We start from the raw sequence: 55,776 nt of genomic DNA, 5'->3' as shown, positions 1-55,776 counted from the left end.
GAAAAAATTTCCAACACACAAATCTAACCGGCAAGTGTACCGGTCGCATCAAGTAGTGATAACTCACAAGAGTGAGGTCGATCCCACAGGGATTGATGGATCAAGTAACTTTAGTGGGTGATTAGTTTAGTCAAGCTAACATTGAAGTGAATTTGGATGAAGTGTAGCCAACAGAAAGTAAATGGCAGGGAATTAAAAGTGCAGAATAATTAAATTTCTGAAACTTAAAGAACAAGAAAGTAAAATAGCTAAAACTTAAATTGCAAGAAATATAAATTGCATCAAAAGTAAGGGGTGTTGGGTGCTGGAAATTAAAGAGAGCAATAGATCAAAACTCAGAACTCTTGCAGAAAGCTTAACTTGCAGGAAAGTAAATTGGGATCATGAACAGAAATGTAAATGAACAAGTGCAGAAGAATTAAATTTCTTGAAAGTAAATTGAAAGCCAATGGAACAGTAAAAACAGATGAATAAAAGCAGCAGATGTAAACAGCAAGGCAAAATTTCTTGAAGCAGCAACACAGAATGTAACTCATCGATTTTGAAATTTAAAGAGACAATATCTCAGGGAATCAATGAGACTAGAAAACAAGTCTAGATCTCAATTCCTTCCTTGATCAAAGTAGAAAGCAATTGAAGAAGAAGAAAGATGAAAGCCGTAGAGAAAACTTGGATCCAAAACTCAATTCACTGAATTATGCAAAAAATCAACAAAGAGCAATCTTAGATCAAGAATGAAACAGAATTCCTTCAAATCTCAATCCAAGATTCAAAACAGAAATGAAAATTAAAGGAGAGAGAGCTCTCTATTATACTCCTAATGCTCCCTAGTGGAGCTAGCCTCTCTAATGGAGCCTCCCCTCTCTCTGAAATGAGAGTGATGCCTTTATAGGCTTTACAAAGTGAAAATGAAAATGAAATTAAAATAAATTACAATAAAAATTCTAATCTAATTGATCCTTGTGCCTTTGAGAGATGATAATGGGCTTAGCTTGCTTTGGATTTGAGGGAGAATGGGTCTTGGATGGCCTTGGTTCAATTGGTGAAGATTTGATTCAAAGGGAATTTTAATTGAATTTTGGCCCATGGGTGTTCCCAGGAGGCTGCTCTGCTCTTGTGGAGGGCAGAGCAGTGAAGCTTTGTGTGGGGATGCATGTTGCGTGCCAAGTGTGAGGGCACCAGGGGATTGCCCTGCCCTTGTGGAGAGCGGGGCAGTGGTGTCTTGTGCGTGCCTTGCTTCCCTGCCCGTGTCAAAATGCTGCGCGCCTAAGCTCCTTTGTGTGCGTCCAAGCATGCGTGTGATGAGCGGATACTTTATACGCTTTTTGGGGGTAATTTCTTGTAGATTTTAGTATGTTTTTAATTAGTTTTTAGTAGATATTATTAGTTTTTAGGCAAAATTCACATTTTGGACTTTACTATGAGTTTGTGTGTTTTTCTGTGATTTCAGGTAATTTCGGCTGAAATTGAGGGAGCTGAGCAAAAATCTGAGTTAGGCTGAAAAGGACTGCTGATGTTGTTGGATCCTGACCTCCCTGCACTCGGAATGAATTGTTTGGAGCTACAGGAGTCTAATTGGCGCGCTCTTAACGGCGTTGGAAAGTAGACATCCAGGGCTTTCCAGCAATATAATAGTCCATACTTTGCACGAAGATAGACGACGTAACTTGGCGTTGAACGCCAAGTACATGCTGCTGTCTGGAGTTAAACGCCAGAAACATGTCATGATCCGGAGTTGAACGCCCAAAACACGTTATAACTTGGAGTTCAACTCCAAAAAAAGCCTCAGCTCGTGGATAGCTTTAGTCTCAGCCCCAGCACACACCAAGTGGGCCCCAGAAGTGGATTTCTGCACCAATTACCTTAGTTTATTCATATTCTGTAAACCTAGGTTACTAGTTTACCATTTAAACAACTTTTAGAGACTTATCTTGTACCTGATGACAATTTTAGATCTGAACTTTATACACTTTGATGGCATGAGTCTCTAAACTCCATTGTTGGGGTGAGGAGCTCTGCAGCGTCTCGATGAATTAATGCAATTGTTTCTATTTCTCCACTCAAACGTTTGTATGCTCCTATCTAAGATGTTCATTCGCGCTTAATTATAGAAGGTGATGATCCGTGACACTCATCACCTTCCTCAACTCATGAACGCATACCTGACAAACACCTCCGTTCTACATCAGATTGAATGAGCTTCTCTTAGATTCTTTAATCAGAATCTTTGCGGTATAAGCTAGAATTGATGGCGGCCATTCTGAGGATCCGGAAAGTCTAAACCTTGTCTGTGGTATTCCGAGTAGGATTCCGGGATTGAATGGCTGTGACGACTTCAAACTCGTGATTGCTGGGCGTGATGACAAACGCAAAGGATCAATAGATCCTATTCCAACATGATCGAAACCAACAGCTGATTAGCCGTGCTGTGACAGAGCATCTGGACCGTTTTCACTGAGAGGATGGGAGGTAGCCATTGACAATGGTGACACCCTGTACAACTTGCCGTAGACGTGTTTTACAACAATTGAATTGAATATTACATTGCAGAAATTCAGAGGACAAAGCATATCCAAAAGTCCAACATATTCCTATTACTGTACAACAAGTAACGATTTTATTCTCTTTTATTTTTCCAATCTAATAATTCCAACTGATAATTTTAATTAATACCTGACTAAGAATAATAAAATAAACATAGCTTGCTTCAAACCAATAATCTCCGTGGATCAACCCTTACTCACGTAAGGTATTACTTGGACGACCCAGTGCACTTGCTGGTTAGTTTACGGATTGCAAATTCGTGCACCAAGTTTTTGCCGCCGTTGCCGGGATTGTTCGAGTTTGAACAACTAAAGTTTATTTTGTGCTTAGATTAGGAAGAATTTATTCTTTTTTTTTACTAGAATTGCATCTTTTATTATCCCTTTTTTTAAAAAAAAATTTTTCAAAAATATTATTTTTCTTTATCAATTTTTAAGTTTTTCGTGATTTAGTGTCTTGTTCTAAGTTTGGTGTCAATTTCATATTTGATATTTTTCATTAAAATTTTCGAACTTGTGTTCTTTGTTCTTCATTGATCTTCAAGTTGTTCTTGCTTATTTTCTTGTTTGATCTTGAGTTTTTCTTGTTCTGTGTCTTTTCTTGTTTTTCTTGTACTAATCCAAAGCATTAGTCTTCCAAAAAGAAATATTCCTGCTCAGAACAATTGTTACCTTTTCTGCCCAATTAGCTAGAGCGTTGGTCTATGTTCTTGGTAATTGGGTATCTTTATTTCAAAACTTCTTTTAAAAAAAATTATTTTTCTTGATTTAATCTTGTGCCAAACTTTAAGTTTGGTGTTTTATTGTTAATTTTTCTTCATTTTCGAAAATTTAGTGAAGTTTTCTAAAATTTAAGTTTGGTGTTCTTTCTTTTGTTCTTGTGTTCTTGTGAATCTTCAGGCGTTCTTGAGTTTTTCTTGTGTTTTGATCTTAAAATTTTTAAGTTTGGTGTTCCTTGGTGTTTTCCCTCCAAATTTTCGAAAATAATGAGCATTAGATCTAAAAATTTTAAATCTTGGGTCTTTTAGTGTTTTTCTCTTTCATCATAAATTCAAAATTCAAAAAAAAATATCTTTTCTAACTAATTTTAAACAATAATTTCGAAATTTTTATATAAAAAATTTCAAATTTCAATTTCAAAATTTTTTCGAAAATCTTCACAAAATATTTTCAAATTTTTTTATTCCGTTTTTATTTATTCCATTGCTATAAAATAAATAATATCAACATACATATCATCTCCCTTGTTCCATCATGGAATTAAGTGGAAATGAACAGTCCAGGAGGACTCTGGGGTCGTATACTAACCCCACTACTGCTTCATATGGGAGTAGTATCTGTATACCCTCCATTGGAGTTAGTAGCTTTGAGTTGAATCCTCAGCTCATTATCATGGTGCAGCAAAGCTGCCAGTATTCTGGTCTTCCACACGAAGAACCTACAGAGTTTCTGGCACAATTTTTACAAATTGCTGACACAGTACATGATAAGGAAGTAGATCAGGATGTCTACAGATTATTACTATTTCCATTTGCTGTAAAAGATCAAGCTAAGAGGTGGTTAATAACCAACCTAAGAACAACATAAAGACATGGAAACAGCTGTCAGAAAAATTCCTGAATCACTATTTCCTTCCAAAACGGATGACACAGCTAAGGCTAAGTATCCAAGGCTTCAAACAAGGAGATAATGAATCCCTTTATGATGCCTGGGAGAGATACAGAGAGATGCTAAGAAAATGCCCCTCTGAAATGTTTTCAGAATGGGTGCAATTAGACATCTTCTACTATGGCTTACAGAAAAAGCTCAGATTTCTCTAGACCACTCAGCTGGTGGATCTATACATATGAGAAAACAATTGAAGAAGCTCAAGAGCTTATTGATACAGTTGCCAGAAATCAGCATATGTACCTAAACAGTGAATCCTCCATGAAAGAAGAAGCTAAAACAGTAACTGCTGAACTCAATCCGGTAGATCAAGCTAATGAATTTAATCAGCAGCTAGACTTTCTAACTCAGCAGCTAGCCGAATTCAAGGAAAACTACAGGAAACAAGAATGGCTAACAGGAATATGGAAGTACAGTTAAAGCAAACAGAAAAGCAACTGTCAAAAAAATAGCAGAAGAATGCCAAGCAGTTCAATTAAGAAGTGGAAAAACATTAAACACTTCACTTCAAAACAGCAGGAAGCCAAGAAATGAACAAATGGCTACTCAAAATCCCTCTGAGGACAATCAGAGCCCAGAAAGGAAATGCTGGCGCTAAACGCCCAGCCCATGCTCATTCCTGGCGTTCAACGCCAGAAACAAGCATGAATCCGGTGTTGAACGCCCAAAGGGAGCATAGTTCTGGCGTTCAGATGCCAGTAAAAAATAAGGAGTGGCGTCTAACGCCACTCCTGCTTCCACTCCTGGCATTCAAATGCCAGTGGGGGATCAGTCACATACAAGTGCTGATAACAACCCATCTAAAAAGGCTTCCCAACCCACTTCTGTAAGTAATAAACCTGCAGCAACTAAGGTTGAGGAATACAAAGCCAAAATGCCTTATCCTTAAATCTCCGCCAAGCGGAACAGGATAAGCAATTTGCTCACTTTGCAGACTATCTCAGGACTCTTGAAATAAAGATTCTGTTTGCAGAAGCACTTGAGCAAATACCCTCTTATGCTAAGTTTCATGAAAGAGATCTTAAGTCATAAGAAGGATTGGAGGGAAACTGAAAAAGTTTACCTCACTGAAGAATGCAGTGCAGTCATTCTGAAAAGCTTACCTGAGAAGCTTAAAGATCCCGGGAGCTTTATGATACCATACACATTAGAGGGTATTTGTACCAAGCAAGCTCTATGTGACCTTGGGGCAAGTATCAACCTAATACCTGCATCTATTATCACAAAACTCGGTTTGAATGAAGAAGTCAAACCAACCCGGATATGTCTTCAACTTGCTGATGGCTCCATTAAATACCCATCAGGCGTGATTGAAGATGATTGTCAGGTTGGGCCATTTGCCTTTCCTACTGACTTTGTGGTGCTGGAAATGGAGGAGCACAAGAGTGCAACTCTCATTCTAGGAAGACCTTTCCTAGCAACTGGCCGAACCCTCATTGACCTCCAAATAGGGGAAGTAACCCTGAGAGTCATAAGGAGGAGTTCAAGTTGAATGTTGTCAAAGTTATGCAACATCCAGACACCCCAAATGACTGCATGAGTTGATATCATTGACTCTCTGGTAAGAGAGGTCAATATGGCTGAGAGTCTTGAATCAGAGCTAGAGGACATCTTTAATGATGTTCAGCCTGATCTGGAGGAATCAGAGAGAATAATAGAACCTCTGAAAATCCCTCAGAAGAGGAGAAACCTCCTAAACCCGAGCTCAAACCATTACCACCATCCCTGAAATATGCATTTCTGGGAGAAGGTGATACCTTTCCTGTAATCATAAGCTCTACCTTAGAGCCACAGGAAGAGGAAGCACTAATTCAAGTGTTAAGGACACACAAGACAGCTCTTGGGTGGTCCATCAGTGATCTCAAGGGCATTAGCCCAGCCAGATGCATGCACAAGATCTTACTGGAGGGTGACGCCAAGCCAGTGGTTCAACCACAAAGGCGGCTGAATCCAGCCATGAAGGAAGTGGTGCAGAAAGAGGTCACTAAGTTACTAGAGGCTGGGATTATTTATCCTATTTTTGATAGCCCCTGGGTAAGCCCTGTTGGTGCGCGAAATTGTGAACAATACTTTTCACAACTCTTATAATCCCCGGTCATGAACTCCAAAAACTTGGTAGCTCAATTCCATGGCATTACACAACTTCGCACAACTAACCAGCAAGTGCACTGGGTCGTCCAAGTAATACCTTACGTGAGTAAGGGTCGATCCCACGGAGATTGTTAGTATGAAGCAAGCTATGGTCATCTTGCAAATCTTAGTCAGGCAGACTCAAATGGATATGGTGATGACGAAAATAACATAAAAGATAAAGATAGAGATACTTATGTAATTCATTGGTAGGAACTTCAGATAAGCGCATGAAGATGCCTTCCCTTCCGTCTCTCTGCTTTCCTACTGTCTTCATCCAATCCTTCTTATTCCTTTCCATGGCAAGCTTGTGTAGGGTTTCACCGTTGTCAATGGCTACCTCCCATCCTCTCAGTGAAAATGATTGCATATGCTCTGTCACAGCACGCGGAATTCAGCTGTCGGTTCTCGGTCAGGCCGGAATAGAATCCATTGATTCTTTTGCGTCTGTCACTAACGCCCTGCCTGCTAGGAGTTTGAAGCACGTCACAGTCATTCAATCATTGAATCCTACTCAGAATACCACAGACAAGGTTTAGACCTTCCGGATTCTCTTGAATGCTGCAATCAGTTCTCGCCTATACCACGAAGACTCTGATCTCACGGAATGGTTGGCTCGTTTGTCAGGCGAGCACTCGTTGTCAGGCGATCAACCATGCAACGTGCAATCAGGAATCCAAGAGATATTCACTAGAGCCTTGGTTGCTTGTAGAACAAAAGTGGTTGTCAGTCACCTTGTTCATAAGTGAGAATGATGATGAGTGTCACGGATCATCACATTCATCAAGTTGAAGAACAAGTGATATCTTAGAACAAGAACAAGCGGAATTGAATAGAAGAACAATAGTAATTGCATTAATACTCGAGGTACAGCAGAGCTCCACACCTTAATCTATGGTGTGTAGAAACTCCACCGTTGAAAATACATAAGAACAAGAGTGATCATTGGTTTCGGCCCCAGAGAGGGAACCAGAAGAACCAAGATGAAAATACAATAGTAAAAGGTCCTATATATAGAGAACTAGTAGCCTAGGGTGTACAGAGATGAGTAAATGACATAAAAATCCACTTCCGGGCCCACTTGGTGTGTGCTTGGGCTGAGCAATGAAGCATTTTCGTGTAGAGACTCTTCTTGGAGTTAAACGCCAGCTTTTATGCCAGTTTGGGCGTTTAACTCCCATTTAGGTGCCAGTTCCGGCGTTTAACGCTGGAATTCCTGAGGGTGACTTTGAACGCAGGTTTGGGCCATCAAATCTTAGGCAAAGTATGGATTATCATATATTGCTGGAAAGCCCAGGATGTCTACTTTCCAACGCCGTTGAGAGCTTGCCAATTGGGCTTCTGTAGCTCCAGAAAATCCACTTTGAGTGCAGGGAGGTCAGAATCCAACAGCATCTGCAGTCCTTTTCAGTCTCTGAATCAGATTTTTGCTCAGGACCCTCAATTTCAGCCAGAAAATACCTGAAATCACAGAAAAACACACAAACTCATAGTAAAGTCCAGAAAAGTGAATTTAACTAAAAACTAATAAAATATACTAAAAACTAACTAAATCATACTAAAAACATACTAAAACAATGCCAAAAAGTATACAAATTATCCGCTCATCACCTGTCCAAGTCGTCCCTAAGGAGGGAGGCATGACAGTGGTTCATAATGAAAAAAATGAACTGGTTCCTACAAGAACAGTTACAGGGTGGCGTATGTGTATTGATTATAGAAGGCTCAATACAGTCACCAGAAAGGATCATTTTCCTTTACCATTCATAGACCAGATGCTAGAAAGACTAGCAGGTCATGAATACTACTGCTTCCTGGATGGATATTCAGGTTATAATCAAATTGCAGTAGATCCCCAGGATCAAGAGAAAACGGCATTCACATGCCCATCTTGAGTATTTGCATACAGAAGGATGCCATTTGGCTTGTGCAATGCACCTGCAACCTTTCAAAGGTGCATGCTCTCTATCTTCTCTGATATGGTAGAGAAGTTTCTAGAAGTCTTCATGGATGATTTTTCAGTATTTGGAGACTCATTCAGCTCCTGCCTTAACCATTTAGCACTTATTCTGAAAAGATGCCAAGAGACCAACCTAGTTTTAAACTGGGAAAAATGTCACTTTATGGTGACTGAAGGGATTGTCCTTGGGCATAAAATTTCAAACAAAGGAATAGAGGTGGATCAAGCTAAAGTTGAAGTAATTGAAAAATTACCACCACCTGCCAATGTTAAGGCAATCAGAAGCTTTCTGGGGCATGCAGGATTCTATAGGAGGTTTATAAAGGATTTTTCAAAAATCGCCAAACCTCTGAGCAACCTGCTAGCTGCTGACACGCCATTTGTCTTTGATAAGGAGTGTCTGCAGGCATTTGAGACTCTGAAAGCTAAATTGGTCACAGCACCAATCATCTCTGCACCAAACTGGACACTGCCATTTGAACTAATGTGTGATGCCAGTGACCATGCCATTGGCGCAGTGTTGGGACAAAGGCATGACAAGCTTCTGCACGTCATTTACTATGCCAGCCGTGTTCTAAATGACGCACAGAAGAATTACACAACCACAGAAAAAGAGCTACTTGCAGTGGTTTACGCCATTGACAAATTCAAATCTTATTTAGTAGGATCAAAAGTGATTGTGTACACTGATCATGCTGCTCTTAAATATCTACTCACAAAGCAGGATTCAAAACCCAGACTTATAAGATGGGTGTTGCTTCTGCAAGAGTTTGATATAGAAATAAGAGACAGAAAAGGGACAGAGAATCAGGTAGCAGATCACCTGTCCCGAATAGAACCAGTAGAAGGGGCGTCCCTCCCTCTTACTGAGATTTCTGAAACCTTTCCGAATGAGCAACTCTTTGCCATCCAGAAAGTGCCATGGTTCGCAGATATTGCAAACTACAAGGCAGTAAGGTTCATACCCAAAGAGTACAGTAGGCAGCAATCAAAGAAATTGATCACAGATGCAAAGTACTATCTTTGGGATGAACCATATCTCTTCAAGAGATGTGCAGACGAGTAATCCGTAGATGTGTGCCTAAGGAAGAAGCGCAGAAGATCCTATGGCACTGCCATGGATCACAGTATGGAGGACATTTTGGAAGTGAGCGAACAGCCACAAGAGTCCTCCAATGTGGCTTCTACTGGCCTACTCTCTATAAAGATTCCCGAGTGTTTGTACTTAATTGTGACAGTTGCCAAAGATCTGGCAATCTGCCTCACAGTTATGCCATGCCTCAACAAGGGATCTTGGAGATTGAGTTGTTTGATGTATGGGGTATTGACTTCATGGGACCTTTCCCACCATCATACTCAAACACTTATATTCTGGTGGCAGTGGATTATGTATCCAAATGGGTGGAGGCTATTGCAACACCCACTAATGACACTAAAACAGTGTTAAAATTCCTCCAGAAACACATCTTCAGCAGATTTGGTACCCCTAGAGTATTAATCAGTGATGGGGGCACTCATTTTTGCAATAAACAGCTTTACTCTGCTTTGGTTTGTTATGGAGTTAGCCACAGGGTGGCCACTCCATATCACCCACAGACTAATGGGCAAGCTGAAGTCTCAAATAGAGAACTCAAAAGAATCCTGGAACGGACTGTAATTAACCGTAGAAGGGATTGGGCAAGAAGCTTGGATGATGCTCTGTGGGCATATAGAACAGCATTCAAGACCCCTATAGGGACCTCTCCATACCAGCTTGTGTATGGAAAGGCATGTCACTTGCCAGTGGAACTGGAACATAAGGCCTATTGGGCAACCAGATTCCTGAACCTTGATGCCAAGTTAGCTGGAGAAAAACGATTGCTTCAGTTAAATGAGCTAGAGGAATTTAGACTCAATGCTTTCGAGAATGCAAAAATTTACAAAGAGAAAGCAAAAAGATGGCATGATAAGAAATTGTCATCCAGAGTCTTTGAGCCGGGGCAGAAAGTTCTGCTATTTAATTCTAGGCTCAAATTATTCCCCGGGAAATTAAAATCCCGGTGGAGAGTCCATATGTGATTACAAGTGTATCACCATATGGATACGTAGAGCTTTAGGATAATGACTCTAACAAAAAGTTCATTGTTAATGGACAGAGAGTTAAACATTATCTTGAAAGCAATTTTGAGCAAGAATGCTCAAAACTGAGACTTGATTAAAGCTCAGTGATAGTCCAGCTAACGACATTAAAGAAGCGCTTGCTGGGAGGCAACCCAGCCATTCACAAAATTTAATTTTATTCGTTTTGGTTAATTAATTGATTTTACAGGTTTATGTCAAAGTATCTTCAAAAGGTAAAATAGCAATTGATTGAATTCACAGAGTTACAGGGGAATTTGGAAGTTCACTGGCGTGAAAAAGCCAGTAAGAAATGTTTTGGGCGTTGAACGCCCAAAAGAAGCATCCACTGGGCGTTCAACGCCAGTAAGGATAGCCATCTGGGCGTTGAACGCCAGAAAGGAGCATCTTCTGGGTGTTGAACGCCAGAAAGAAGCTCCTTCTGGGCGTTTAACGCCAGTATTACAGCATCCTGGGCGTTTAGAAAAATGCCCAGTGATAAAGGACTTCCTGGCGTTGAACGCCAGAAAGAAGCAACAACTGGGCGTTGAACGCCCAGGAGAAGCAGCAATTGGGCGTTAAACGCCCAAAACATGCAGCATTTGGGCGTTTAACGCCAGGATGGTGGGGAGGAGGTAAAATTCGTTTGTCTTTACAATTTTTCTAAATTTTTATGTTTCAATTCATGATTTCTTGCATAAACATGTTTCAAAATGTCATCCTTCAAACCAAATTAGTTTTCTAAGAACCCTAATTTCTAAAATCCCTTTTTCAGAAATATCAAATATATCTTAATCCATAAAGACAAATTGTTTTCCAATCCAATCCAACTCTTCTAAGTTTTTCAAAACTCAATTATCTTTTAAAATCTTTTTCAAAATTAAAAATTCAGATTTATCTTTTTAAATATCATTCATATCTTTCTCTTTTTAAACTATATCTTTTTCTTATCATATTTATCTTTTATAAATCATATCTTCTATCTTATCTTTTTCTTATTTCGAAATTTCCCACCCCCTCCCTATATATTGAATTCGGCGCCCCTCTCATCATCACCATTCCACACTTGCTCTCCTCCTATCCCTCTCCTTTCTTTTCTTTTGCTTGAGGACAAGCAAAGCTCTAAGTTTGGTGTGTTTATCCGTGATCACAAAAACATACTCATTAAGATCCTGGCTCTTAAAGGAAAACAACCCACTCCAAGAGGCAAGAAAGAGAATACTCCAAAGCCATTTTGGAATCAAGGGAAGTTCTTAACTAAAGAACATTCAGACCATCACTACAATATAATGAGTCTAAGATCAGTAATCCCGGAAGTCAAGTTCGATCTGAAAGAAGATGAATATCCGGAGATCCAAGAACAAATTCGAAACAGGAACTGGGAAATCCTAGCTAATCCTGAAACGAAAGTGGGAAGGAACATGGTTCAGGAGTTCTATGCTAATCTATGGCAGACAGACAGGAAAAGAATAATTGGAGCTGCCCTCTATGACCATCGGACCTTAGTCAGAGGAAAGATTATTCATACCCATCCTGACAAGATCAGGGAGATATTTAAGCTTCCTCAACTGAAAGATGACCCAGACTCCTTTAATAGGAGAATGATAAGGGTAAATAAAGGTCTAGACAAGATTCTAGAGGATATATGCATCCCTGAAGCCAGGTGGACCACCAGCACGACTGGCATCCCAAATTAACTCAAAAGAGAAGATCTAAAACCAGTAGCCAGAGGCTGGCTGGATTTCATTGGGCGTTCTATATTGCCCACCAGCAACCGTTCTGAAGTTACTATTAAAAGAGCAGTGATGATTCACTGCATCATGTTGGGAAAAGAAGTAGAAGTCCATCAACTGATCTCGTGTGAATTATACAAAATAGCAAACAGGAATTCCAAGGACGCCAGATTGGCCTATCCAAGCTTAATTTCTATGCTCTGCAAAGATGCCGGAGTGAAGATGGGAATAACAGAGTATATATCAGTTGAGAGGCCAATCACTAGAATATCAATGGACAGACAACAGCTGCAGGATGATCCAATCAAGAGGAGAGCACAGGAAGTCCTCCCAGAACTCCCTCAATTCGAATATTGGGAACATCTTGAGGCTTCTATTTCCAAATTGCAAGAAGCTATGGACAAAATAAAGGAAGAACAGAACAATAAAAGTAGCATGCTTTGCAAACTGCTCAAGGAACAAGAAGAGCAAGGGCGTGATTTAAGGGAGCTGAAGCGCCAGAAATTAATCCTTGAAGGACCAAGCACCCCACAAATCAGAGGAACATCTACTTCTCAAAACACAGGTTGTTGAGTTCTAATTTTTAGCTTTAACTCTGTGATAGTGTTTTTATAGAAATTTACCTTAGGAGATATAGTAGTAGTAGTAGTAATTAGTATATCTATTCTGGTTTTTATTTCCAATTAAGTTGTAATTTATTTTTCTCATCATCATCAGACATGAATAAAATAGTAGATAATTAGAATAAAGAAGTAATTTATTTTCGAGTTCTTAATAATAAAAAGTATAATTAACTATATGTGGTGGCAATACTTTTTGTTCTCTGAATGAATGCTTGAACAGTGCATAATTTTTACCTTGAATTTTATGAATATTGGATCCTGAAGGAATGAGGAACACGAAAAATATTATTGATGATCTGAAAAATCATGAATTTGATTCTTGAAGCAAAAAAAAATTTTATTTCATTGGATCAAGAAAAGGAATAAAAGCCAACAGCCCTTAAAACCAAAAGGCAAGGGTGAAAAGGATCCAAGGCTTTGAGCATCAGTGGATAGGAGGGCCCAAGGAAATAGTTCCAGGCCTAAGCGGCTAAATCAAGTTGTCCCTAACCATATGCTTGTGGCATGCAGGTCCAAGTGAAAAACTTGAGACTGAGTGGTTAAAGTCGTGATCCAAAACAAAAAGAGTGTGCTTAAGAGCTCTGGACACCTCTAACTGGGGACTTTAGCAAAGCTGAGTCACAATCTGAAAAAGGTTCGCCCAGTCATGTGTCTGTGGCATTTATGTATCTGGTGGTAATACTGGAAAAGAAAGTGCTTAGGGCCACGGCCAAGACTCATGAAGTAACTGTGTTCAAGAATCAACATACTACACTAGGAGATCAATAATACTATCTGAATTCTGAGTTCCTATGGATGCCAATCATTCTAAATTTCAAAGGATAAAGGGAGATGCCAAAACTGTTCAGAAACAACAAGCTACTAGCCCCGCTCATCTAAATTATAATCTGAGCTTTACTTAAAACTCGGAGATTTATTACTCCTTAATTTCTTTTTATCCTACTTTGTTCATCTAGTTGCTTGAGGACAAGCAACAGTTTAAGTTTGGTGTTGTGATGAGCGGATACTTTATACGCTTTTTGGGGGTAATTTCATGTAGATTTAGTATGTTTTTAATTAGTTTTTAGTAGAATATTATTAGTCTTTAGGCAAAATTCACATTTCTGGACTTTACTATGAGTTTGTGTGTTTTTCTGTGATTTCAGGTAATTTCTGGCTGAAATTGAGGGAGCTGAGCAAAAATCTGAGTTAGGCTGAAAAAGGACTGCTGATGTTGTTGGATCCTGACCTCCCTGTACTCGGAATGAATTTTTTGGAGCTACAAGAGTCCAATTGGCGCGCTCTCAACGGCGTTGGAAAGTAGACATCCAGGGCTTTCCAGAAATATATAATAGTTCATACTTTGCGCTAAGATAGATGACGTAACTTGGCGTTGAATGCCAAGTACATGCTGCTGTCTGGAGTTAAACGCCAGAAAAACGTCATGATCCGGAGTTGAACGCCCAAAACACGTTATAACTTGGAGTTCAACTCCAAGAAAAGCCTCAGCTCGTGGATAGCTTTAGTCTCAGCCCCTGCACACACCAAGTGGGCCCCAGAAGTGGATTTCTTCACCAATTACCTTAGTTTATTCATATTCTGTAAACCTAGGTTACTAGTTTACTATTTAAACAACTTTTAGAGACTTATCTTGTACCTGATGACAATTTTAGATCTGAACTTTATACACTTTGACGGAATGAGTCTCTAAACTCCATTGTTGGGGGTGAGGAGCTCTGCAGCGTCTCGATGAATTAATGCAATTGTTTCTATTTCTCCACTCAAACGTTTGTATGCTCCTATCTAAGATGTTCATTCGCGCTTAATTATAGAGAAGGTGATGATCCGTGACACTCATCACCTTCCTCAACTCATGAACGCGTGCCTGACAAACACCTCCGTTCTACATCAGATTGAATGAGCTTCTCTTAGATTCTTTAATCAGAATCTTCGCGGTATAAGCTAGAATTGATGGCGGCCATTCTTGAGGATCCGGAAAGTCTAAACCTTGTCTGTGGTATTCCGAGTAGGATTCCGGGATTGAATGGCTGTGACGAGCTTCAAACTCGCGATTGCTGGGCGTGATGACAAACGCAAAAGGATCAATGGATCCTATTCCAACATGATCGAGAACCAACAGCTGATTAGCCGTGCTGTGACAGAGCATCTGGACCGTTTTCACTGAGAGGATGGGAGGTAGCCATTGACAATGGTGACACCCTATATACGGCTTGCCGTAGACGTGTTTTACAAACAATTGAGTTGAATATTACATTGCAGAAATTCAGAGGACAAAGCATCTCCAAAACTCTAACATATTTCCCATTACTGCACAACAAGTAACGATTTTATTCTCTTTTATTTTTCCAATCTAATAATTCCAACTGATAATTTTAATTAATATCCTGACTAAGAATAATAAAATAAATATAGCTTGCTTCAAACCAATAATCTCCGTGGGATCGACCCTTACTCACGTAAGGTATTACTTGGACGACCCAGTGCACTTGCTGGTTAGTTGTACGGATTGCAAATTCGTGCACCAGCGTGCCATGCACCAAGGAATGTTGCTCTGCTCTCCTTATGGGCAGCGCAAAGCTTTCCAAGGGGAGTGCCAAGTTCGAATCCCATGGAGTGCATTGCTTGGCTTTTTCTTCTTGGCACCTAATTCACGCATAAAGCTTGGCTTCCTAGAGATCCTTGGTTCGAAACTTGGTGGAGGAAGTTGCTGCAATTTTTTCTTGAATTTTCATGAAGAGAAGCACGATAATACCCTGCTCTCCAAAAGGGTAGAGCAGAATAATGAGCGCTACTTTGCTTTGGAGTGAGGCTCCAGCTTCGAACCTTGGTGGAAGCACTTTGGTTTATTTTCGCTTATTTTTTGTCCTTAAAGATGTCTTTCACTTATTCCTCAATTGTACGCCAAATATAGATTGCTATATATCGTTGGAAAGTTCTGAATGTCAACTTTCCAACGCAACTGAAAGCACATCAATTGGACGTCTGTAGCTCAAGTTATAGCCCTTTGAAGTAGGCATGGTCATGCTGTGAGCGCCCAGATTTTAACTTAGCGAAAATTTGCTTCCAACCTCACTTTGTTTCATCATGATATTGCCCTGCCCTTGGCAAGAGCAGGGCAATGTGCGTGCTGGTTGTTTCCTCCTTTAATTTGGTCATGGGCCACGCTTTTAAAAGCGTGGCCTAAGGCTCCAAAGTGTGCCCCAACTTCAAAGTGTGCCCCAAAGCTCTTCTTTTCTCCTTTTTAGCTTATTTTGTGCTTCTTTGCTTCTTTTTCTTCTTATTTCCTACAAGATTTATAAAATTAAAAGATCAAGAAATATATCATTTAAGCACAAAAGCATTCAATATTTAAGCACAAATCATCAATTTCTTGTATGAAAAAGCATAGAAAAATAGGTATATGATGACTTGTCATCAAGTTCACAGCCCCAAGCAAAAAAGGGGGGATGTAAATAATCCAATATAAAACAAGTCATCTGAGTGGTTGATACATAATTAGGGAAATATCTTGTGTTGTTAGCATTTACCGTTTCCAAATCGTGATCCGGTGCCTTTCGCCAACTATTTACATGTGATTTTTTCCTTTCAGAATTATTTTCATGTGGCGTATCGTAATATTATGCTAAATTCGGTTATAATGGATAAACATATTATCCAATTAAAATGCTTGGATGAACAAAGAATACGAAAGGACTGATATAAACAAGTTTCATAGTACTTCTTTCTCGGTTTATAATAAGCCAATTAGTGCAATTAAACACTAAAATATCCTTAAAAAGCCTCATCAAATTCTGCTTGTTAAAAGGAGAGGTATTCAACCTCAACCAATCATATTGCTCGAATGTAATCCTATGTTCAATTGGAAAACATGTGGATGTTCCTTATTCAACGTTTCTGTTAATATTATGCACCAGCAGATGGCAAAACCTTACATTAATCAGATAAGTTGGTTTTACAAAGCATTTTAATTATTATATTCTATAGAAAATTAGATTGTTCAGCAACTAATTATACATGCAATAACTGTTTCTATGTTACCTTTTTTTCTGGTACTGGGTGTTCCTCTACTTTCGTCAGCCATGTAAGTTTTTTCTTTTTTTTGGACCATACCAAACCAGTGATCCATTTTTAACAAAATTATTAATAACCCAGCACTTGAGCCCATCATTGGTTTCAGAAAAAATTATAACGTAGAGGCCCATCTGGATTGAGCCAAGTCCAACCAACTGTGTTCCAACCTGACCCGCCCGACCCAAAAAACCATATTCCTCTCCTTTGTCATCCTCTCGCCCACCATCTCCACGCTGCTTCGATCCTTCCTTGTTGATCGTCTCCGGCAAAGCCATACATCTAGTCGAAACATCACTCAATGTGATCCGATCGTGATCGAATCCAGCTCCGGCAAGGTCACTATGCAGATCATCATCCTTCGAACCAACGAGTCACGACAGATGCGTCATTCTGAGTATGACTTGGCCACGAGGGAAAGAAGGCGCCCAAGAGGTATAGCTTCTTGGAAGACCGGTTGCTAGCCTCATCATCATCCCGAGCTTTCACTAAGGTGGGATTGGTGGTCCCTTGCCCATATTGAGAAACGACGAGCCCTATGAGCTACCTCTTCCATCTCCGCCAAATGGTGGGCAACTTTGCAGTGTGATTTTGTGGGAGAAAACGTTAACTTCAAGTGAGCATTATGTTTAATCTCTTGTGGCGTCAAGGAGGAGCACCCGCGTCGAATCGCCTTCACCGGAGGCTGGCGGGACTTAATGTAGAATCATTAACTTAATGTAGAATCATTAATAGCCATAAATTTCAGTCTTAAAACATTGTGAACTAATTCTACTTAACCCAAATAATTTTTGAATCTAACACAATTAACCACCTACAAAGTAAATTTTGCAAAATGACCCCTCTGACACAAGATATCCACTAGCCAATCAAAGGAGGGAAGAGATAGGATGATCTCTACCGTTGGATTACAAAAACAAGAGAGATCCAACAGCCATCATCAATTGGTGCACCGGTCAGCCAAACGTAAACTCTATGTCCACTGGTGTGCCAGAGAGCGTCGGCACATGGAATCCGTGCCCTTCTTTTTAAAATAGAGCCACTTTTCGAAACATCTTTCCAAAACTTCCAAACAACTTCAAAATCATACCAAATTCAAAATCTCTTCTGAAAGACTCAAAATCATTCACTCTAAATCAGGATTGGGTCATAAAATTCCTCAGCAGAGCCTCAAGACTTTAGGGGAGAATAACCTAACTCGTTTCCTTAATTTCATTAAAAATCTATCTCTAAAACCTTAGCTTCTTGATTTGAATAAATAAAATCATATTTAAACCAAAACCAAGTCATATATCCAAATATTTCGAACCAATTTCAAAACTAACTTACTTAAACCAAAACCAAATCAGTTAAACCAAAAACCAAATTTCAATTTCATTCTAAAATCTGAAGCATTTCAAAAGGGCTTGAAAATTGTTTTAGTTTTATTAAATCAAAATTTCAAATAACACTTCAAACTTTTTCTAAAACTTCGTAAAGTGAAATTAGTCAATCGAAATTCAAGTTCTTTTAAATCCACTAAAACTCCTCCAAATCTGCTTATTTGATCAAATTCCAAAACACAAGTATTTTCATTTATAAATAGGTTCTAAAACATAATTCTTTTCTTAAATAAATTACTTTCAAAAACATAATAATTTTCCTAATAATAAGTTCAAACATGATACATTTATCAATAGTTCGATTCAAAGCATAATTCATTATTTTCAAAATAACGTTTCAAACAAAGTCTTAAATTTTATAGAAATTTCGGCAGCATCTCCCCTAAAACTTGGACTTTGCCACCCTTTTCGGGTCCCAACCAAACCAATCCTCATCCTTTTTTAATGGGTTCAAAACCAAATCAGTTTCCAATAAAACAAAATTTAGACTTTTAGACTGTCAAAATCATTTCAAATCAACCAATCTAGAAATTTCTAATTTAACAAAATCAGTCAATAGTAAAATCAAACAGACAACCATATTCATCCAACATAAACTAGACAATTCATAAGACTTACATAAACCCCAGAAATGCATTTCGCACATCATATCAATTTACAATAATTCCAATTTAAATAAATTAGTTTTTGTAAAAAGTCCCAACCTCAACAAGCTGAAAACATAAACCAAACGCGTAAATGGAACTCTTTTCTCTCAGCCAACAACAAGTGAAACCTTAGCCCCTGATACTTTTGCAGTAATCACATGATGCGTGAGCATCTTCTCTATCTTTTCCTAGTGAATTTGCACTTGAATTGCTAAGTTTATTCAAGATTTAATATATTTTAGCCACTATGAATGCTACTTTGAATTGTGTGCAATTCTGTTTATTTCAGGTAGCATTTTAGACGAATTTCACGGAGTTGAAGTTAAGGATAGAGAATAGAGAGAGTGAAGAATCAAGGCTGCTTCATCCACGCCAAACTTGGATTCCCTAAGTTTGGCGCCGCAACAAGAAAGCCAAAGGAATGCATGCTTCCTCCTTCACGCCGAACTTGAAGTTCTTCAAGTTCGGCGCCAGCATCAACTCCTCTCAAGGACGTGTGCAAGCACCCCACGCCAAACTTGGATCCTACCAAGTTGGCACCACACTCAATAATTCCAAGGGAAGCATTTGGCCATCCTCATGCCGAACTTGAAGTTATTCAAGTTCGGCGCCAGCATCAACACCTCTAAGGGAATACACGCATAACCTCCACACCGAACTTGAAGCACCTCAAGTTCGGCGCCAATATGACAATTTCAAGGAGAAATCGTACTGCCTCCTCCCCACCGAACTTGAAGTTTTTCAAGTTCGGCGCCAACCTTAAGTGCAAGAGTGGTCCCCATGTACGTCCAAAGGCTGTACAAATCAACTAATTAAGTTTTGATTTAAACTTTTTTTAGTTTTAGAATTAGGAAAAGATATTATTTTAGTTTTAAGAAATATATTTTACATTAATTAGGATTATATATAAAAGGAAAAAGAATCAGCCCTTCGGGCTCTTCTCTTCTCTTCTACCTCATTCCGCAATTTACAGTTTTTACCTAAATCCTAGCTTTTCTCTCTGAACTATGAGCAACTAAACCTCCACTATTAAGGTTAAGAGCTCTGACTATTATATGGATTGATATTATTATTTTTCTATTTTAATTCATGTACTGATTTATAATTCAAGAATTATTTTCGTTCTTTATCTTATGAATCTGGGTGGAACGGAAGTATGACCTTGGTTCTAATTGAGTTCTTGTATAACAACAGCTTGAAAACAATTTCTCCTAATTTTTTAATTATCTTACTTAATGGATACGTGACATATAATCCTCTTCTATTTGGATAATTAGGGTTTTTGTGGCATATAAACTAGAATTAAACTTCACCCTCTAATTGGAATTAAGTGACCATGGAATTGGCAGTTGATGAAGGTTAGAGGAGTGAAGAACTGGAGATTGACGGTTTAGAAGTTATAGTAAACTCTCGTTGTAAGTATAGTTACTAAACCAAGCAATCAACCTTTCTTACAAACGTTTTGGTTGTCACAAGTAACAAACCCCTTTTGAAATTGATAACCGAGTATTCAAACCTCGGGTCGTCTTCTCAAGGAATTGTAGGGAGGTATGTTCTTATTATTGGCTATAAAAAAGGTAAAATTGGGGGTTTTGGAAGTAAGAAAGAAGTATGACAAGTAATACTATAAAATAAACTCTTGGCAAGATATGAAGTTTCGGAAGTCCTATCATAGTTACTCCTATAAGAATGGAAGTTAATCCCACTTAGTTAACCTTTGCGTAAGCAAGGAAAAGTCAAGTGAACCAATTGGTTAGAATTTCCAAGTCCTTGCCAAATTCTAAGAAAAGACTAAAGTTAGTGAAATTCCAGTTAATTAGCAGACATAACAATCAATCATGAATAGTTGAGAACTCAAGAGCTTCCAGTTAATCAATTAAAGCCAATAATATAAAAAGCTAAATAAGAATCCTAGATTTGAAATACCTCAAATAACATACATTCAAAGCAATAAAATCTAACATGGACAATATTCATAAGCCAATTGGGCAACATAAATCAAACATAAATAAAAGTATTAAAGTATCTCAAAGTAGAAGAGAAGTCAAAATAAAGGAATATTGAACCTGATATGAAGATGAGATAAATCCTAATTTCTAAAAATCCTAATCCTAAATTAAATTCTAATCCTAATCCTAAGAGAGAGGAGAGAGCCTCTCACTAAAAACTACATCTAAAACTATGAAAAGTGAATTATGAATAGCCTCCTCATGAATGGATGCATTCCCCCACTTTATAGCCTCTAATCTGTATTCTCCGGGCCGAAAACTGGGTCAGAAACAGCCCAGAAATCGCTGATTGTGAAATCTGGTCCGTACAGGTTGCGGCAAAGTGATGCGGAGGCGTCATCCACGCGTCCGCGCGGATTGAAGTTCGCAGATGTGATGCGTCTGCGTGAAGCGCGCGTTCGCGTCGCCCATCTGTACGTCCACTATGGTGAATTATATATCAAATTGAAGCCCCAGACGTCAGCTTTCCAACTCAAGTAGAACCGCATCAATTGGACCTCTGTAGCTCAAGTTATGATCGTTTTAGTGCAAGAGGGTCACGTTGACAACTTTGCAGTTCCTTCAATTTCTTGTATTCCTTCCACTTTTGCATACTTCATTTTCATCCTCTAAGTCATTCCTGCCCTGTAATTCCTGAAATCACTTAACACACATATCAAGGCATCTAATGGTAATAAGAGAGGATCAAATAAAAGGAAATAAAAGCCAAAGAAGCATATTTTCAATCATAGCACAAATCAGGAAGGAGAATGTAAACTCATGCAATTAGTATGAATAAGTGTACGAAAGATTAATAAAATCCACTCAATTTAGCACAATATAAACCATAAATAGTGGTTTATCAAGGAGACTAAAAGGGTCTAAGGAATTAGGGTTTAGTCACTTATAGTTTGCCATGAATTAAACTTATATGATTAAAATAGTTAGTAAGAAAAGTCAATCCGGAAAATAGACAACTCTGAAGCTAGCCTTAAATGTTTCTCCATATATTATTCAAAACTCATTTATTGCTGCTTTCTGATATTTTGAATTTACTGTTAATATTTTTGAACCTTCAAATACCATTTTCTATTTGTCTGACTAAGCCAATCACTCAATCATTGTTGCTTGATCCATCAATCCTCGTGGAATCGACCCTCATTCACCTGAGGTATTACTTGGTACGACTCGGTACACTTGCCGGTTAGTTTGTAGACTTTAAATTCCGCACCAAGTTTTTGGCGCCGTTGTCGGGAATTGATTGTGATTAACAACTATTAGTTGTTTAATTGCTTAGATTAGGCATTTTAGCTTTCAATTTATTTAAGATTGCACTTTAATTTTCGAATTTTTCTAGCTTATTATTCCTTAATTTCAGAAATTAAGTTTGCTGTTCCCTAATTATTTTTATTTTAATTTTTCTTATTTATTAGGCTTAATAATTTCAAAATTTTTGTCTTAATTTTTATTGCAATTTTTGAATTTTTATTGTTTTTTATTTAGTATTTTTATTTTATTCTTTTACACAGGTTACCTCACTAGAAACTCTCTACACTCTGACGTAGAGAATCCCATTTTCCCTTGTCTTCTGTCTGTTTATGAGCAGGAATAGGGACAAAGAACCTCTTTTAGACTTTGATCTTGAACCTGAAAGGACTTTTAGGCGGCGTTTACAACAAGCAAAACTTTACAAGGCTGTAGATTCCAATATGGATCATAATAATGCTGCTAATGCCAATATGGAAAATCCAATTGGGAATGAAAACCCAGAATAGTGCTTGGCTCTTACACTGCTTCCAATGCAGATCTTTACAGAAAAAGCACTGTGGTGCCTCCTATAGCTGCGAATAATTTTGAACTGAAGCCTCAGCTTGTCACTCTTGTGCAACAAAATTGCCAGTATCATGGACTTACTCATGAAGACCCAAATCAACTTATCTCTAACTTCCTACGGATTTGTGATACTGTGAAGACCAATGGAGTGAATCCTGAGGTGTACAAACTCATGCTCTTCCCATTTGCTGTGAGGGATAGAGCGAAGCTGTGGTTAGATTCTCAACCCAAGGAGAGTTTAGATAATTGAGACAAGGTGATCACTGGATTTCTGACTAGATTTTTCCCACCACAAAAGCTGACTAAGCTGAGGGTGGAAGTTCAGACTTTCAGACAGAAAGAGGGTGAAAACCTTTATGAAGCTTGGGAGAGATTCAAGCTACTGACTAGACAATGCCCTCCGGACATGTTCTCTAAGTGGACTCAGCTGGATATTTTTTATGAGGGCTTAGGTAAAATGTCTAAGATGAGTTTAGATCATTCTGCAGGTGGTTCATTGCATATGAAGAAGACACCAAAGGAGACTACTGAGCTCATTGAGTTGGTTTCTAATAACTAATTTTTATACGCATCTAACAAGAATCCTGTGAACTCTGAGACCCCTCAGAAGAGAGGCATTTTGGAAGTGGAAGCTGTTGATGCTCTTCTTACCCAGAACAAGCTTTTGTCTCAGCAAATAAGCTAATCACTCAATCATTGTTACTTAATCCATCAATCCTCGTGGGATCGACCCTTATTCACCTGAGGTATTACTTAGTACGACCTGGTGCACTTGCCGGTTAGTTTGTGGATTGTAAATTCCGCACCATCACAGCAACTTAAAAGTGAGACACAACCCTCAAAACACGATCCTACGTTACCAGAAGTTCAGAGTTTACAACCAAACATAACAGAATACTAACACAGGGCCTTTCAAAACATAAACACTTAATGTAATAGGAAAACGAAATAGCGACTCTCGCTGAACCAGTTTGACAGCAGCCTCATGAGCCACCTCAAGCGGCAGCATCGACCAGAACTCCGGCAACGGTGACTATAACAAACATGCAGCAATGATAAAGCTCCCGAAAACTTAAAGGAAATGAAAACCAACTTAAAACCCTTACCGGCAGTTGATCTCAGCAGCGATAGTGGCGTTTCTTGGCGGCAGAATGGCAGCAGCGGCAGCGGAACCTCCCTGTGACCCCTTCTCTCTCCACGCGTGTTCTATTTCTCCCTTGGCGATGGCAATAGATCTGGCGGCGCAAAACGGAGGAATGAACCGCGACGATGGTGGCTAGGCTTGACGGCGACGACCCTACCCACAATAACTCTTGGCAGAACAGCGCGTCTTTGATGGAGTGCAGAAGCTGGTGAATTAAAAATTTATTTAAATGGTTATGTTGCAAGTATAGTTCTTAACTCACCGAAAATCTGCCTATCAATTTAGAAATATGTCACAGAAAGTTTAAATTAAAATTACTGGGAGTTTAAGTCCCAGGTCGTCTCCCAACGAGTTGCAGAAAAGTGTGCTGTTTTATTAATCAGATATTCCAAGAAGTTGAGCTAAGTAAATTGGAATTTAAATTGAGGAATTTTAAATAATATAAATAAAAGCCTTGAGTGGGAATTGATTGGTTAGAATCTCTATCATTGATGGTGTGATTGTAAGATTAATTTATAATTAATAGTTGTTCTGTTTGGTTATCCCTTACTAGGTAAGGGAAAGTCAAATAAGTGGGAATGACAGATCTGTTCACAAGTTGCAACCCACTTAATTCAAAGGGATTGGCGTCGGTGACAGGATAGCAATCCAACATTTAACCCAATTACAAATTTTTCCTTCAATCCTTCCAACTCAAGAGTTTCTTTTAATCAACTCCCCATCAAGTAATGAAACTACTCACGCATTGTAAATAAAGAATCCATGGCACATGAAAGGGATTTAAAAGAAGACATGATTATTGGAATTGAAATTAAATTAAAAAGAAATAATCCTTGCATTAATTAATTATAAAAGTATCTGAATGACAAAATTGAACATAATAAAGAACATGGAAGAATAAAACCAAGTTAAGAGAACAAACTAGAATGATGAAGTCTTGATGAGGAAATAACTCTTCTCAATTTTCCAATGCTAAGACCAATTGAAAATTAAAATTCTAAAAACTAGAGAGAAAAACCTAAGAGAGTGAAAAACTAGATCTAAAATTACTCAATGAATGCGTCTCTATTGTTTCTGCATATTCTGACTCTAGTCTGCTGTTCCGGGCCAAAAACTGGGCCGAAATAGGGTCCAAAATCGCTGGTTTCGAATTCTGCAGGTTATGCAGATCGCGCATGTCACGCGATTGTGTCGTCCATGCGGACGCGGCGCTTGCACTTTTCCTCTTCATGCGTTCGCGTCGTCCACGCTACCGTGTTGCTTGTGCTTTCCAATCCACGCGGCCGCGTCACTGCGATTTGCGCTCCTTCGCGCGGTCGCGTAATCCATGCGACCGCGTCACTTTTCGCTGGTTATCTCCTCAAATTCTTGTGTTCCTTCCATTTTTGCTGGCTTCCTCTCCAATCTCCGTCTTATTCATGCCCTATAAAGCCTGAAACACTTGACACACAGATTACGGCATCGAATGGAATAAAGGAGAATTAAAATTAAATAATTAAAGTCTCTAGGAAGCAATTTTCAAACATGTAATAAATTCAGGAAGGAAATCTAAATGCATGCTAAATTGATGAATAAGTGGGTAAGGATCACGACAAAACCACACAATTAAACACAATATAAACTATAAAATAGTGGTTTATCAACCTCCCCACACTTAAACATTAGCATGTCCTCATGCTAAATTGAAGGAGACAAGGAAATAAGTATGAACATGCAGAAACTCATAAAATGCAATGCAATCCTACATATATAAATAAATGCAACTATATGATTATTATCCACTTGATCAAAAGTAAATAAGCCCTTCAAAATAATTACAAATCAAATTCCACTAATTCTATCATCATATAATAAAACCGATAAAAGTGCAAGAAGATAGCTTATGAAGGCCGGAAACATGAAAATTCAAGCATTGAACCCTCACTGATAATGTATGTACGCTCTAATCTCTAGTGTATAGGGTAATCACTCTATTCTTCTCTAGTCATGCTTTCTAACTTTTGTTTTTCTCCTAACCAATCAACAACAGTTAATATACCAATGCAAACATCATGAGGTCTTTTCAGGGTTGTCTTGGGGCCAAGGTGTAGGTAAGGATATACATATGGCTAAGTGAGCTTTATAAATTGAATCTTTAATTAACCTAAGCTCTCACCTAATATACATATATTCTATATACTTTTAAATTCATGCCTAGCTACCCATAATTCCCTTTTTCAACCCATACTCATGTTTCAACCTTGTATTTTAATTCTATCATATGTGCATTGATCTTTGAATTCTGAATTTAACATTGAGGTAATTTTGTCCCCTTATTTATTGATTTTTTTTGAATAAATAAAGCTTATCAATGCACATAGATTTTTCATTCTTATATTTTCACATGAGTGGGTATCCAAATTTCCTTTAAATTTTCATGATGACACATTCCCTTAACAACTTTTATTCCCACAATTTCCCATACTTAATTAGCACACACAATTCTATCTTAAGCTAACCAAAGATTCAATTTGGGATATGCAATTGTTTTTCAGCTTAAGGTTAGTAATGTGGTAAAATATAGAACAAATGGGGTTTTAAAGGCTCAAGTGGTTAACAAGGGTAATTGAAAAGGGTAGGCTTGATTTGGATAAGTGAGTTTAAACAAATAATGGCCTCAATCATGTGCAAGCATGTAAATATAATAAATATTGGACATATAAGATAAAACAAATATAGATTATAATCATAGAGAAGTAAACACACAAGAATAAAATAATTATGGTTAAATAATGTAACCATACATAAAGGCTCAAATCTTTCACAGGTTGTGTGTTCTTTAGCTCAAACATCATGTTTCAAATATAACTCAAGCAGATTTATCATAAAAATTTTGAAAAATTAGTGAAATTTTGTTCCAAAGATAGATTTTTAAAAGAAACTTATTGTCTTTTCAATCAAGTAGAACATGCATGCAACTATCCTAACCTATGCAATTTATTCTATTCTATAAAAGAAAGAAAAATCTAACTAAAATATCCTAATTATTGATGTCAGAGAAGAGAATTTACCTCCGGAAGTCAGGTACTGACCGACCTCCCCACACTTAAGGCTTTGCACCGTCCTCGGTGCCATCTGTCAGGAACAGGGTGGGCTGGTGGCAGTATCTCCACAGTCGGGATCAACATGGCTCCCGGTGCTGGTAAAAGAAGTGGAGTCCGGGGTGTCTGAGTCTCTGAAGCATCCCTTGAGTAGTTCCTTGAGGTGTTTGAATCGGCGCTCGTTACGGCGCTCTCTCATCTTTGCTCTCTGTTCATGCCGATCCAACTTTTCAAGTATCTGTGGGAGCAATTTCTCAGTGGACTCCGGCTGCTAAGACAAGATTTGAGACCAAGGCGGAGAAAGGTAAGTTGTCCGCGATTTGTACATGCTCCATAGCATGCGGATGTGTCTTGAGAGATCCAGAGGTTGGTCTGTAAGGATGCACCATAGTAGAACAGCCATGTCCGCAGTGAAGGAGGACTCATGAGTGCTTGGAAAGACGTAATGGAACATGATCTGTGCCCATACGCGAGCCTCCAAGGTAAGTGTGGAAACCAAGATTCCCTTAGGGCGGGTGCGGTGGTATCTGTAGATCCAACGGCTGCCAGGTAAAGCGATGACTCCGAGAACGGAGTCCCAGTCAAATTGGTATCTTTGGCGCTGAAGGGTGGCTTCTTGAAAAGCGTCCATTCCTGCTGGAATAGGGGGAAGACTCAGAACTTGCTGAATGGCCTCTTCTGTGATGGGGACTTGCTTCTGCCGGACATAAACAGACTGCAGGGTTGGTATGTAAAAGTTGGAGTAGAACTCAACTACCCAAGAAAGATTGACCTGCCTTGGCTGTCTCCGTAGGAAACCCCATTGTCTTCGCTCAATTTGCGGCTCAACAAAGGTGGCAATATTGGACGGGAGGATAAGAAGGTATTCATTGTTATAGTTCCTTTCTGCTAGGATAGGGAACATCTGCTCACAGTAGCGATTGGGAAATCGCGCAGTGTCCTTTGCTGGAAAGGCTTTCTCCTTGTCGTCAACCTTTATTATCCTCTTAACTCTTTTTGTTGAGGGCTTGACTGCGGTTGAAGAAGGCTCTGCCACCAATGCTCTTTTAGTTCCTCTTCTTGCTGGTGGTTTGGAAGTAGCTTTCTCTTTTCCATCTTGGTGGCCATCCTGAAAGAAGGGAAAAGAAAGGAAATTAAATTCAAAGAGATAGAGCAAGGAAGAGGGTATTGTAAGTGATAGTCAATGCACAATAAAGATAAATGGCATTAACACATGGTCCGGATTACATGTGAAAAGCTCATCAGTGGAAATATAGCAAGTGCATGTAGGACAATGGAATGCAAGAGGTTTATTGGCATGCAGACAAAGGCATGAGTAGCATATATCAAACATTCAATGTCCAAGTTAGGTTACCATTTGTAACAAACTAACTATCACGTTTGTATTGACAATTAAATTTAATTAATAAAATATGAAAGGGAATTTGTGAAAAGCAAGCATTGCAGAATAGAGTAAAGTAATGTAGAAAAGTGCATAGTGCTATATAGGCTTTTTCACAAACACATGGCATGCATGTTAAACAAGATATAAAAAGTATGAAATTGAACATGCAAGCAATCTCTTAAATAGGAGAAAAATAATTGTCAAACAATTTGCAATAATCCACAAGCATATAATGAGGAATGATGACTCAAAAGGTTTCTAACACCATGTAAAAGGAAAAGAAGAAGAAGGAAAAATAAAGATTTGAAAAGAAAAAGAAAAGAAAAAGAAAATAATAATATATACATAATATAATAAGAATGATAGAAAAGAGAAGAAGGAAGAAGAAGGTAAAACCTTGTTAATGGTGGTAAGAGAGATAGAGAGTGAAAGGTGAGGTAGAAGGGGAAGGGGAAAGAAGAAGGAAGGAGGGAAAAGAAAAATTAGGATTTGGAGGAAAGAAAGATAAGATAATTTGGCAATTGAAGTTGAGCTGTGCGGCGCATGCGACGCGGCCGCGGAAGGCACGCGTTCGCGTGAGTGCGCATCAGGAAAGGGGACGCGATCGCGTCTGTCACGCGGTCGCGTCACCTACGTTGTGCTGCTGGCGCGAGTGCAGCCTCGCTCCAGCACAACTCTCTGTTCAATATAATTCAATTGCCAAATTAAGGTGACGCGATCGCGTGGGTCATGCGATCGTGAGTGTGCATCAGAAATTAATTGACGCGGCCGCGTCGGCGACGCGGTCACATGACAAGGATTGTTCTTCCAGCACCAATCCAGCACCACTCTCGCACAATATAGCATTGTGCACCCTTTAACGTCGAAAATGCAGGGCACGCGGCCGCGTGGAGCACCCGGTCGCGTGGGAGGCCATGATTTCCATGCGATGCAGTTGCGTCAGCGACGCGGTCATGTGGAATAATGTGTGCCTTTGGCACGACTCCAGCGCTGCTCCTGCGTAACTTTCTGTTCATTTTTATTTTTCTTTACTCCCCCTGCCACGCGGACGCGTCGCTGGTGCGATCGCGTCGCGCGGCGAAATTTTTTTTTTTTAAGGAAAGATAAAGACATGTAATTGAAAGAGCACGAAAGCACTAATAAAGAGAAGAGTTATTTAAAGAAGAAAAACTAAAAGTGAAGAAAAGAACGATCATACCGCGGTGGGTTGTCTCCCACCAAGCACTTTGCTTTAACATCCGTAAGTTGGACGCTCCACTAGCTCAATCTGTTGCTATGTGGGGATCTTCCAGGCGGAAGATCTCAAGCTCCTTGCTTTTATGCACCTTCTCACCATGGTATAGCTTCAGGCGGTGTCCATTAACCTTAATAAGTTCAGAACTTGAAGGATGGCTTAGGTGATAAACTCCGTACGGTTTAGCTTTCTCTATTCTGTATGGACCTTCCCATTTTGATCTCAACTTACCGGGCATGAGCCTCAGTCGAGATTTGTAAAGGAGAACAAAATCTTCAGGTTGGAACTCTCTCTTCTTGATGTTTTGATCATGCACAGCTTTCATCTTTTCCTTGTATATTCTGGAGTTCTCATAAGCTTCTAGGCGAAGGTTCTCAAGTTCCTGCAGTTGCAACTTTCTTTCAGCTCCAGCATTCTCAATCCCCATGTTGCACTCTTTAACTGCCCAGAAGGCTCTGTGTTCGATTTCAACTGGGAGATGACAAGCTTTTCCATAGACTAAGCGGTAGGGACTCATCCCAATGGGTGTCTTGTATGCTGTTCTATATGCCCACAGTGCATCTTGTAGTCTGGTGCTCCAGTCTTTTCTGTGAGGCTTTACTATCTTTTGCAAGATACGTTTAATTTCTCTGTTTGACACCTCGGCTTGCCCATTAGTTTGGGGATGGTAAGCTGTTGCAACTTTATGGATTATCCCATGCTTCTTCATCAATTCTGTTAGTCTCCTGTTACAAAAATGGGTGCCTTGATCGCTCACGATCGCTCGTGGTGATCCAAAGCGGCATATAATATGGTTTCTCACAAAGGAAACAACAGTGTTAGCATCATCAGTGCGGGTAGGAATTGCTTCCACCCATTTGGAAACATAATCTACAGCTAACAATATATAAAAATATCCACTAGAATTTGGAAATGGACCCATGAAGTCAATGCCCCAAACATCAAAAATTTCACAGAAAAGCATATATTGTTGAGGCATCTCATCCCTCTTGAATATGTTACCAAATTTCTGGCATGGGTGACAAGATTTACAAAACTCAGCAGCATCTCTAAAAAGAGTAGGCCATCAGAATCCACAGTCTAAGATCTTTCTAGCTGTTCGTTGGGGGCCAAAATGTCCTCCACTTTCAGATGAGTGACAGGCCTCTAAAATGGACTGGAATTCTGATTGAGGTACACAACGTCTAATTATCTGGTCAGCGCCACATCTCCATAAATATGGGTCATCCCATGTATAATATTTAGACTCGCTTTTCAGCTTGTCTCTTTGATGTTTAGAAAAATGTGGAGGAAATGTGCGGCTAACTAAATAATTAGCAACAGGTGCATACCAAGGGACTACCTCAGATACTGCTTGCAGGTTGTCAAAAGGAAAATTATCATCTATAGGAGTAGAATCATCCTTAATATGTTCAAGGCGACTCAAGTGGTCTGCTACTAAATTTTGATTACCACTCCTATCATTGATTTCTAAATCAAATTCTTGTAATAGCAGTATCCAACGTATAAGTCTTGGTTTGGATTCCTTTTTAGCCAATAGATACTTTAGAGCTACATGGTCCGAATACACTACTACTCTAGTACCAAGTAAATAAGCCCGGAATTTATCCAGAGCAAAAACAATAGCAAGTAGCTCTTTCTCAGTAGTAGTATAATTGGACTGGGCAGTGTCTAAAGTCTTTAGACGCATAGGCAATAACAAAAGGATTCTTACCTTCACGCTGAGCCAGCGCTGCTCCTACTGCATGGTTGGAAGCATCGCACATGATTTCAAATGGCTGGCTCCAGTCGGGTCCTCTCACAATTGGAGCTTGAGTTAGAACAGTCTTTAGCTTATCAAATGCTTGTTTGCAATCCTCACTGAACTCGAACTCAATATCCTTTTGTAGCAATCTGGATAAGGGAAGTTCCACCTTACTAAAGTCCTTAATAAATCTCCTGTAGAAACCTGCATGGCCAAGGAACGAACGGACTTCCCTCATAGAAGAGGGGTAAGGTAAACTAGAAATAACATTCACCTTTGCTGGGTCTACAGAAATGCCATTATTAGATACCACATGTCCCATGCAATCCCTTGCTTTACCATAAAGTGGCATTTTTCGAAATTCAATACAAGGTTTGTATTAATACATCTATCTAATACTCTAGATAATCCATCTAAGCAAAGGTTAAAAGAATCACCATAAACGCTAAAATCGTCCATAAAAACTTCCATACAGTCCTCAATAAGATCAGAGAAAAGACTCATCATGCACCTTTGGAAAGTAGCTGGTGCATTGCACAAGCCAAAGGGCATTCTCTTATAAGCGTAGGTCCCAAAAGGACATGTAAAAGTAGTCTTTTCCTGATCCTCAGGAGCTATATGAATCTGGAAATAACCTGTGTAACCATCTAAAAAGCAATAATGTGATTTACCTGACAGGCGATCCAGCATTTGATCAATGAATGGAAGTGGGTAGTGATCCTTACGAGTAGCTTGGTTGAGACGCCTGTAATCAATGCAGACTCTCCAAGCATTCTGAACTCTAGTTGCTATGAGCTCTCCATGCTCATTCTTCACGGTAGTGACTCCGGACTTCTTGGGCACCATTTGTACTGGGCTTACCCATTCACTGTCTGAAATGGGATATATGATACCGGCCTCCAATAGTCTGGTCACTTCCTTTTTGACAACTTCTAAGATGGTAGGATTCAATCTTCTTTGTGGTTGACGGATAGGTCTTGCTCCCTCTTCTAAAAATATTCTGTGCTCGCATATTTGAGGGTTGATTCCCACTATGTCTGCCAAACTCCACCCAATTGCCTTCTTATACTTCCTCAGCACATCAAGTAGCTATTCTTCTTGTTGAGAAGTCAGTTCTCTTGCAATAATAACCGGAAGCTTCTGCTCATCCTCAAGGTAAGCATATTTGAGATGTGGAGGGAGAGGTTTCAATTCTAACTTTGATTATGGGCAGGCTCTGGGTTATCTGGGGCTTGTGAAAATGGCGAAGTGTCCTCATTGTCAGTTAAGAGGGTCCCCACACTTGGACCTTGTCCAGTGTGCCTCTCTTCAAACTCTTCCTTTTGAATTTCAGCCACACTTTCGTCTATGACATCACACTGGAAGATAGAACGATCTTCTGGGGGGTTGTCAATGACTCCATTCAGATTGAAGATTACTATGCGGCCATCTATTTCAAAGGAGTATGTCCCTGAAAAAGCATCCAATTTGAATTTTGATGTCTTCAGGAATGGTCTTCCAAGTAGGATTGATGATGGCTTATCTGAATCATTATGGGGCATCTTCAAGATATAAAAATCAGTGGGAAATGTGAGCCCTTTAATGTTCACCAAAACATCTTCAGCAACTCCAACCACTGTAATAATGCTTTTATCTGCTAACACAAAACGAGCTGCCGACCTTTTTAAGGGAAGGAGCCTTAAAACATCATATATAGACAAAGGCATTATACTGACACATGCTCCTAAATCACACATGCAATCATAAATTACTACACCACCAATAGTACAACTAACTATGCAAGGACCTGGATCACTACATTTTTCAGGTAATCCTCCCATTAAAGCAGATATAGAACTACCTAAAGGAATAGTTTCTAATTCATTAATTTTGTCTTTATGGATACATAAGTCTTTTAGAAACTTTGCATATTTAGGTACCTGCTGAATAACATCAAAATGGGAACAGTTACCTCAACCTTTTTGAATATTTCTACCATTTTAGGATCAGGTTCCAGCTGCTTCCTAGGCTTCCTTGCAAGTTGTGGAAATGGAATGGGAGTAGTATTTTCTGTGGTGCCTGCACCTTTTGTGCTTCTTCCTGTGGTTGAGCTATCTCTTCTTCAGCTATGTCCTGTATATCCTCTTCCTCTTCAACATCTTCGATTTCTACCACCTCTTCAGCTGAGGCGTATTCTGGTGAGCTTGGTTCCTTCTGATTCCTCTTCTGCAGTGTGGTTCCGGACTTCAGGGTGATGGCATTAATGCCTCCCTTTGGATTGGGTAATGGTTGAGAGGGGATTCCAGTGGTGCTTGAAGGTTGGTTACTGGAATTTTGTGCTGAACCAAGTTGTGTCATAAAAGCTTGCAGCGTAGAGGTGAAACCATTCAGACTGGCGTTAATACTGTTCATGATGGTATTTTCCATGGCCATTTGTCTTTTCTCAAAAGCTTGTAATAAATCTTCATTAGAAGATACAGAAGAATGAGTAAATTGAGAGGTTTGCTGCTGATTGTTCGGTGGTCCTTGGTTTTGCCTCCGGTAAGGTGCTCGGTAAGGTTGATTTTGCTGCCTGTTGTTGTAATTATTCCACCTCTGATTTCCCTGATTATCTCTGCCTCCCCTATTATTGTTGTCCCTCCAATTCTGGTTTGAACTATCCTGCCATCCATGGTTATTATTTCCACTTTGATTGTACCCTTGGTTGGGGCGGTCATAGAAGTTGTGAGTGGATGCCACCATATTGTCTTCTTGTTGGAGCTGCGGGCATTCATCAGTGTAATGGCTATAATCAGCACAAATTCTGCAAATTCTTTGTGGAACTAGTTGTTGGTTTTGCTGCGGTTGAGTTTGCTGAGCTTGTTGATTTAATTGCATTTGCTTCAGCAGGTTGGTCATTTCACAGATGCTTCGATTTAGAGCAGCAGTCTCTATGCCAGAAGATACTTCTGCAACGGCCCTTGAACGGCCTTGCTTCTGTCTATGGTTCCGAGTAGATTCAGCTAAATCACTGATCAATTGCCAAGCTTCATCAGTAGTCTTGTACTTCTTCATAGACCCATTGCTGGCACTTTCCAATGTGGTCTTATCTTGGGGCCTCATACCTTGTGTGACATAGCTGAGTAGCACGATCTTGTCAATCATGTGGTGAGGGCATGCTTCCAGAAGATTATTGAAGCGCTCCCAGTATTCAAAGAGAGTCTCATTGTCATCCTGAACAATTGTAGAGATATCCTTCCTCAGTTTATCAGTAACTTCAGATGGAAAGAATTTCTCCAGAAACTCCTTTCTGAGTGTATCCCAGTTGGACACATTTGCTAGAGGTTTAGTGTAGTACCACTCTCTTGCTTTTCCCTCAAGAGAGAACGGAAAAGCTTTCAGCAGAATTGAAGTTTCATCAGTGCCATCATGCCTGACAGTAGAACAGGCTGCCTGAAAATCTCTCAAGTGCTTGATAGGCTCTTGAGCAGGTAGGCCATGAAACTTGGGCATCAAATTTAGCAGTGCGGTCTTTATTTCAAAATCCGTAGCTACCGCTGGATGATGCGCTTGAAACGGTTGCATTGTAAAATCGGGAGCTCCTTCCTCCTGAATGGTAACTCTTCTAGCTGCCATGTTTTCTGCACATAAAACAACCGAATCAGTAGAACGGGGGCTGGTTTCTTCCTTAGATTCACTTTCAGATCCGCCCTCAGAGCGGACTAACCTACGCTGTTCTCGCCTTATTCGTGAAATTGTTCTTTCAATTTCAGGATCGAATATTAGCAAGCGTGGATCAGGAAGTGAACGTGTCACTTGACGGAAGAAACATGCAGCTCATAGTAGCAAAATTAAATAAAATGCAAGTAAATAAATTCTAATTAATAAAATTAGCACTCTATTGCAACTCCAAGGCAACGGCGCCAAAAATTGATGGAGTACAGAAGCTGGTGAATTAAAAATTTATTTAAATGGTTACGTTGCAAGTATAGTTCTTAACTCACCGAAAATCTGCCTATCAATTTAGAAATATGTCACAGAAAGTTTAAATTAAAATTACTAGGAGTTTTAAGTCCCAGGTCGTCTCCCAACGAGTTGCAGAAAAGTGTGATGTTTTATTAATCAGATATTCCAAGAAGTTGAGCTAAGTAAATTGGAATTTAAATTGAGGAATTTTAAATAATATAAATAAAAGCCTTGAGTGGGAATTGATTGGTTAGAATCTCTATCATTGATGGTGTGATTGTAAGATTAATTTATAATTAATAGTTGTTCTGTTTGGTTATCCCTTACTAGGTAAGGGAAAGTCAAACAAGTGGGAATGCCAGATCTGTTCACAAGTTGCAACCCACTTAGTTCAAAGGGATTGGCATCGGTGACAGGATAGCAATCCAACATTTAACCCAATTACAAATTTTTCCTTCAATCCTTCCAACTCAAGAGTTCCTTTTAATCAACTCCCCATCAAGTAATGAAACTACTCACGCATTGTAAATAAAGAATCCATGGCACATGAAAGGGAATTAAAAGAAGACATGATTATTGGAATTGAAATTAAATTAAAAGAAATAATCCTTGCATTAATTAATCATAAAAGTATCTGAATGACAAAATTGAACATAACAAAGAACATGGAAGAATAAAACCAAGTTAAGAGAACAAACTAGAATGATGAAGTCTTGATGAGGAAATAACTCTTCTCAATGTTCCAATGCTAAGACCAATTGAAAATTAAAATTCTAAAAACTAGAGAGAAAAACCTAAGAGAGTGAAAAACTAGATCTAAAATTACTAAATGAATGTGTCTCTATTGTTTCTGCATATTCTCTGACTCTAGTCTGCTGTTCCGGGCCGAAAACTGGGCCGAAATAGGGTCCACTGGTTTCGGATTCTGCAGGTTATGCAGATCGCGCATGTCACGCGATCGCGTCGTCCATGCGGACGCGTCGCTTGCACTTTTCCTCTTCACGCGTTCGCGTCGTCCACGCTACCGCGTTGCTTGTGCTTTCCAATCCGCGCGGCCGCGCAAGCCATGCGGTCGCGTCACTGCAATTTGCGCTCCTTCGCACGGTCGCGTGAGCCATGCGACCGCGTCACTTTTCGCTGGTTATCTCCTCAAATTCTTGTGTTCCTTCTATTTTTGCTGGCTTCCTCTCCAATCTCCGTCTCATTCATGCCCTATAAATCCTGAAACACTTGACACACAGATTACGGCATCGGGTGGAATAAAGGAGAATTAAAATTAAATAATTAAAGTCTCTAGGAAATAATTTTCAAACATGTAATAAATTCAGGAAGGAAATCTAAATGCATGCTAAATTGATGAATAAGTGGGTAAGGATCACGACAAAACCACACAATTAAACACAATATAAACTATAAAATAGTGGTTTATCAGTCTTTCTTCTGTTCACGAACCTCTATGGACTGCGATAATGAAGACCTCGATGGTTACAACGGCGACGTGAGCTCCTCCACGGGACGACGACGCCTCCTGCTCCTCGCGTGGCTCTCTCCCTTGGTTCTGGCCTTCTACGTGACGGCGACGCGGGCTAGACGGTGGCAGCGACCGCTCCCTCTCAGTGCTACTCTATCTCTCTCCTTGCAAACTTCCTCTCTCTCTCTCCTCAGTTCTGACTTCCTAGCGATGACATGACGGCAGCAACGGTGGCAATGACGCCCACAAGTATCACCTCTTTTCCTCTTTTCTTCCCTCTCCAGTTCTCCCCTCTTCTCTTTTCCCTTTCTTCTTTCTTTCTTTCCTGCTTTTTTTCCTTCTGCCGTTGGGTAAGGGGTAAAGGTGGCAGGGATTTGATTAGTGTGTGTGAGTGTGTTGTTTGGGTGAGGGGGTTGGGTAGCTAGGGTTAGGGTTAGGTCAAAAATTAGGGTTTTGATTTGGGGATTTTAGGTTTAATTAGAGTAAGATAATTTTAATAAAATTGGGGCATAGAGTATTAATTTGAAATCTAAATTAAATTTCTAAAACTTACTTTAAAATATTATTTGTTGTATTAAAATACTAATTGATTCTCAATCAATTACTCTAATTGAAAATACATGGTAATAAAATTAATTTTCTTTATTCTTAAAACTTAAAGTATTAAATTATATAATATAAATTATCTAAAATTAAATCATATAAAATTCTTATTAATTCATAACTACCAACTTTATATTTTAAATATAGAAAATAACTCAATAATTGTAAAATTGGATAAAATTCTAATTTAAATAGCCAAACCTCATTATTTTAGAATTTTTAAAACTTTAAATCATAAATAGAAAAATAATCCATAATTATAGAGTTTGGATAAAAATCTTAATTTACTTCAAATCCAATTAATCAAAACTGCCTTTAATTATTTTTAATAAAATAATTTCTGAAATTAAAATTGTAAATAAATATATGACTTGAAATTAGTTCAAAATAGGATTTTTCAAAAGTTATGGGTATTACAGTGAAGTTGAAGAATTTGGAGAGTTGTCGTGAGACTGAGATTTTGGATTCTTTTGTTGAAGGATTTGAGTGCATTGTTACTCAGGCCAAGTTGTTAGCTCCTGATTCTGATTTCTTTGTAATGGATCCGAGTAAAGTTGTTCGTGATAGATTGTTAGTGGATGATGAAGATATTGCCAAGGATGGGGATGATAACTTGGCAGATTGAGTTGATGTAGTTTGTTAAAGAAATTTTTTATTTTGGTAGTTTAAAATGTTTGATTGATGATGATTTCTCTTGGCTCTTGTTGGGATTTGTAATAGCTAGCCGTTAAACTTTCTACATTTTGATCATATTTAATCACTTCTAATGATGTGGTTGTTGTTTGATGAACCTTGGTGCCAATTTGTTTTGGCTATTGAAATTTGTATTATGTTGAGACTGATGTTATTTGCATAATGACTAATTACTTGGTGAATTAGTAGATCAATGTTTGAATGAATTAGGCAATGGCTGTGATAGAGTGCCATTGATGTATCTATCCCCATGATTGAGAAAGGTTTGGTAGGATTGAATTTGTTTGAGCGATAATATCTTGTTAATTCACCTTTGTTTGGTGATTTGATTGATAATTTAGTTTGATTGTGCAAGTGAAAATGATGCGACTTTAATTTGAACAATTATCTTGAATGAATAAGTATTGGTATCTGATTGAGATTTGATGACTATTGATAGTCGTAGTTTAGAAGATAGGTGATATAGATCCGATGATGATATAGATCGGATAATGATTGACGTGGTTTTGATCGTGATTAGTATATATTGAAAAAGTATATATAGATCAGAAAAAGTATATAATAGATTGGATTTTTGTTGCCATAATGATTTATTAGATGACCTTTTAGCTATAATATTGCTTTAAAGAAGAAATATTCCAGGAGTTAGGTAACATAGTACCATCTAAGGATTCGAGCTTATAAGCTCCTTTTCCAAGGACTTCAAGGATTTTGAGTGGGCCTTCCCATTTAGCGGTGAGCTTTCCATGGGATGGATGTCATCTGGCTTGCTCGGTCTTTTTGAGTACTAAGTCGCTGACTTGAAATGAGTGGGGATGGACTTTCTGGTTGTACCTCCGAGCTATGTTCTACTGCATTGCTCGGTGGTGGACAGAGGCTATGTCTCAGACTTCTTCAATTAAATCGAGCTCGGTTCGTCGAGCTTCATCATGATCGTTTGTCTGTGTTCTTAGTGAGGATTGAGAGATCTCCAAGGAAATCATTGCTTCAGACCCGAAGACTAAGCGGAACGGGATTTCTTTAGTGGTAGAGTGTGTAGTGGTGTTATTACCCTATAGGATTTCTAGAATAAGCTCGGCCCAAAGGGCTTTTGCATCATCTAGTTTCTTTCTTAAAGCGTGTAGGACGACCTTATTGGCGGCTTCAGCTAGTCCATTTGTTTGTGGATGTTCAACTGAGGAGAAATGTTGTTTGATTTTCAGGTTCTGCAAAAAAGATGTGAAATTATGGTCAACAAACTAGTAACCATTGTTAGTAATGACATCATGAGGTATACCAAGTCTCCATAAAATATGTTTTCAGGCAAAGGAAACCATTTGTTGTGATGTGATTTTGGCTAGTGGTTGTGCCTCAATCCATTTGAAAAAGTAGTCAATTGCTACAACTAAAAATTTTACTTGTCCTGGAGCAATAGAAAAAGGGCCGAGGATGTCAATCCCTTGTTGATAGAATGGCCAACTTAGCTCGGAGTGGTGTAATAACTCGGCTGTCATATATATTATTGGAGCATGTCACAACTAGAAAATGGATTAATACAGACAGATTTACAGACAGATTTAGTCTTTATTACAGACGGATTTTTGGTTACCGACGAAATTACCGACGGATTTTGTCCCTCTGTAAAAGCCCCGTCGGAAATTATTTACCGACGGATTTGTTTTCCGTCGAAAAATTACAGACGGATTTTTACCAGTTACCGACGGATTTTTCCTCTGTAAATTCTCCTTCCATTTTCCGAAGGCGACGAACTTACAGACGGATTTTTCCGACTGTAATTACAGACGGATTTTCCGTCTGTAATTACAGACGGATTTTCAAACGGATTTTCCGTCTGTAATTACAGACGGATTTTCCGACGGATTTTCCGTCTCTAATTACAGACGGATTTTCCGACGGATTTTCCGTCTCTAATTACAGACGGATTTTCCGACGGATTTTCCGTCTGTAATTTAAACTTTGGAAAATCATGATTACAGACAGAAAATCCGTCTGTAAATCTGTCTGTAAGGTAAAATAGAATTTTTTTTACTTTTTCTAATTACAAAATAAACTTGTTTTCATACAAAATAAATATAAATTTAATACAAATTTTTATCTAATTTATATTCGAATATATATAATATTTCAAAAAATAAACAAATTCATCGTATTATCAAACTAAAAGAAAAGTACTATAAACAAGCAAGTCAATATAATTCAAAATATAAACAAAATGTATTGATCATCAACTATAATTCCTAGTATATTGTTCAACCATGCTAAAACTATCAGCTATAGTCTTCAGTGTCATCTTCATCCTCATCATCATCACAGTCCTCATTCGAAGACATTGAGGGTGGCGGTGGTGGCAGTGGTAGTGGAATTGCACTAGAACTATTTGATGCTCTAACCTTCTCATAATAGCTAACATAAGCCTCATTCCATTTCTTTTGTTTCAGCTTTTCTTTCTTGGCCTTTCCAATTGCCCGTTCCAACTTTTCTAACTTCTTTTGAGTCTTTTCCAAAGGAGCCAAGCGTGTATCTAACAACTTACTAATACGCTCATCTGTTTGTTGAGTAACACGCTGAAAAAGCTCTTCATTGAGATTATGAATCTATTCTCGCAAATCAGGAACAAAATTTTGATTTCTTGGTGCTCTTCCAGATACAGAATTGGCAGAAGTGGTTCCAGACTTAATAGAGTTAGAAAAGAATGACCCTTTTCCGTAAACTCGATTCTACTTTTGCCCACCACACACTTCTTCCCAAATCAAATCTTCATCAATTGGTTGTAGCTCCATTCCTTGTGCTTGAGCCTCGACATGTTGGGCCTGAACTTCTGCTAACTTTTTTATAAACTTCTCCTGTTGCACAATGGTTATATCAATTATATTATTATTATTAAGACAAATAGCCATGCATATCACAGTGCAGCAAATATATATATATATATATATATATATATATATATATATATATATATATATATATGCATAAGAGATACCAAAATAGAGTTGGTGAGTTGATTTTCAAGTTGATTTAAAGGTGGAAGTATAGCAGAGATGCAGAGACAAATCTAGAGGCATCTAAGTCCTTAGGCCAACGTGTTGATTTGTGAATATCTCAAACTCTAAAGGAAAGTAACTCTAAAGACCAAATTATTATCACAATTTCTTACACAGTTAATGTTTCTTGCTACCACCAGCAATTGGCATCCAATGTTAGTTTATGGTCCATCAAATTTTAACTGGCCACCACATCTCTCAAGCAGAGACAAAAATCTTAAACACTAGAAACATTATTATAATTTGTCTATCTAATATATACATATATTCATCAAGAAGATGTGGGAATAATCAATTAATTCAATAAGACACAAGTATATAAATGCCTACAAGACAATTATCATCAGCATCGCTATTATGTTTTATCTTAAATTCAGATCAGATTGCATTGTGGTCCAAACTACAAACATTTCTAACCATATATATGCATATCACAGTGCATACATTACTTGCTCACATTGAATGATGACAACAAAAACCAAAACCGCATAGCAGCAATTATTATTACCCAATATACTACAAATTAATTAACTAGTACACTGTTAGTACTTACCATATACACATGACTAATAATTCATACTTATTATTAAAAAAACAGAAAGAGCAAAATGGAACAAGAAAGGAAAGAAGATAAAGGCACTATAAAAAGAAAGGAAAACATGACTAGGTAAGTATAAATAAGGTGATTAATTTAACATTTATGCTATATCTCACATGAGTGTCTTGAGAGCGCTTGTCCACCCATTTAGACTTGTCACTTTTAAGTGTGTGGGTTTCTTTGAAGACCTCCTCGTGGGTTGGTGTACGACCCAACTGCTTCTTCTGTTCCACATAAAATACAAAATAAAAAAATTTTACATAAATAGATGTCTATTAAATAAGATCTAAAGCCACTTAAATTATGTTACCATCCTCTCTATAGTTGAGCTCAATGGAATAGAACCACCGCAATGAACAGAACCACCTAAGAGTGACGCTCGATTCTCTCTTGCTTTTTTCCTTATATTGTTCCATTTCTCATCTGTTTCCCAATACCTTTCCAACACCTTTTTGTAAGCAGGAATTAGCCATTCGTGGGTTGTATCCACACCCTCACGGATATCTGACATCATTTGGCTAAATCGCTTACTTGTCCTATACTTGAAAGCCCTCCAGAAAAACTCATCATCATCATCATCAATAAGAAAGTGGCTCTGCACATACTCATCAAGTTTCTACTTATAAGATTCAAATCACATGAACAATATTCAATCCAAAATAATTTTATTCAATCCAACACTTTTACCTTCCATTCCTTAAACCAAAGCTTCTTTGTCGGAAGAGGGACATCTCCAAACTTTTTGTACGGTTTATCATATCGTTTCTTGATGATCTCTGTAATCTTCTGAGAACCAGGAGGGAAAGGTAACCAACTGATAATTTCATAAAGAATTGACAAGTTAGGAAACTAAAAAAATAGTTTTAAGTCATTAGCACTTTAATTTGAAATTAAAATATAGTAGTAAACACATTTAGATGCAGTCATATTGTACTATTGGCCATTTAGATGATAAGACTATGGTTAGAATAAGATGAATTGTAGGTGGTTTAATTACAGGACTAAAGACCTCGGTAAAATCTATTCCCTCAATTTGATGGTTTCCTAAAGCTACTAACCTGGCCTTATATCAGAGGACAGAACCATTTAGACTTTGCTTAATAGCAAACACCCATTTTGAGCCAATTACAAGAGAGTTAGATGGTGTAGGAACCAATTACCGTGTGTGATTCTTATCCAAGGAACCAATTACAAGAGAAATTTTACCTTGTTTTTCCATCGGGAACCAATCTTTCTTTTGTGACACTATTAGGAACCGATGCAGTCTCTGATGGAGGAGATGTACTAGAGCTTCCAGGTGTCTCTGAATCAACTAATAGATTGGAATTGCGAAGCGGAGGAGGAATCGAAATTGGAGGAGGGGGTGGAGGAGGGGGACCCATACATCCTGGAGTAGGCCAACTTGGTGGAGGAAGACCCGTGTAGCCTGGATTAGGTACCATCAAATACGGTTGCTGGCTAAGTGATCCTGACTGAAAATCTGGCACAACCGAAGTCCCAGAAGAGGTGGAGGTGGTTGAAATAGCGGCTGCGGCAGTGGTGCGAGAACTTCTATGACCCTTGACACCTTTACCCTTGACCCGAGGAGCCATGACCTACATATATTAAAGGACTATTATGCACAAAACTATCTGCAGAATATAAGTAAAAATATTAAGCATAGAGAGGGTGCAGAGCATAGATACACTTGTTTAGAGAGGGTGCAGAGCATAGTTAAATAATGCTGTGTACACAAAAAAATCAGCCACTATACATACTGATTCACACATTTTCCCAACTAAATAATCAACCACCAGAATTATCAACATGCCATAGTAGAATAACCAAATCAGCACAAGTAGAATAATTAAACTTGATTATAGTAGTACAATGAAAGTTTTGAGGTGTACTCTTTTGCAGCCAGGTAAGATCACACATTCTGGTCACTGTAGAAGAATGAGTAGTACTATTGGGAAATGGTTGCATCAGAAGCAGAATGGAAATACTAATACCAGTATGAAAAAGAAAGATCAGGCACGTATTTATTTCTGGTTTCATTCTCTTAATTGACTATTCTTCTCCAAATTAGCATAAATGAACCTTTAGAAAAGTGTGATCAAACTCAATCATTACAAGATGAAAAAAGAAAACTAACCAGTGAATAGTCTAAATGATGTTGGCAAATTTCTATTAGGAGTGACCCAAAATACTTCAGATTTGTTTGACTGGTAAAGCCCTGGATCAACAATCAACACCTGTATATTAGAAGATTTCTATCTACCTCCAAGAAAGTATATAGAAGATCTGCAGAATCATACACCTGTATATTAGTCTAATAATCATTGAGCAAAAGAAGCTTAAAAAGGGCAACAGAAACATTTCTTCTATAAGCCGTACAACTAACCATCTTGAGTCACAAGAGGGTAATCTGAAGCACTGAGATTAATAAACCAGTCCCAATCTTTGCTTTTAAATACAGAACTGGATTTTAAATACAGCACTGAGATTAATAAGCACTGAGATTTCTCTTTAGATTAATGAAACATCAACCTAAATACAGAACTGGATTTTAAATTAGCCATGGAAAAATCCAGAACTGGGATTAGATTAGTCATGGATTAAACACAGTAGCAGTTGCACATTTTTTAGATTATAAAACACATTTTTTTAGAGAGCAGTGATAATGGGTGTGGGACAGAGTTATGCTTTAAATATATTGAATTTTTAAGACAACTAGATTAAGTTACATGACAACTAAGACATACAAATTAAGAACAATATTTGTAAAGAACATACGTCAAAACACCAGGATTCCACAACTCATTTAATTCGTCAATCAAGGGTCCCAAGAATACATCAATGTTGGCTTTAGGATTATTAGGACCAGGTATTAAGCAAGTCAAGAACAAATAAGGATCTTTCATATACATTCCAGGAGGTAGATTGTATGGAATTACAATTACGGGCCAACAAGAATAAGGCTTGCTAAATTGGATATTTGGGGTAAACCCATCAGAGCAAAGACCTAACCTAATGTTTCTAGGCTCCAAAGCAAAATCAGAGTGGATACGGTCAAAGCTTTTCCATGCCTCCCCATGTGACGGATGGGTCATCACACCATCATCACGTTGGTTTTTTATATGCCACGTCATGTGCGGAGCTGAACTCATTGACGCATAAAGCCTTCGAAGTCTAGGGATTAAGGGTAGGTAGTGCATCCGTCGAAAAGGAACTCTCTTGGACTTACAACCACCATCGGAAATAGGCTTGAATCTAGGTGCTTCACAAAACTTGCAACTAGTTAGAGCAGCATCGTCTTTTCGATACAACATGCAATTGTTTGAGCAACAATCTATTTTGATTGCCTTCAATCCAAGCTTTTGCACTAACTTCTTAGCCTCATAGTAATCCCTAGGTATGGCACTACCCTCAGGAGCAATTTCCCTGATTAAGGTGGCCCACTGCTTAAATGACTCCTGTGATTGGTTTCCCTCGGCCTTAATGCATAGCATTCTAACAGCTATCGATAGTTGAGAGTGCACACAACCTTCCCACAAAGGCTTTTGAGCTGCCTCAAGAAGATCAAAAAGTTTTTAGCCTCTACATGAGGATCCTCTGGACCAACAGAATCGAAAACCATTTCATGATACCTTCTGGAGTTATCTTCCCAGCTAATGTCATACATATCACATTCTTCCACATTTGCACCACTTCCTGAACCACCTTCCCCACAATTATTGAATCCCGTCTGATTAATCCCTATGTCGTCAATCTCTCCATGTTCTGTCCAAATCCAATAATTTGGCATAAACCCCTTTTCCCACAAATGCATCTTAATAATGTTCAGCTCTTTATAATTTGTGCATCTACACTTAACGCATGGGCATCTACACTTTCCTTCCGACTTCACAACATCTAACTTACTAATTGTTTCTATAAACTCCTCAACCTTGTCATAAAACTCAGGTTTAATACCCCCTCTTGTTGGATTCAACCTATCATACATCCACACTCGATGGTGCCAAGACATTTCTTACGAATTCGATATTTTTAGTACCTATAAATCATCCAACACAAGCAACATTTCATCTATCATACAACATTCTATCAATATTTAACCATATCAATGTTTTCAATACAATACATAAACAAATCACACATAATTTTTTGAGAATTAGGGTGTGCTTGCTAACCTCACTGACTGTCACTTGGAGCAGAGAGACAGCTGAATTCTAAGCTGTCGATCCTGTGGAGTAGTATTAAAAAATTAATTAAGAAACTTAAATTTCAGCTACATTATTATCAATCTGTAAATTAAAAATAGATTTGGTAAATTAAAAATAGATTTCCGTCTCTGTCTATTTAAAACATTTGTATTTCTTGTGTTTATGTACTTTTGTTGTGAAATAGCTGTCGCATAAAATCTAAATATATGTTTGCTTTGAATTTTTATTTTTTATTTTTACAATTTTATGAAAGAAAAAGTAAAAATTAGAAAGATTTCATAATCTTTATTATTTTTCTATTAGATCATTTTAGAGTCATCAATTATATCTACATCTTTCAATTTATTTATTTTTTATTATTTTTAGAATTCTAATAAAAAATAGAGTGCAGATAGAAGCCAGGACAGAGGAAATTTATCTCTCTGTCAAAAGATTGATAATAATAATGGAATATGTAACTGATGGATGTACCATAAAATTCACTATGCACTATGGCTATGGTCCATGGGAAAATAAAATGGGGTTAGAAGAATTTTTGTCAAAAAGAGAACTCATTTATGAGCTGCAGAATACAGACTGCAAAAAAGACTGCAAAGAAGAAACAAAAACTTTATTTCTCAAATCATACATAGCTCTAACCATTTTAAGTAGCAATTGCCAACATGGAAAACTTCACAGAAAGATTTTGAACATAAAAGAAAAGAACGTGTCTGTTTTATGCAGCATACTAAAAAATAACACAGAATTCGCTAAGTAATTCTTTAACCAAATTTTAAAATCAAAGAAGGAGGAGGAGGAGGAGATGGCATAACGTCCAAACTTATTTTAGAGATTGAGTTGATAAAATCATAAAATTGCATAGTGATTCAGATCTGAATACTTACGTGGATGCCAAGCTGAAACACAGTGTCGCAGATTCACTGTTCTGGCTCTTTGAACAAATAAATAAAGAAAACATTTAAGTACACACCATCAGTTGCTTGAATCCTTTCATGTGGGGTTGCATTTGATGGAAGTTCTTTCTTGTATACAGCAAATGTGAGGATAATGCCTAGACGATTTGTTTTGAGCAGCCTGAAGGGAGCAGTTAAGACTCCTTTGCCTGACTCTCTTGCACGCAACACGTTTTCCCAGTCTTCCTGTAGATGAACAAGTGAATAACTTCAAATTTGGTAGCCATATATCGAAAACATCAAACGTGAACAATCACTAACAGTTAAGCATTCTGATGTCCACAAAGTTATACTATTCAATTCTCTATACTCCATAAGGTATCAACTCATGCAGATGAAAGAATAGGGAGAGAAAGAGAATTGAAAAAGTATCAATGTTGGAACATAAATAGTTTTGGGAATAAGCTAACAAGTGTTTAAGACCCCATAGAAGCCTTTAAAGCGAAACCTTGACTTCTCCTGCAAACATTAGAGCGAGACGTATGAAATCACATGGAAAAAAAGAAGACAAAACAAAGTTTCATTGGCTTTCATGACAATAATATTAACTTAGTAAGTATGTTGTTCTTAGATCAAATAAATATAGCTACAAAAACACAGCAAATCAGTCTAGTATAGATTTAGCTACCATAACTGTGATTCCCAAATATCAAATATCAGCCTTCAAATAAGTCATACGATGAGTTTCTTATCTAAACTTCCCTTGCTATCATCATTACTTCTAGGCCCTTCAAATAATATTGTTAGAGCACTGCGAAGAATAACCGTTCTAGTATAGTAGCTAGAGCGAAATGTGCACGCTTTTCTTTAGATTTCTTGTGTAGTATGATTTTAACTAATTGGCGTCAACTAATAATAGTAGTGTAAAAAGAAATTGACTATATATATATATATATATATATATATATATATATATATATATATATATATATATATATATATATAGTAGCAATACATATAATAAAATGTATTATTTAAATTTTAGCAACACTTTTTAAAATACCATAATTACTGTAGTTATCCTAATAGAAGACATAATAGAATGACTCTGACCCAAATATGTGAGAAGGTAACAAAAGCTTAACTCTCAAAGCATGCATAAATGTTATTACATCGTCTAATTAATAAGGATCATAATACTAATCCAGAGCAAAACAAAACTAAACTAAACTAAAGCTGTGAACATAAAACATATACTCTCATGATAACTCTAAACTAACTTCACAACTTCATGTACTAAACTGAAAACATGATTATTACGCATAATTTAAAAATATAAGAAACCTTCACCACTACATACATTAAACTCAGTTGTTAAGTTAGAATACATATGAGGTTGAGATCTTGTACTATGATTCTTTACTATCATTTAATTGGTACCAAAATGGACGTTATAGTGGAACAAGCATTTCACGGAGTCAGACCAGGCCAATTACTATAGAACCAACAACCAAGATGTTCTTTCTTTGGACAATTCAGTGTGACTGTAGAGCAATAATTAACTGATAAATAATATTGTGTATCGAGTAAAAGTCATGGCAATTAAGTTATCTAATTTTGATTATTCCCTTATTTTTGTTAATTTAGGCAAGTTTTTATATATCTGTTTTAGTTTAGAAAACTAAATACTTCTATGATAAACCTTGGATGTAAATTCTTTTTCCTTTTTGGTTTAGAAGAAAACTAGAAATCCAAACAATAAAAAATGATCCTAAATGAGTCCTTCATTTTCTAATATGTTCTTCAAGTAATTATTTGCCATACTATAACATGGAAGTTCTTTCTTGTATACAGCAAAACGAATCAGTAAAGGAAAGAAATATAAATCAATTGAAGAAAAAAGAGTCTCTAAAATCCAAAGCATGCAGTTTTTCAACAGAAGAATTCCACTTTATTTATAACAGATGCATGATAAAAGATATTATAGCATCTCAATTGGCCCAAAAAACTCAATAGCTTATGGTAGTTTCATAAACAACTAACAGTTAAACATATGATTGATCTTCAGTAAGCTTTAATTCTTTTAATTTCTTGTCTGGAGATGTCTCACCAACACTTTATTCAGTTTTTTAATCTATTTTTCCACTAATCATAAATGTTACAACACTAAGAACCTTAACATTGAGCAAAATCCCTCAAAAAAAATGTTGAACATAACAATAACAACACAATAAGAAAACTCATCAGAAGAAACACCAAGAACAAAAACAAAAATAAAAACTAAGAAATAGGAAAAAAATCTCAAATCTTACCTCAGAAATAAAGGAAAAATGGCGTATGGAGGAGGTGTGGAAGGAGGGGCACAATGTGATTGTCGATGACAGCAAGGAACTCAATGATGGAGGAACATGCGACACCTCGGTTCGTGGCTCTTCAGATCTACTTCCAATGGAGGAGTGAAGGAACGGTCATGACTCGTGAATGAAAGCGAGGAGGAAGGGCAGTGGCAGAAACACAACGGCGACACAGAGAGAGAAGGAGAGCGCTCGAACAGAGGAGAAGGCTGTGGGGTTGCGGAGAGCTGCGATGGCTGATGCGGGGCTGCGTGGCTGCAGCGGCGGTGGCAGAGACTGCGGTGGCTGCAGCGGCGAAGAGTTTAAGGGGATGAGGGCGAATGGTTATGCAGAGTGTGAATGGAGTGTGAATGGTGTTCCAAGAGTTTAAGGGATTAGGGTTCTCAATGTTTCCGACGGAAAATTTAAATTACAGACGGATTTTCCGTCTGTAATAATTTAGTAAAAACGCAGCATTTTGTCTATTTAATTACAGACGGATTTTCCGTCTGTAACCATTTCTCACTGAAAAAAATTAATTTTTCCGACAGAATTATAGACGGATTCTCTTTTCCGTCTGTAATTTATGCTAATCTATTTTTTTGTTTTCCGACAAAAAAATCCCTCTGAAATTTTGTCTGTATTTCAGTGGGATAAAATTCGTCGAAAATATCCGTTTGTAATGACTAATTTTCTAGTAGTGTGTTTCTGACAATTTGTGCAGGTTTTCACCATTTGATGATAGTCTTTGTGTAAGCTCGGCCAAAGAAACCCAACTCGGAGAATTTTGGAGGATAAGCTCCTTGCTCCTATGTGTGTGCCACAAACTCCTTCATGAACCTTGGCCAAAGCAAGATCGGCCTCTGACCTGTCTAGACACTTTAAAAGACATCGAGTATAGCCTTACCTGTATAGGTTATCGTTTAACAATGTAAAAAATGAAGCTTGTCTCCTGAATTTTTTAAAATTGGTGATTTCAGATGGAATATTTCCTGTTTTTAAGTATTGGATATTAGGCCATTGCCAATCATCCTGGTCAGTAATGTAGGAAATTTTAATGGAATTGATGCTTGGGGTAATTAAAGTGGATTGTAAAAGAGTAGTAGTATGTGATTGTGTACTGGTGAGCTTTGACAAGATGTTGGCTCAGTGATTTTGTTCTCTAGGAATATAATGAATATTGAATTTTGAAAAACGAGTTATAAATGTTTTGACAACATTTAAGTATTTTGTTAAAAGGGGATCTTTTCCTCGAAAAGATTCATTTACTTGTTGTACTACTAATAAAGAGTCACAGTATACCTTTATTACAGAAATATTTAATTCAATGGCTAACTGAAAGCCGGCAATATGTGCTTCATATTTGACCTGATTATTGCTTGCCTTAAAAAAGAAGCGTAGGGAATGCTCCAAAACTATCCCAGTTGGGTCTTCTAGAAGAATTCACGCTCCTGACCCTTGAGGGTTAAAAGCACCATTGACATATAATGTGCATTCTGTTTGCGCATCATCGGAATTGGGCATAGTAAATTCGGCAACAAAGTTAGCCAAGTACTAAAATTTGATTGATCCTTGGGATTGGTATTTGATATCAAACTCGGATAATTTGATGGACCACTTTATTAGTCTACCAGGCAGTTCTGGTTTTGTGAGCACTTGTCTTAGCGGCTGGTTAGTGCGGACATTGATTGTATGGCTTTAGAAATAAGGTCAGAGACATCTGGCTGAGAAGACTAAAGTAAGGGTGAGCTTTTCTATCTTCGAATAGCGAAGCTCAACATTTTGCAATGATTTGCTCATGAAATAAATAGGTTGTTGGATTTTGTCCCTTTCTGTAACAAGAATAGAACTAATAGTCCAGTCAGTTATAGATAAGTAAAGAAAAAGATGCTCTCCAAGTTCAGACTTTTGCAAAATGGGAAGTTTTGAAAGAATATTTTTTAAATTTGAAAAAGCAATTTTACATTCATCATCCCATTTAAATTTGTTTTTATTTCTAATTGATTGAAAGGAGTAAAAAGATTTGGAAGCTAAACAGTGTAAGAATCTAGATAAAGCAGCGAGCCTCTCTGTTAGTCGTTGGACTTCTTTGACTGTTTGAGGACTTTGCATCTCCAAAACAGTTCGGCATTTTTCTGAATTTGCCTCTATACCTCAGCTTGTCAGCATAAAGCTGAGGAACTTACCTCCTTGGACACCAAAAGTGCATTTTTCAAGATTTTACCTCATGTTGTATTGTCGGATTTGTGCAAAGATCTCCTCAAGGTCGTCTACGTGGGATTTGCCAACTTTGGTTTTGGCGACCATGTCATCAACATAGACTTTGATGTTTCGACCAATTTGCTTGGCGAACATTTTGTCCATAAGTCTCTTGGTAAGTAGCTCCTACATTCTTAATGTACCACCCAAGCTTTTAGCACCTCATGATCGTACTAAAAGTTTAGACGTTACTTACCTCCAACGTTTTTATTTTATACTATCTTTATTTAATAACAAGCCTTTGCGAGTACGAACCAGAATTTTATTTCAGAAAATGATTAGTCTGTACTTTAAATCCTTTATTCACAAAAAAATATATATTCACATAGCAATATTTACATAGACCTATTCCAAGTTTCTCAAATATAAGTCCTACCCCTCTAAAAATCAAAGACAATAAATAGCGAGGGGAAAGTCTAAGACTAAACCAAAATACAAAAAATACAGACACATATACATAAAGCTTTGATGTTTAGTCACGGATTCGTGCCAAGGATTCCTGAACCTATTGCTGAAAGGAAAATTTATAGGGGGTGAGAATGTCGTCCTCCCATGTTCTCAGTAGGGAAAGTGAATGCCGTAACTTTTTAATTTTACTTTACATAATTAAATTGCTTTCTTTAAAACTTCTGAACTTTAAAACAAAACTCATTTACAACAATAATTCTTAAACATTTTAACACATAACTAATAGTACCAGAGATCCAATAGAACACACAAGCAAGGCAGAATAAGACAACCAGCACAATCACAGCGAAAATATGATAAACGAAATTTATCATGCCGATATAGAATTCAATGATGAATATGATCGTGAGTATAGTCTAACCGACACTTAAACTTCGCATCAAACAATCCTACAATCTATAATCGAGAGTACTAGTCTCTCGAGTCGTCCTCCCTTGGAATCGCTAAAGCATGCATCTTATTGATTAGGAAGCCTTGTTATGATTCTTTGAAGGTTTAGTAAAATAGATGACAAACAATCAATCTTTAAAAGACTTGGCCTAGGGTTGGCATTAGAAATTCTATCCTTATAGTTCCTTCAATTATGACAACAATTAGGCCTTGCTTCATTTAGTTAACCCCTAGGTATAGAAGAAAGTCAAATGAGAGTAACTAACTTGAGTCACAAGTTCTACTTTTACCTTAGAGAAATCTAGCTTTAGTGCACTCCAAGTCAACTAGCAATTTCTAATTCCAAATCAACAATTGACATAAACTATTCAACTCCTTCTAATGGCCCAAACCCTATGCCAAGCAAGAAACTTTTACTCCATACCTAGTGTTGGCATTTTATCAAACAATTGATGAGCAAGAATGAAAGGCATAGTAAGAATGAGACGAAAGTAGAATTAAAAATGCTCCAACACAAGAAACTAACAACAATTAACAAAGAACAACAATGGAAATAAAACTCTCAAGAACTTGATAAAATCCAAAACTACAAAGTTGAATCTAGGATCTATGAAAATTGAGCAATTACAAACACTAATTGAGATTGGAGAAGAAGATCTGTGACATGAACAAAGTAAATTGAGAATTGCAATGGATCTCACCAAAGAGTGATTGAAAATTCAGAAAATGGATGAAGATGAACCCTAATGAGAACTTCCTTCTCCAAGAGTGTAACTAACTATCTCAAAAATATCTAGAACAATCACAAAATGAGCAAAAAGTCCCTTAACCCTTCAACCTTTGGTCTTCTTAAGCTCTTGCCGCCAAGGCACTTCCCCAAGATGAGATCCCCAACTGTCTCCATGCCCAGGTCACGTGACTCTTTAAAAAATCATATTCGAGCATCGGCGCGCACGCGCAAAGCACGCGTGCACGCTACTGGGGCATCTTGTAATGTGCGCGGAGGCGTAACGTACGCGTGCGCGCCCATGGAGATCAGCTGCATAAGCCGGCTCGTGGCTTGGCTTCTAGCTTTGACTTCTAGCTGTGTAATCCACGTGGGCGCGCCAGGTATGCGCACGCGCCCTTGCTGAAGTTTCCAAAGCTTAATTTCTCATGCTCCCTTCCTTTGCGCCCGTTCTCCTTCTCTCTTCCGGTTCATCCCTGCCCTATATTCTGAAACCACTTAGCACACAGGTCACGGCATCGAATGGCACCAAGAGGAGACTAGAAATGTATCTAATTTAATGCAAAATAAGTATGTTTTCATCCATGAGGTAAAATTAGGAAAGGAACACAAAGTCTTGTATTTTCATATGAAAAACGTGTGGAATCATTGATAAAACCCCTAAAATCGATACAAGATAAACCCTCAAAATGGGGTTTATCAAAATACAAGCAAAACACAACCAAACGCAAATGCGCAAACAATATGATGCATGCCTGTTCCTAACACAGGCCATGAGCTCATGCGTCGGTTGTCTACCCGCAACCCGACGTTACTCGGAGCGAACCCCAAATATAGTCTCTTTACCGTATCAGTTAGGCACAATTATCATCATGGGCGAACTCATGTCAATTAGGCAAACATTTTCACATTAGCAATCTTAGGCTATCAGTTAGGCGGGCATTTTGCATTAGCAATTTGGCACAAAGGCCCATTCCACATACAATATGCTATCACTTAGGCGGACTTTCCCGCATTAGCAATCTTAGGATATCAGTCAGGTGGCCACTTCCGCATTAGCACTTTTCATTCTCTTTCTCTTTATTAAGCCTCCACATCACCAATTACATATACACACCTCTGCATCACCTACATTATTAAACATACCTCTGCATCACCGCTTAATTACAGATACCTCCGCATTATCAAACAATCACTCTTACCTTCACATCGCCACATAGGTATATCTTCAGTCTTAGCATTAAAACCTTTAATTTCCATATACCCAAACTTCTTTAACATTTAATTAAAGAAAAATTCATTTTCTTAATAAAAGATCTCAAAACAAAATTCTTTTCTTCACAATTCAAAATCATAGCATAATTTATTCTTTTCTTAATAAATCGAAAGCAAATAATATAGTTTTTAAATTCAACTTTCTTTTAGTAAAAGCTTTAAACAATCCTCGAAGTTTTATAAAATTTCTACAGTATTTCCTCTAAAAATCCGGGCTTTGCAACCTTCAAGGATTCCAACCAAACCATTTCTAAACCTTCCTAGATAGCAAATAACTTTCGGTAAATAAAATGCTTTCTTTGAAGCTAAGCCACTTTCTATTTTAATAAAATTCAGCTCCTTTTTAGTTCTCTTGCTATTGAATCAAACCGATAATTATTAATACATCAAACCGATATTTTCTCAAACTCTTTCCAATGATTTCAAAACCCAAGTCACTTCTTAATATAAATTTATAACTCAAACTTTGAATACAAAACCCTTTTCTCAATGAGTAACTATGCAACCAGATCTTTTTCAACAGAGGATTATTTACTCAAAATAAGTTTATATATATATTAGGTTTTCAAAACAAAATCACTTTTTCCTTTGTTTTTACAAGAATACGGACAGAACCTTCCCTTAAAATTTGACTTTACCCTCCTTACGGGCTCTCTCACTTTTATAATTTCTCGACAGTTTACCAACCTTTCATCACACTTAACCACCATCATACCAATACCAGAATCAATTATCATTCACTTTCACAATCATAAATTCCAGCATCAATCACAATCTCAATTCAAACTCAATTCATATTTCAATTTAACAAGCAACACCAAATTTATCAACATTCACAATCATAACACAATCAATTCTCATCAATTAGGCATACAAAACACATATAATTTATTTGCAATTACTCAATAAGCTTTTTGCCACTCTTAAATGAAAAACTATTAATTTTAAAATAAAACACTTTACCTCCCACTACAACATTTTCAGCTATTGCAACATGTATAGCAAAAAACACTTAAAAAGTGTTGTCTGAACTAGTTAAAAGCAACACTTGAAATTTGTTGCAAAGAAATAATACTATTGCAATATTTTATTAGTCAACATGTTATAAATGTTCTCTTTTAATCAATTAAAGAATACGTAAAAAATGTTGCTTCAATAAATTAAATAGGCAACAATTATGTATTTATAAGTTACACATTACAAGCATTGCTAATAGATTTTTTATGAACCTCTCGTTATAAATGTTGCCTAAAATAGATTAGTATTTTTGTCGCAAATTTTTTTTCATAAAATATTTTAATGAAAATTACTTCTTCCAAAACCAAAAATAGGGAGAAAAATTTTAAAAACACATAACAGATTTATTCATCATCTTCATCACTATTACGTATGAACAAAACCCTAATCCTAAAATTTCAAACTTAAAACTCCCAACCCTAACTCAAATTTCCCAATTTCACAACATTGACACACGCATTCTACGTTCATCTCTGCTTTCCATCGTTGTGTTCATCACTGCTCTAGCACGCTCCATGTTCGCTCACATCATGTTCTTCTGCTCACGGTGTGTTATGCTTTACTCCACCATGTTCTTCCGCTTGCGCCGTGTTCTTCTGCTCGCACCGTGTTTTGCTC

At 37.8% G+C, this 55,776-nt stretch overlaps 2 non-coding genes across 2 annotated transcripts; one reads left to right on the top strand and one right to left on the bottom strand.

Moving 5' to 3' along the window:
• Nucleotides 1–22,977: 22,977 nt before the first annotated feature.
• Nucleotides 22,978–23,083, bottom strand: LOC130959905 (small nucleolar RNA R71). The gene has a single exon (XR_009078895.1). It is a non-coding gene; the product is annotated as a small nucleolar RNA R71 (small nucleolar RNA).
• Nucleotides 23,084–34,375: 11,292 nt separating this feature from the next.
• LOC130959903 (small nucleolar RNA R71) lies at nt 34,376–34,483 on the top strand. Its single transcript, XR_009078893.1, has one exon. It is a non-coding gene; the product is annotated as a small nucleolar RNA R71 (small nucleolar RNA).
• Nucleotides 34,484–55,776: the final 21,293 nt, after the last annotated feature.

Source organism: Arachis stenosperma, unplaced genomic scaffold, assembly GCF_014773155.1.
Source record: "Arachis stenosperma cultivar V10309 unplaced genomic scaffold, arast.V10309.gnm1.PFL2 arast.V10309.gnm1.Scaffold_100025, whole genome shotgun sequence".
NCBI classification, from domain to species: Eukaryota; Viridiplantae; Streptophyta; class Magnoliopsida; order Fabales; family Fabaceae; genus Arachis; species Arachis stenosperma.
The sequence above is the reverse complement of the archived record's forward strand: the minus strand, read 5'-3'. Positions and strand labels throughout refer to the sequence as shown.